Source organism: Numenius arquata, chromosome Z, assembly GCF_964106895.1.
Source record: "Numenius arquata chromosome Z, bNumArq3.hap1.1, whole genome shotgun sequence".
In the NCBI taxonomy this organism is placed as follows: Eukaryota; Metazoa; Chordata; class Aves; order Charadriiformes; family Scolopacidae; genus Numenius; species Numenius arquata.
The window spans coordinates 43,542,854-43,614,942 of NC_133616.1; the positions used below are offsets into that span (position 1 = coordinate 43,542,854).

The window sequence follows — 72,089 nt, forward strand, 5'->3', positions numbered from 1 at the left end:
AAGAATGTTTTATTAAATGGATCATGTAACAGATGACTAGGTGTGGTGGGTTGAACTCAGCCAATAGCCAAACACCCAGACAGCTGCTTGCTCACTCACCTGTCCCAGAGGATAGGGAGAAAAAGGAGAAAGGTCAGAAAACCATAAAAGTCCAATGAGTTTGTTCAGCCCACGGCTTGCACTCCATCTGTTACGGAGGTTGCTCAGAACAGAAGACATAGTTTCTTGTGTTGTCAAGAGACAAAACCAGCTTAGGCTGAGTCACCACCACACTTGCCCAGTTTCTTGTGATGTTCCTCCTCCACTGTTTCGGTCGTTCCTGCTATAGCACTTCCTAAAACATACAACTCAGTCCCTGGGTAACAACAGGTTGAATGTATATCCATTACAATCTCCAACGTTTGTCCCTTTGGATCAGGCTACAGAGTTACTACTGCAACAACATCCACCCATTGCACCTCTGTCAGCATGGATCCTCCGTGGTCTACAGTCCCTCTGAGGGTGTACCTGTTCCAATATGGGCTTATTCACAGGCCATGGTCCTTTTGGGGACCCATTCCTGCTCCAGTTCATATTTGACTTAGCACATGTCCAGTACAGCAGTATAGGCATGGCAGCAATGCCAGGGTCATATGCCAGCCCAAGCACATTGGCACATACTGTTATCAAAATGTTACCAGGCACAGCAAAGTAAGATGATAAGCAATATATCAAACAGCAAAGAACAAAAATAGCCACTAACAAGCCATAGGCTCTAATATACAACAAAGCAAATGAGCCCTGTGGCAAGCACAGGAGCCAACCAATTAAGAACTAAGCAGTTATAACAACTATAAATTCATTCTAGCACTCTACAATCAAATCTGACTTTATGTCGAACCACTTGAGCCCCATGTTGTGCAACAAAAAGGCCTGTGGTGGGCTGACCAAATAGTCAAATACCTACTCAGCTACTTGATCACTCTTCTGTCCCTTGGGAAGGGGAGAAAATAGAAGGAAGGCAAGAAGACTCATGGATCAAGACAGATAGTTTAATGGGTGAAGCAAAAGCTGCATGTGCAAGCAAAACAAAGGAAGAATTTATTCACTGTTTCCCATGGGTCAGCAGATATTTAGCCACTTCCTGCAAGCAGGGCTTTAGCATGCATAACAGTGACTTGGGAAGACACAAACCATGACCACAAACGTTCCTACTCCCTCCTCCTTTCCTTCAGTTTTTATTGCTGACCATGATGTTATATGGCATACAATATCCCCTTGGTCAGTTTGGGTCACTTGTCCTGTCTGTGTCCCTTCCGAGACACCTGCCGACCCCAGCTGAATTGCTGAGGAGTGCAGGGGAGGGGAGAGAGTGAGAAGAAGAGAAAGCCTCGATGCTGGCCAAGCACTACTCAGCAATAGCCAAAACATTAGTGTGTTGTCAACACTCTTTCTGTTACAAATTCAAAACAGAGCACCGTATAGCCTGCTATTAAAAAAAATTAACTCCATTGCAAATAAGAAGAGTACAGTGGGGAAGAAATGACTGATGAATTAAGGATAGTGATACTTTGCAGGTGAACTTTCTTAACTCTCTATAGTTTGCAGCTTAGGGACTTCCTGAGGTGGTGGCATTAAGCATTTGATTGGATAGCTTATTTTATTACTAGATTTTTAGCTAGATTTTTGGTGAATTGAGAAAATTCACCAAACGAAAACCTAGTGATCTCTTTTGAATATATGTAGAGTACTGGCATAAACATTCTGTATGACAGATAGTGTTACTGTAATTTCAGTTCACAAGTGAAAAATGTTTCACCTCTACTGGAATGGTTCTGCCCAGGAAATTACACATGGAAATAAGATTTTGTGCCACATAGTGCATGCCCAGAGGGAAAAATAAATAAATAAAATCTATTTGCGCTGCACAGGCAGTCTACCTGCATGCCACTAGGTCAGGTCATCGAAGTAGGTTATCACGCCCCAGGTTATCAGACCTTATCAGACCTTTGGAAATCTTGGAGAAGTGGTTGGAATCCTCATATTCCACACAAAAGAGTTTAAGGAGGACTCAAAAAAAAAAAAAAAAGGCCACGCATCCTGATTTTCCCAAATACATGGCAATCAGAACCACTGCTCTTAGGTCTTTTTTGGCCACATGCTTGCATCACCCAACTAAATACTTGCACGACTAGTTATTTCTTTTCCCTTTAATCTTTTATCATATTCTGGGAAGCTCATCTTTTCTGCATTGATTTCTTATTCTCGCTGTTTTATCTGTCCTCACACATCCTACCAGTTTAGCAAGCCTGTGTACTCTGTCTCTTGCACGCTCAGCATGAAAGCAACACACTCATATCATCAATGCCAACATGACTTTAGGTACCCCTCAAAAAAATCAATACACAGATCAATCCTCATCCACATTATAAGGTCTGTATTCACAGCAATTTGAATGGAAAAGTTCACAGAAAACTACCAAATAGTTCCATAAAATCCATTTTGTATATTCCATGTTGGATATGGATGCAGTAACAGATCACACAAGAGAACAATTTTATATATTTTTCACCATTTATAGAAGCAATGATTTGATATACATTCTTCTTCTCTCCCTCTACAACAACCTGCACTTCAATTCTACTGACATTTACTTTCATTTGTGTTGCAAGAAAAATAAAGGGTGCATTACACTTGTTATAGTTCTATCCCTCACTTATAACTTCAGCAAGTTTTACTAGTTAAGAGTGAAATTTTCATGCTTCTCTCTGCTTAAGGCTATATTAAATTTATTCAAATGTATCAGCAGAAGCAGCTCAAGCATTTCCCAGAAAGAGGTCAGTGGAAAAAAAAGAAAATTGGTGAAACTACCTATTTATGTCAGGTGGTTTGTTTGACTCAGCCACTTCATGACTTGCGTTCTGCAAAGGGCAAGCAAACAATCAAAAAGTTACATTTGCTATCTTGATACAAATACACAGATTTGAAAAAGCATTTGGCGAAGAGAGAAATCTTATTTTGTCCAAGCTTTAAGTGAGATCTGTATCTTAATTTTTTGAAAGGTCTGGCTTTCCTAGACATTCCTAAATCACCTCAACCACACACCTTGTCAATCTGTTAACTATTGGCATGGGACCCTTATGAAAAATACACTTTTATTTACCAGAGATAATACCATCCATTTGGCAATATCTTCTGGTACAACCAAGCAGAACTAAATCTTCTACCACACAGACCTATACCATCTAGGAGGAGCAGACCAAGTTTACGCTTGGTTGTTCTATCTTCCATAAGATTTCCCAGAAATATTATACTCTTATGCCAGAGTCAAGGGTCAGTCACAGGAAGTTCAGGTGTCAGCCTGGCCCTGGTTTCCAGATTACACACACTAGCGTTTCAATGAACACCATATCTCTAGTTACTTACGTTAAGAATACAAGCAATGAAATGTAAGAATATCTTTTTGCATAAGAAAAATCCAAGGCTGAGATGCAAGCAATGAGTATTACATGGGCTTTATCCCTTTTGGGTTCCCTTGATCCCCTGAAACAAATGATTAGCTAAATCACTGAAACTATAAAACTTGACCACTGCTCTGGTAGTCTAAATGGTTCACAACATACACTTGCACTCTGACAAGTCTAATTTTTTTTTTTCCCCAGGCAGATGGTATTCAACATTGAGGAGGGGTTACTATTCGGAATAATTTATTTTAGGTAATCTGTTTTAGATTACCTAAACGGAGTTCTCACTCCTCCATTTTACATCTCTCATATTTCCAGTAGATAGCAGAGACCAGCTCCACAACATAAACTCTCCCTCCTCACTGCTGGTGATTCAGCTGTCTCTCACTGAAGGTAATCATGCTGTAATTAAGAAACCCTTAGCTTGACCAGCTGTTTGACTAGCTTGATTGTTGCAGACTCAGCCTCACCAATACCTGACTTACGCAGACAACAGGAAAAACAGCTTGGACAATGCTTACTACAAGTGCACAGCCTAGGGTTTTCTCAGAATAAACTCAATTTTTACAATACAGATGGTGGTCATGCTCTACCCTGCACTCAGCAGTGTAGCTTTAGACTGAGGCTGCAAAGGACCGGATGAAAAAAATTGAAAAAATTAATAGAAATAAATTATACATGGCATTTAGACTTTCAACACTCCAGTTAAAGCTGTCTTGCAACAACTTTCAAAGGGCTAGAATAGCTTTACCTTAGTGCACACACTTAAAAAGAAAATCTGCAAGACCAAATGAGGAAAAATCATTTGTCTCCAAAGTTAAGTAAGTGACACAAGAGGAAGTTGGTTTTTTCAAGTGTTTAAAGTTCTTGCTCTGACGTCAGAGGTGGTTTCCCTCTCATGGTAAATAGGCAACAGATTCATATCTATAGCTCAAGTAATGTGCCCTTGTCGCCAAGAGGGCCAAACAGAATCCTGGGCTGCAAAGGGAAGAGTGTGGCCAGTAGGTCGAGAGAGGTCATTCTCCCCCTCTACTCTGCACTGGTGAGGCCACAACTGGAATACTGCATCCAGTTCTGGGCTCCCCCATTCAAGAGCGACAGGGAACTACTGGAGAGAGTCTAACATAGGGCAACAGAGATGATTAAGGGATTGGAGCATCTCCCTTATGAGGAAAGGCTGAGAGAGGTGGGACTCTTTAGCCTGGAGAAGAGAAGGCTGAGGGGAGATCTTATTAATGCTTATAAGTATCTAAAGGGTGGGTTGAAGGATGATGGAGCCAGACTCTTTTCAGTGGTTCCCAGTGATAGGACGAGGGGCAACGGGCACAAACTGGAACACAGGACGTTCCATTCAAATATGAGGAAAAACTTCTTGACAGTGAGGGTGACAGAGCACTGGAACAGGCTGCCCAGGGAAGTTGTGGTGTCACCTCCTCTGGAGATCTTCAAGAACCTGCCTGGATGCAGTCCTGAGTAATGTGTTCCAGGCAATCCTGCTTTAGCAGGGGAGTTGGACTAGATGATCTCTAGAGGTCCCTTCCAACTCTGACAATTCCGTGATTCTGTGATTCCGGGAAGTAGATGCTGCATGCACATCTTGTGGAGAAGTTCCTGAACCACAAAGAGAAGAGTACTTGAAACTGTGGTCCCAAGGTAACCACTAAAAAAGGAATAGCAAGCATCTGATGTCAACATTTCCTGCTACTTAAAACAGGATGAAGCAAATCTTCAATCTAGATTTCCAGTCATTTTTGGCAGACAGATAGATCATACAGGCTGGACTCTGGAGGGTACTCTGGAGACAGTATAATAACCTCAATTTGTCATGTTTCTCCTGACAGCATCTCTAACCAATAGTTATTTCCTTGCTAGAGACAAATCCTCCTAAGCACTAATAGGCTCTTATTTGCTAAATTTTGAAGGGATAAACTGAGTGAATATAACAAGCCTGTAGACATTATCTAATAGATCCTACTGACTACAGTAGTCAGAAATAGTCCCATGAGGTGTGAGTGGCCCAAATACCTGTCAGGTCCCTTCTTCCGTATGTGCAATCGGTTGCTTTCAAGCCTGGACTGAATTCCAGGTTTGGGGTTAAACTGTTAGGCTTCATATGTATGGTATTCATTTGAAAGGCAACCCTTTGCCATACTTCTCCTTTGCCATACTTGTAGAATTACTAATACCAGAGTCTGAGCTGAAACGTCAGTGACATATGAGAAGGCACGGCTGCTAAGACTTTTAGCTTAAGAATTCTACTTTCTTGCTTGTTCCAAAACAACCTTTATCTGTCTCTGGGGCGCATTGAAAGTAATTGTGGACTCAGAGCTGCAAGAAAGTGGCTGGAGATGCATATGACTGCTGAGTTAGTTAAAATGTGAAGACTAACCTTCTATATCTACCACTCCTGGATTAACTTTTAGCTGACTGTGTTTCATTCATCTGCTAGGACAGCCAGTTCAACTCAGTGAGATCAATTATTTTGGAGTACTGGTAATACAATGGTTAAGCCTGCTCTTGTAGGCTAATCTAGATCCGCATCATGCATGCCCTGCAATGATTGTTCATTCCATTGTCATCTTGTGAAGATTCTGTTAAGGTCACATAGATATTTGCCTACACAAAACAACTTTCATAATCAATCCCTAAAATACAATGCCAATTAGTTTTTTTTTTATTTGCACAAGGAATTAAGATCTCTTCACTTACAAAAACTATATTTGCCAATAATTCCCATTTCAGTTCTACCACAACACACAGCAACACTTACATCAATTATAAACAAGTTGTTCTAGTCATATATTTTAATATATATGTTGAAACCTAATTAGCCTCTAAAGTCAGCCTGATGATGTCTTTTTAAATGTCTGCTTTTCTTATTTGCTATAAGTAAGCTTTTAAACACAAAATATACTAAGCAGTATTTCATCTGAATCCTATCAAACAAAGTTATTGAAGCATGAGGTCTATATAACCAGTGATGCAGAAGACTATGCTATTACATGGATAAATGCTCCAGAGTTACTGAAGCAACACAAAAACAATCATAGAAACATGGCTTTTGAAACCTCATAAGCAACTCACTTTGGAAAAAAGTTTGTGTCTGTGTGCATATATATAAGTATATATTAATATACATACACACACATAAATATAAGCTATTTGATATCAAAACTCCAGAACAGATACTCATAGCTTTGATTAAAAAACAATTTATTATTTCCCACTACCCTCCTACCAAAAACAACAGAAAACAAGCCAGAAATCAAAGCTATCTGTGAGACTTATAAAAAATTAAAATAAAATCCTTATTTCCTCATGGTTTATTGTTCAGATAAAGAAATAAAGAAATAACAATTCCCAACCCATTTGGCTCTGTAAACACCATCATTTCACAGTAGCTTCAGCACACACCATCTTGCAAACTTCTCCGGGGCTCCAAGGGGCCTCTGCTCAGGCTCTAACACAACTCATACTCTGTTACCTTTTGGGATTAGGCCCTATCTCCTGGCCTACCATTTAGACAGCCAAATTTATGCCCATATATGTAGAGCATTGGGGCATCTGCCCCCCCCGCAGGTGACTGGAGAGTGCTATTGGGTATGTAGGCCTGGATGCCCTGGCTCCCAACCTCTCGGCAGCCGCAGCCACCAACATGTTTGTCAGGGTGGTGGGTCATGACAGGGCTGGGGCTTTTCCAGATAGTGGATGTGACTGACTGATCTTGACATTCTCTGTTTAAAAAAAAAAAAAAAAAAAGAAAAAAAAGAAAAAAAGCTTACGTAAAACAATGTGAGTTTATATATAGCCGTACAGCCGAGCCCCACAGAGGCCTGCGCCCCACTCCCTGCACGGCGCGTGGGAGCACAAGGTGGCACCAACACCCGGAGCGGGGCAAGGCTGAACACCGCAGAGCAGAGAGGGTGGCTGAGCACGAAATTTTACTCTTCTTGATGCAATTCACCCGGCGATGCGGAAGAGCATGCTTAGCAGCCTGCAGCCGTGACATCCTCTCAAAAATAGGTGCTGTTACAGGCTGCCCACATAAATAGCAGTCTCTCAAGGCTTCCATTTACCTGCTTCATGCTTTCTGTCCTCCTCACTCCGGAGCCCTCTGAGCCCATTTCCCTTCATAAACATTCATTTCCTCAACTACCCTCACCGCAGCCTTGCTAGCCTGCAGCGGGGCGATGTTTGCTTTCTCTCCTCCACACACAATATAGGAGGGGTTTGGCTCACAAAATCCACCCTGAGGCATACCCCCAACAGCAGACATCAGCACTCACCACCTTATCACACCACTCACCCCAGGGAACGCCATTTTACACCATGAACAACCTCTGAGGGAGGGGACAGCCCTGCGGCTCCAGCCTCACATCCTCCCACCCCCCTGCAGCGTGTCATGGGGGAAAACCTTAGGGTCAAGCTCCAGGGGCTGGGGTCCTGCTTCATCCTCACTGACCAGCTCCCAGGGTGTCCCAGCCTCCTTGGCCGTCCCCCAGCAGCACCGACCGGCACCATGCAGGGTTGGGACTTCTCAGAAGTCCAGCAGCAGCTGGTTGAGACAGATGCCTTTTATCCTTGTGTTTGCAGCACCTGGAAATTTTTAATTCCAGCCTCCCATGACCCAAGGGGCACCAAACTCTCCCCAGCCACAGGTAGCCAGCCCAAGCCTCAGTGAGAAGGGAGCAATGGCGGGCCAGCTCTCACCTCAGCCCACAGCCTCCACAGTGAAGGCAAAGGTGACCATAGCGCCAGCAGGCCTGCAACTTTGATTCAAGGCAGAGGCTCGCCACTTAATGAGTAGCTTTTTCCACATTTGCAAGCATTTTCCGTGGCACACAGTAAGGCTAGCATGAAGCTCATTTGTTTCCAACTGCAAACATTTGTTCATTACCCTAGGCTGATCAGCAGGGTAAAGAACAAACATTTGCTGCATTGATGAAATGGGGCAATGAATAAATACCTTGGGACTAGCCAGTCTTAACATTTACAGTTGTTTTAGTTAACTTGAGTTAATTGCCAATTAATGCATGCCACTACACAACCAAAAATTCTAATCACGATAGTCCCAAAGTGAATGCCTTCTATTTCTTATATTTTAATTATTTACTTACTCAAAATTAACAAATTCAGGCTATCAATATACATGTGTAAAGAGACTCTTAAAAGAAATAATCTCTTCAGCTGACGAGATACTCCAGGACACAAAACGTGGCATGCATTCCTCATTCTGTGCTATGTTGTCGGTCAGAGGAGGCAGAATGTGAGTTTCTTCTTCCATTCAAAGACCACAATGAAGTGCTTTTCATTAGAGAAAAATACCTTAAGCAATTTGTTTTCACAATAATAATAACAACCTAAAAGACAAATGAAAGCAATCAAAGAATGAAACTAATCCAAGTGTTTTTGCAAGATAGCAGCTGGCATCCATAGCCACAGATATAACTGCTGCTCCACAAACTGCTACATGAGAACAGCCAAACCAAGTTATGGCAAACAAAATGTACTACGGGACAGGGGGCAGTAAGATTTCTGAATGCGAAGCTCAGCCTTGGGGTGATTTTCACAAGCAAGTAATAAGCCATTCAGAAGGGTTGTTTTACTGAATATGGTACTGAATTTAACTAACATAGTATGAATGGTCTGCTATACTAACCTACTTTTTGACAGTATATATTTCTAATGTGGGGTGTTTGTGTGCGGGTTTGTTTTTGCAACAAGAGCCTAACCTGAGGGATGAAGTGTCAGAATAAAAAGTATTATATTGGACATTGCTGCCCTCTAGTGACTACACAGAACAAACAATTGGAAGAGAGTATTTGCAGCAAATGGTTTACTCTCAAGATAAAAGTGATCAGCTGGGTATCATTGAACTATGACAGAATTTTATGAGAGGGGAATCTTAGTTAATCTTAGCCTTAAAATATTATTTGAATAAACAAAGTACTTGAATGTAAATAAATAAATAAACAAACATTTCTGCAAATGGAATGTGTAGTGCAATAAATGATCACATATTACAATCAGCAATACTTTTGTGTTTCATTAAAATACTGCATGTAAGTAATTCAGAAAAGTTACAGCTGCAAACAAGAAGTCTGTATTATATGACAACCAGTTCAATGAATAAATTGGTCTAATTTATCTAGGAAACATTTTATACTTGTGACAGTGTTTACACTCCTGGGAATTTTCACAATAAACAGTGTCAGACATTTCAGCAAAAACCAGTATAAATCATAAATGTGAATCATTGCCTTCATTCCATACATTGCGCATGTGCAGAATTGCCCATCATTTCAGTAGAAGTAAAAGAATACTTTAAGGTTTGTTGAAGATTCAAAGTTATTTTATACAAAATCTGTATTTTATGGTAGACAAGTTTTTTGATAGTCCTTCATACTGTAGGTCCAAATTTGCAGTATTTTGTGACTGTGGTTTTTTGTTTAGTTTATACATGTTAACCCTAATGGGACCTTGCCCATATTACAAATATTACAAACAATGCTGAAAATCATACCCTTTGATGCAGTTTCTTAATGCAAAATCTTAAACCTGTTTGTTTCACTAGCATAAATACCAGTTAACTGGACTAAATTATAACAAACTGAAAGATTATAGCAAACCACTTCAGTGACAGCCCTGTTTTTCATCTTTATACGCAGCAAGCTGGTGGAGAATGTCTGAAGCCGACAGACAGAAACCTCCAGTTAGACTTCACAGTCTTTTGTAACAATATAGTCAAATGACTGGAGCTAGGCCTGTAGTCACAGAATCACACAGAATCACAGAATGCTATCGGGTTGGAAGGGACCTCTGGAAATCATCTAGTCCAACCCCACTGCCAAAGCAGGTCCTCCTAGATCAGGTTGCACAGGAACTTGTCCAGGTGGGTTTTGAACGTCTCCAGAGACAGAGACTCCACCACCTCTCTGGGCAGCCTGTTCCAGGGCTCTGCCATCCTCACAGGAAAGACGTTCCTGCTCATGTTTAGGTGGAACTTCTTATGTTCAAGTTTGTGCCCATTTCCTCTTGTCCTGTCACTGGGCACCACTGAAAAAAGACTGCTCCCCTCCTGTTTAACACCACAACAGTTTGTTACATCATCTCTATAGAAAGATGATGCATTTCTCTATCATCACAGAGAGGTTCACTTGCATTTTAGGCCATTAGAAGAAAGAAACTTACTTAGTCACATAACTAGTGTAAGTTTATTGGTAGGCAAGGGGTTTGGGAAGGATTAACGCACCCATAATGTTTCCTAGTGTAACCATTTTTGAGAAACTTAACCGTTGTTTTTCAAAAGTAATTTCTGGAGTATGAGATGGTTGCTTTATTAAATTATGGCTGATTTCTCAAATTTAACTTCCTTAAACTGGGATATCGTCCCGCTAAAGAAAGCTATTGCCACTTAAGTACCACTACAAACTAGGAAAAGGAATAGTCTGTTCAAAAATTCCTAGTTACGGTATCATTGTCCGTATTAAGGCATTACCTAGGCCTATGTTTGGCACTATCAGGACATTAAAAGTCAGTCTCTGGCCCAATGAGATTATAAACTATGTAGCTGGTGCATTTATGTAACCCAGACTACTTCTTTTTCCAAGTTGTCAGGCTATATCTAAAGAGCATGGACCACAGGTGCCCCTTGGAGGCTCCAGGGAAGCTTCTTCTGGACCTCACTCCCATTTCCTTTCTGCTAAAACCCAAGGTGAATGTGCACAGTAAGGAGGAAAGGAAACAAACATGTTGTGAGTGGGGAACATGATCAGAGCATGTACTCAGGCCTAACAGATCAAAGTCAGTCCTGAATTTCAGATTCAGACTCAGAAATCTTTCAGAATGCCAATGCCTTTTGGTTTCTTATGCATTTGTGCTCTAACTAGCAGAACACATTCCAGTTTTTGGTTAAGCTAGGACTACAGTGTTCCAGATGAGCATAGCAAACCTATTTCTTCTGTCATTAGCAACCTTTTATGTCTGTAATGAACCTGGCAGAATGGAGGGCGTTAAATACTGAACAGCTATCTAACTAATAATCAGCCTCTGGGACACACACGTGCTCTCTTCTAGATTCCTGCATTGCACTTTTCTACCCCACCCATAAGCTCTTATCTCAAAGGAATTAGTGATAAAAAGTTACCCACATTTTCCTATCTGAAATCAAACCAATGCCAAGCACTCTCAAAGAAAATGTCTACCACCTGGGCTCTGCTTTAGTAAGTTGGCAAAGAAACTATCACATGATTATCTGAGAAAGTTGGCCCTGAGGCAGAGCAGGGACAGGCCCAGGAGTGTCAGAAGACAGAGCCCTTGCACTGGGATCACAGTGAAGTAGAAGGGATGGAAGTTTGCAAAGGAATAGCTATGGGTGAAAGAAAAATAGAGAAGACATGAATAATTGGAAGTAGATGAATGAGAGGCACATGGAAAAGAATGGAAGGAGGATAGTGAGAGTATGGGATGAATAAACAGGTAGAGACACAGCACACAGTTAAAAATAAAAATACTAAAATAGGAACTAGTAAACTCTAGGCCTTGGGACCAGAACAGTAAGCCTTTCTGAGTGTGTTCTGCGTGTCAACTTTTGGCCTTCAAATATTTGGTTACCTTTCCTGGATATATGACTTTCCATCAGGAAGAAAATATTTTAAATATCTTGATATATAAAATACTCAGTTGCCTAAATCCCAAACCTCAAATTTAAAGTAAAAGTAAGAAAAAGATGGGATTTAATAAAATATTATGGCTTAACAATACGTTTACAGAAATTATTGGGAAAGAAAAAGAACAAGGTTAAACGTGCTTATACCTCTTTCATTCAGTTATATAGGCCCTGTGAGAGACTGGAATAATTGAATAATTGTCTAAAAGCTTGCTTGTGCCTATTTGCCTGATGAAATCTGGAGACTTTGCAGCTTACAAAAAAGAACATGTGCAAACCTCCTGCGGCGGGTGCAGACCCTCCACCTGCCTGGAGACAGTGCATAGGATATATCCGTATGCACCAGGTTTGCCTGGAGATAGCGCGTGGAATGTATGCACGTGTGCCAGGCTTACCTGAAGACAGCGTGTGTGCATGTGCTGGGACATGTATAAAGGGACCACAAAGGTGAGCTGTGGGGGCTTCCCCACCACTGAAGAGTCAAAGACTGAGGATCAACCAGACACTGCTGAATCGGACTGAGGACCAACAGGACGCCGTTGGATCCATGGTGGTGGCTATCTTGTGCTTCTCTTTCTGAATTCTTGCTTACTTTCCTCCTAACATTTCCTGCCTTTTTTATCAGTCCATTCCTCTACACTTATTAAATAAAAATGGCTTGAGTGGCAACATTTGACCTCGTTTGTGCCCGAATCTCACTCTTGGGATCGTTACGAACCTCCCCGAGCCCAAAATTTGACCAGGACTTATCAAGACCCTATGTGCTTCGCTGGTTGGGATTTTAAAGCTCCCCATCTACCTTCAAATGTATTCTTTGGAAGTATAATTTTACCGCTTTTATTCAGCAAAATCCTATCAGTGGCTAATCACCAAAGATATTTCACACTCCACATCACCTATTTGTTCCATTCACTTGAAGTGTCATATTCTATTTTGAACTCACTTAAAAGCTTGATTTGACATCACGCTCTCTGGGAAAGCCACTATACACAGGCTGAATGTCTCCTATCCTCCCTAGTACTTCATTACTTGTAAATACACTTAAAAAAAAAAAAAAAAAAAAAAAAGAAGACAAGTTTTTCTTTAACAGCCAGAAAAAGCTCTCTCTCTATTACACACATGAAATGATCCGTATATGTTCCCCATTTAAGAAGGACAGATTTTATGCCCATCACAGCACTTCACTGCTCCAATTATTCACGTTCCTCTTCAAAAAGCACAGCTATTCTGTGAGAATGGTACTGCTCAAATGGCCCATGAAGTCTTTAGGAAAGTCACTGTTTATTCCTTGGGACCACCTAGCAACCTAAATCATCCATGCAAATCTTGAAAGAGGACCACTCTGAGGCACCTCTATACTCAAATGTTGATGTGCATTCCCACATAATTACAGAATAGAATGCAAAAAACATCACAGTACCTTTGCCCAGGGAAGTGGTTGAGTCCCCATCCCTGGAGGTAGTTAAAAGACACGTAGATGTGGCACTTAGGCACATGGTTTAGTGGTGGACATGGCAGTGTTAGGTTTACGGTTGGACTTGGTAATCTTAAAGGTTTTCTCCAACCTAAATGGTTCTATGATTCTATGTACAAGGTAGCCCAAAGCACTTCGCAATAAAACATTAAAAATACTCTATGGGTTTCAAAAGTAAAAGTAGATGCCAGTATGTGCTTAGCAACCTTGGATTCAGAGCAGACTTACACTATGAGGAAAAGATGACAACAACACTGATGTCACTTACCTTTTATGAAAAGCACTATGGAAAAGCTCCTGTGACTTGCATTTTAATTTTTTAAGGGAAAGACAGTAGTCATTGCTTCACATATATATTTCACACACAGAATCACCCAGAATGGTAGGGGCTGGAAGAGAACTTCAGAGATCATCTACTCCAACCCCCCCTGCCAAAGTAGGGTCACCTAGAGCAGGTTGCACAGGAATGCATCCAAACGGGTTTTGAGTATCTCCAGAGGAGACTCCACAACCTCTCTGGGCAGCCTGTTCCAGTGCTCTGCCATCCCCAAAGTAACGAATTTTTTCCTCATGTTGAGATGGAACTTCCTTTGTTTCAGTTTGTGCCCATCACCCCTTGTCCTGTTGCTGGGCTCCACTGAAAAGGGTATGGCCCCATCCTCTTGACACCCGCCCTTTAGATATTTATAAACATTGATGAAGCCATATATATGCATGCATGATGCAGATGTATATATATATATACATGCATGTGTGTATATAAAAGAAAAAGAGTTATATACTCTTAATGTGCATGTGTAAGTATGTATAGGCATACTTATGTACATACCTCCATAAACTTGGTTTTCTAGAATTGGAATATTGCTGTGTTACTAGTCACTGCTTAGCCTTACACTATCACTCAAGTTTGGTCACTTCAGATGACTTGAAAATAAACGTGGAAAAAGTATTTTTGTGTATTTGCTGAAATCTCTTAGAGTAGAATTTATTTCATCTATACAGCTTTGTTCAGATTTGCACCAGTTTGACTGTCCTGGTTTGAGGTAAAACAGAACTAATTTTCTGTTCAGTAATTTTTCCTTTTTAGCTGGGCCTCTTCTAACTAACTAAACTCTGAAATTAACAGCATATTGTTCAGAAACTGCTCGCTCTCATGGTGATAAGACCTGATAATACCAAGGAATGGTATGCAGAGAGGCCCTTGCTTATACTTATTGCTATAACAACCAAGGTCAGGTAAATTTATTATTTGCCCCATTGGAGGGTCGGAAGCAGAAAAGCGTAGAGGGGTCACACCTGTAGGGAGGAGCGGACAGGACAGGTGACCCAAAACTGACCAACAAGGTATTCCATCCCATCTGCATCATGCTCAGTATAAAAGCTGAGGGATCAAAGGGTCAGTTCTCTTCCTTCAATGGCCGACATCTGAGGAGGACCCTATCTGTTCGTCTGCCTTTGATCCCAATCCGAGCAATCCTGACTCCAGATCCGGAATCCAGCTCCTGTCCATCACCGAGTCCAGCCTGGGACTTTCCCCTGTGCCTGCTGGTGACATGATCATCACCCTGGGAGCTTGATATGGTTTTGTATATACTGTATATTTTTTTTTCCTTTTTCCTTTTTTTTTAAATTATTTATTATTTCATTATTTATTAATATTTTCATTAAAGTAGTTTAGTTTTTTCTAAACTCATAAATCTCTTTTATCTCTTCCTCTCCTCTCCTTTCCTTAGAGGGGGGGAAGGGGCCATCTGTCGCTCTGATTGGTTAATCTGGTCAAAACCACAACATTGACCAAGGATAACGGTTGAGAATGGGAAGAGTTAGGGCTGGCAAGGATTGTGTATGGTTCAGTTAGGACACTGGTGGCCCACAACTCTGGTTACAGGAAAGTTTAATGTTACAACTCTTGAGAGTGCCAGAACAACGTCTTCAGTTTGGGGTAAAATAAAGACCAGCAGAAATATTTTAGAAAATACCAACTACTTCACAAACTGTTACTATAATTCACAGTTTGGTCTTTAGTTTAGATTTATCTAAAACATTTCACTGAATTGATAACGTCTATTTTTATTTGCATCACATATCACATAGTTTAAGTACAGCACCGTCTGCTCTCACAGGCCTGGTTTTAGTTTAACATCTTTCACACAGTTAATTTGTGCTATTACTTTATCTTAGAATGTGCATCTATATAGAAAGGGTAAGTGAGTTTGTTTAGTGGAATCACTCCAAATCTCAGACACTTTGACTTACTCAATTGGTAAAGGGAACTGTGCTCATGAATTTATTGCTAAATCCCTGAAGATTTTCTCTGATAACTCCAGTAACAATTACCTCTGTAAAGATAGGTTTGTGATACGAACAGAACAATCCCCCAAGAGCTATGAAAGGGAACACCCTACAGGAATGGATACAGACTGAAGTGGAAAGCTACTTTCACAAAAAAAAAAAAGCCATGAGGCAATCAGTATTCTGTTCTAAATATAGTAGCTTTGGCCTTTTTCCTGTTATCCCGTATCTTAAATGTTTCCATTGGTCTTTAATTCCAGTGCAAACACTTTTTTCTCTTACAGTTGGAGCTGGGAGCAGAAAGAACAAACTCAATAAAGAGGATTCTCCATAGTTTTAAGGATTCTATCCTTTCACTGCTGCACATCTCATTTTCCTTGGATTACACCACTAGCTTATGAACTGGAATTCCTCACTGACCATGGTATCAATAAGAAGATATGTCCCTTAACGTAGGATTATAAAAACTGTTTCTGATTATATGCCAGTAGTATCAGGTATTAAATATGGCTAAAGGTTTCAGTTTCAACAATAATTTTTAATTTGTGAAAATTATAAAGGAGGCAAAACTACATTTAAATTCTTACTACTTTTACGGTCACGGGAAGCATAGGTTACAGAAATAAGGGAGGAAAATACCTAAAGAGGAAAATTAATAGGAAAATAAAATTTGATGTCTTTCTTACTAGCTTTGTGTGCTAAAAGAAGGGAATTCAGGCTTTCAAAGGAGCATTTTGAGCTCCCTTTAGAGCACCCTACCCCATCCTTCCAGGGCTTATTGCTCTGTGGCAGAAAGGGGCACACATTCATGCTTTAGCTCCAGTTCAAATCACTAGTGAAGCTGCACGTGAGCTTAGAAGAATAGGGCTTGCTTCCACACTCTGCACGCTGTCCCAAGCCACACTTTTTGTATTGCTCTAACTCCAATTAAATTGGAGGTTGATATGCATGAGAACATAATGCCCTTATGGACTTCAGAGTAGCTAGAACAACCAGCTCAAGCAAATCTAAAATTCCTTGAGAAATGCCATGAAGATAAAACTTTTGCTACAAAACTAGAAACAAAAAAAAAATACACAGCATACTGCTAGCCAATGTCACTCTAAACTCATCTCATCAAGGAGCTCAAGATGTCAAAACTTTGCAAAGTCAGATGTCAGTAGCACTCAGGAAAGCAGCTGCTGTTGTGAAGCCTATAAACATCTGCCACAGATCTAAGATCTAACTTAAAAATCTATGATGTCTCTGTTAGGCTGTTGTCAACTACCTTACTTTTTATTAAAATGGAGTATATTTAGTATTTTGAGAATTGCACTTATTAAGAATATATGTGCAATAAGATACCAGACAACTACGTGCTTTATAGTTCCTATTGGATCTACATGGAGAGCAGGACTCAAAGAGTTTTTGTGAATGGAGCTAAATCCAGTTGGCAGCTGGTCACATGCGGTGTTCCCCAGGGCTCAGTATCAATGATCTGGACAAGGGGATCAAGTGCACCCTCATTAAGTTTGCAAAGGACACCAAGTTAGGCAGGACTGTGGATCTGCTTGAGGGTAGAAAAGCTCTACAGAAGGATCTGGACAGACTGGACTGGTGAGCCAAGGCCAATGGGATGAGGTTCAACAAGGCCAAGTGCCAGGTCCTGCACTTGGATCACAACAACCCCATGCAGCGCTACAGGTTTGGGGAAGAGTGGCTGGAAAGATACCTGGCGGAAAAGGACCTGAGGGTGTTGGTCAACCTATGCCTGAATATGAGCCAGCAGCGTGCCCAGGTGTATTCCTGTATCGGGAACAGTGTGGCCAGCAGGACTAGAGAAGTGATTGTCCCCCTGTACTCAGCACTGGTGAGGCCACACCTTGAATAGCGTGTTTAGTTTTGGGCCCCTCACTACAGGAGGGACATTGAGGTGCTGGAGCATGTCCAGAGAAGAGCAACAAAGCTGGTGGGTCTAGAGCACAAGTCTTATGAGGAGCAGCTGAGGGAAAAAAGGAGGCTGAGGGGAGACCTCATCGCTCTCTACAACCACCTGCAAGGAGGTTGTAGTGAGGTGGGGGTCGGTCTCTTCTCCCAAGTAACAAGCAATAGGACAAGATCAAATGGCCTCAAGTTGCACCAGGGGAGGTTTAGACCGGACATTAGGAAAAATGTCTTCACTGAAGACATTGGTTATCAAGCACTGGAACAGACTGCCCAGGGAAGTGGTGCTGAGGGACATGGTTCAGTGGTAGACTTGGCAGTGTTAGGTTAACAGTTGGACTGAATGATCTTAAGGGTCTTTTCCAACCTAAATGATTCTGTGATAACATTTTGAGTTGCCAATTTTAGCTTTTAATTTGGGGTTTGGGATAGTTTTTCCTTTGAAATATGGAGCCCTAACTATTTTCTATTTGAGATCTAGAACCATATATAGAGCATAGTTGCATTATTTTTGGCTATTTTTTTCTTTTCTTTACCTTAACAATATCACATATTAGTGGTTAAAGAGAGTGGCTAAAGCATCTCTGTATACAGCAGCATAACTTCAAGACTTACTCAGGACTCACAGTGAGGGACATCTCTAGTTCAGGTGTAAGTTGATGACTGTTCACTAAGGCTAAGAAGTTGGAGGCAGCCAATTCTGTTGGCCACAGAAACTGGTGAACCCTAACGACACTAAGCTGGCAGGTCACAGATGCTATGCTGGACTGCTGCTCATGAGCACTGACAAAAAGAAAATACACTGAAGAAAAATGGCTTTTGAAGCAGATTTTATTATACAGTGAATTGTAATAGAGAAAATGTACTTATTTTTAAACATATATATGTACAAAATTACAGTGAACGCAGTGATCTGTAGTTTTGAGGAGGAACAAGCTGCATGAACAGCACAGTTTTACTTGTAAACAGCATAAATTAAAGTTTAAAAAGTTTTCACAATTTAGAGCCTTATTTATATAATATACAGACTTCTGTTAAAAGTTGGCACATGCAATTGGCACTGAATTTCTTCCTCATACAAGTATGAAAATACACTTCTATTTTAAATATTTCACTGTATATTGATTGGGAAACCTTCACAGCTTAGGTTTATTTGTTACTCAGCCACCTAATGACTATTTTCCTATAAACCCAGGTTATCTATAGCCATAATTCAAAGAGCAGAAATTGTAGAAAAAGGACAAACTGAGTAACACATTTAAACCTACATTCCACATATCTGAGTCAAAGTTTATTGTACCATAAGAAGAGTTTTCTCATAAAACAAGATAGGTCAAAAAAAATGAATAATGATGAATATTGATGTTACCAGTCCTAAGGATACCAATAAGAAAGGATTATGACCAATAGTAATACAGTGGGAGAAAAATACTAAAATAATTGATGCTGTAAAAAGCTTCTCCAATCCATTAGTAGCCTAGACAGAGTCAGAGGGATAGCATTACATGCTATACCAAATCTGGAAAAGGTAGTGGCAAAGGGCATTTGAACTGCACATGAGATATTGGTCCATTTTTTAAATTACCTAATACAGTCAGAAATACCTTGGAAGTAGGTTTCTTTGTAATAAAAAGTGCCTTGACTATATGAATAAATATTTCCCTTGGTTTATGAATTATGGATCTTTCACTGAAATCTTTATCCCTAAAAAGTTACCTGGTATTATTGTACAGCAGTGGATTGTGGAAAAAAGAAAACCTCTGGAAAAGGATCTATATATGAACACACTGCCTGCACTAGCACAGAACCTATTAGCCTAACTGAGGATCTGCATGGGTGCACAGCTACATGATGCTCCTTGCAGGAGTGGCCCATAGATATTTCACTTGGAATACATTTTAAACAGGCTATACAGATTTAAAAATGTAATTTATTTTTCCTAAAATAATAGAGGATTTTACAGTCAATACAAAAATAGTTACACAGAACAATACTTAAACCATATTAGGCCATAACTGTACTTCTAAGAACAAGTAGAAGAAGCTGCAGATTGTCTTATTAAGCGACTAATGTACGCTAAATAGGCACAAAGTGATTACAAGAACTTATGTGATCAAAACATTTTCAGAGCATCTCACAGAAATTACTTCCTCAGAAATGTGTACTATGCCACAATTAAAAAGGGTCAAAACCAATACAGGATGAAATAATACTTCCATGTCAACTGAATAAAAATAATTTATATACAGATCGTGAGGAAAAACACGAAAGGCCTTTCCTTTTCAAATAAATACATGTATTAAGGCAACACATCCTCTACTAAAAAAATAATTTTGTATGATTAAATGAATAGTTCTCATGTACTAAACAAAACCATACAAACATTCTAAGTACAATAGTGCAACCATGTCAGAGCATAAAGCTGATGTTTGCCATTTTACATTATAGGTAGAAGGCAAGGCAACCATTCAAAGCAAAATAACAGAAAACTATATATCCATTATTTCCATGTATAAATACATGCTTTAATTTCTAAATTTAAATATTTTTTTCCAAGTTCTTTTGCTTTCACATGAATTCTACATGGTATTATGTGAACATTCACTTCATGGAACTGATCATCACAGGATTTCCAAAAACAGTTCCAACTGAGCTATAGCTATATCCCCATTTGGTTGTGCTTTTTCAGTAAGTTAAGACATTGACCATAAAACTAGTCCAAGGTAAAACTTTCTTAACAGTTTCCAACCCTGAATCTTATTTGAAAAACAACACTGTTTCAAACTAAAGTTGCTATATATGACACATAAAAAAATCACAGAGCTTAAAAAAAAGAATTCAGTTTATATAATTTGGCCAAATAACGTGAAAGATTTTGGTCACTAAAATAAATGGAAGAAAAGTACCCAAAATATCAATGGCCCAACCCTGCAGATAGGTAAAAATAGGTGTGAAGGCAGGTCCCTGGACTCACATCCTTCAACCAGGCTCTCTACAGGCATGGACATTCACATGGCATTCTCTGTATGACAACAATCTCAGATATGAAAGCAATTGCTGCACACGCACACACGCTGCTAACTCTGTGAGGTAGAACCCACATTATTGTTATTATACTAGTGAAGAGAAGGCTAAAGGGGATCTAACAGCCTACAGATACTGAAAGGGGAGTTACCATGAATGCAGCCAAATTATTCTTGGTAGCAGGTGATGATATAATGAGGGGAAACAACTACAGATTTGCAGCCACCAGGGAAACCGAGGTTGGACACGGAGAAAAATTTTTATAAAGAAGGGGAGTGCAAGGACAGGAACAGGTTGCCTAGAATGGTGGTGGCATCTCTGATCTTTGGGTCTTTCCACAGCCTGGCTAAAGCCACACCTAACCTGATCTAGGGCCGGAAAAAGTCCACCTCTGCTTGGGTGCTTGGGAGGTTGGACAAAACCACTTCTAGAAATCTTTCATGCAAACAACTTTATGTGATTCTCTGTATCCAATCAAAATGTCTTGCTTGTGCAGGTGTGTCAACAAGATTTAGGCAAACATATTTCACCCCATTTACTGCAGGCCAAGACCACAGAGCTGCTCAAACATGGTGGTTCAGGAGGCACACACAGAACACTGAGCCTCAGTCTAAGCCCTACAAGTTAACAGAAGTTGATAACACTGAAGGAAGAATATTTTGGAATGTAAGAATGTCAGTAACAGCTTACAATCAGACCTACTCATCCTGACAAAATGTAAATACGTACAATTTGTAAGCTTACACTTCAGAAACCAAGTGCTGGATCACCTCCAACTCTCCTCCCTACTGCTACAGGAAGAACTATCTGCAAGTACAACCCACATAAATTCTGCTTCCGTTTCACCCCTTAGGAGAGAGACAAAGAACACAGAAGCGGCCCTCATCAATGGGCTCAGTTAAGTGTGGTTTTCTCCTCAGAGAAGCTAATTACAGCTGTAATTTTCCCGTTTAAATAATACAGGATTAATAGTAAACAATACATATGTGACCAGGCATATTCCTGGTACACCTGCATCTCCTTCATTCTCTGCCACCTTCTCCAGATAAGTCTCAGGACTACAGTGAGGCTTCTTGTACTGCTGGGTGGGAAGATGCTACAAATGCTAAGGTCTCCTGCATGGAATAAGGTACTGTGTGAAGATTCCCTTAGTACTTCAAAAAGGACACCAAACATGTTTTCTCTTCTAGGGCTGAAGCACAATACAGTGAAATAAAATGTCTTATTCTTTCTGGCATTAGATTTCTCCGTCTTGTTAAGAACAAGCTTTCAGATGGTTACCTGAAGATTAGCTGCTCTGATCTGGAGGTGTGAAAGGATACCTAAAAACACTGCTCTTCCTACTTTAAAACTGAGGTTTTTTTTTTTTAAATGGTGAACTGTCCTGTTTCTGAGAACTCCACATTTTATAAAACCGATAACACGGCACAGGCTATACAGTGTTCAAATATAGTTCTGATAAAATGCAGTAACAGCTGCTAGTCATATGGGTTTCAGATCAGTCCATAAAACTTTATCCAAGGTTGATTTACTGAGCTAGGTTTCAGCCTGGAGATGTTTTATTAATATACACAGAAAACACTGAAATGGTTTTTCCTGGCTCTGAAGGAGCCCTATCCCATTTCCATCAAAATTAGTGAAATCTGAGAAGTGGAATATGATTGTTAGCTGTAGAAATACCTACAACTGTTACTACAGTATAGGACTGTTGGGAATTATTATTGTAAACAATAATAACTCAGTCTTTTAGAGATGCTGACACCTAATGCTACTGCCGGCTGGTGAGTTTCTCAGAATTTTCCTAAAATCAGGCAAAGGAATTCTCATTAAGGTTAAGTGGTTGCTGTTCATTTCAGGGGCTTCTTTTAATGACCAGTTTATACAGATGCTTGTGCATGTACAGCAATTCTTTCAACTGCAGGTTTAAAACTAAAAAAATGCATAAAGAGTATCTGTTAAAACAGACTCCTCTGTACTACTACAACCCCTCAATTAGTGTCTGAATGGAAGATGTTTGAAAAACAAGAGAAAAATTACAACTCGTATCTCTCTGTAATACTAATAATGATATAGTTAAAACAAACAGGAAGGCATTGGACCATTAACCCATCTCAGTACATATCACAGGTATTATTATACTCTCTCTAAAATTTTGAATGGTAATGGTCCATACAAGTGTTCATTTCTGAGCTGTGTAGGATCAGACGCAAAATCTACTTCTCAGTTCTGAATCAAACCCCAACTCCCAAAATTAAATGAATTCTAACTCACCAACTTTTGTAAAATTACACCAGAACCTCATGCACCTGCCACTGTGTTCTCCCAACAGAGACCACTCTCCTTCATACCCTGAACTTAAGGTTTACCTGGATCTAGGCAACCTTTTAATGGTTTGGTGTTTTCTTGGGAAATGTTTCATCAACATACAACTTAAGGCCTTCAAAAAACTAGATAAGCAGACATGAGCAAGAAGAGATTTCATTAATTGGAGCTGTAATTTTTTCTTTTCCTATGAGAGATGTACGACATTATCATGTTCTGTATGTAAGAAATATTGAGCCCATAAAGAAACAAGCAGGTAAAAAAAGATAAAATAATATTATAATATCGTATGCAGTGGTTACTGTAGCACTGATTCTAAGCTCACTTCATTGACTTGTATTATTTAAGAAAAGCGAAGCCTACCGGGTAAAGCAAGTACACAAATATGAAAGAGTAGCAAGTAGAGTGGATTTTTAACATGATGTTCAATTTCTAAATACAGAAATGTATAAATCCACAATAAAAAGAATACATTATTGAAATCCTTCATTTTTTTTTTTTAAATATACAAGGTATTTAGGTCAGGAAAAGTATCTGTCACTTAAACATTGCAACAGTTTTTCGTGAGTGCCGATTTTCTGACAGGTGTCCCAGCCAGGCTGGTTACTGACCTTGTATCATCTTGATTATCACTTCGTTTTCGCACTTCGCTGTAAAAACACCAAACAAACAAAGAAAAAAATGCACTGAATTAATATATTAATGTTCACTGTTCCACTTCTCCCAGTATATCTTACAGAGCTCACCATCATGTATTGTATGGTTAAAACTATGGTTTTTAGTGCACAGAATCAACATGTCTCCTAAATTTACAATTTGGGAATAATATCAGTATTTCTATACAAATCGTAGCTAGTGATAGAAATATAATAATTTCTGATATGTAATAACTCCACAATGTTCTGTTTTCCCTTTCCTTTTCTTTTGATCACTTTGTTTGCCTCAGTCTATTAATAGCCTATTTCTATTACACAGAAACAGAATACATTCATAGCTGGAAGTATAAAACTAAATAACTGCAATGTGAAGTATAAATTTACGCTCATTGGAAAATGCATCTTGTTGAATGTTTTATTATAAATGCAGACTTAAAAGTTGTGTATGTATGTGATCTGTATTCTTACTATGCCCCCCCTAGAATGTCAAAAGCCAGCTCTAAAATTTCTTGCTCATACATAAAGTAATTTAAGTCTTCCTCCTGTCGGTAGAATAAATTCATGAAGTTCCTCTCAGAACACTGTATTATTCAACATAATGGTAATGAAATGTTCATTTAGAAATTTTTATTTCAAAATGAAATGCTGCTTTCAAAGAATTACTAAGTCTTGAGTAAAGAAATTGCAGCCAACAGTTCCAGACCAAGGTTCTGGGTAGTATCTAGACCATTTGAGGATTAATGAACCCTGTGAAGAAAAATACCAATTTATTTATTTTATATTCTGAAAAGAGAGGCGCCAACTGCCAAAACATTTTTTTTATCCTTGAAAAAGTTAAACAAAGTTACCATGTTTAAACATTAGAGATAATTTTCCAACTGTGAATAATGTTATATAACTGTGCTATGTATGTTTTCCAGTTTCATAATCCACTGCTGCCTTCATGGCCAGGTTCTTGGAAATGAGTCATTTAACAAATCAGCAATTAACTTCACATTCACACTGCCATACAAACAAATGCCTACGTTCTTGTTGCACCTCTGATGGACGCACTTGCCTGGAAATATAGGTGCTCTTTAAAGTCCCACGTGAAGAAGCAATGATCCTCTCTAGAAAGCTAGTATTTTGTATTCAAGCCATGCTAATCACTAGTATTTTAACAATGAATAATCAAATACTGACCGAATATCAAAAAGTCTGATTATTGCATTAGGCTGCTGCAAAAATCACATGAATAGAGTTTGTAATTCTGGCCTTGAGCTCTATATATTAAACTGAAAAATCCAAGGCTGACAAGTCATTAAATACTGCGAGCCCTTCAAAATTATATTGTAACAAAGAATCGTTTGGAAAGGTAGTAGAAGTGTCATGTTTGGCTCACATATTATCATAGAAATACCAGGTTACCAAATGGATATAATCAGAATTTCTAGCTTTTAAATCATTTAGAGAAAGGGACATCAAAGAAAATACGTGGAATTAGAATGGTCAGTAATAAAACTGAATACGTATTAATATACGTGAAAAAATTAGGAACTGATTATACATAGAATTATATGCATTTGAAATTAATTTAAGAAAGAATTAAGAAAGTAAATCCATGTACCATTAAAAAATTTAATTCATTCACCAAAACAGGTTTTAAAATTTTGAGCTCCATAGCTGAGCTCTAATTTAAATATTAATTATTGAGACAGCTTTGTAACATTTGCAAGCAAAAATGTTAATTGATTAAGCTGAGAATAAATCCTGTCTTGTATTTATCTATAAAGATTTAACATGGTATTCTTTTATAAACTTTGTTGAACTTTATTTTGGTACAATGTTAAATGTACATGTGTGTCTTTGTATGTATGTTCACATATAATGTCCTTTTTATAAAATAGACTCAGATGTGTTTATTCAAAACTAGAAACATGGCTACTTACCGAGCAAGATGAAGAACTGCTTCTACAATATTAGATCCGTCTTTAGCACTTGTTTCACAGAATAGTGCATTATAAGTCTGTGAGTAAAAAAAAAAAAAAATGTTAATCCAACTAATCTGAAATGTTTCCCATGTGGATATGTATATTCCATTACAAGTGGTCTCCTCAATAACACAAAGATGACACACATTTCAATGAACAAGACTTCTTCTGGTACTCTTCATTCTCCAGTATATTCACTTTAGTACTGTGAAAAGAACAGCAATCGCTTTATAATTGGGTCTTTTTTATATTCAGTATATTCTGAATTAACAAACTGAATAAAAAACACATCATAGGCTTAATGTCCAATCTTCTTGTCCACAAGACTATAAAACAGGAAGAGAGTTGTTAGAACAGGTTACTGAATCCAGCTTTTTAGCTACGCATAAACTACAGCATCTGGTATTCTAGGTCAACCAGAAATATCATTCCATAAGTAACAGATATGATATCTGTCCCCATATAATCAATCAACTGGGCAATCATTCAGCAACTCAAGACTCTAAAGATTCTACATCTTCTTCTGCAAAATACGGGATATGTGCATCCTATATCCTTCATATAAATACATGCAAAGTCCACACTTCTATTTATATCTTTCTTTTCTTTGTGCAGACAGGGCAGAAATACAAGATAGTCTCTTGAAGATGAAAATATTCCACTCAAAAGCTGGACAGACCCAAGCCAGGCAAAAAGCCTCATACACTCACTAGCGTGCTTCCTATTTGCACTGACAATTCCTCTTTGGCAGCAGAAAAACTCAGTCTCCCAGCCCATCCACATTTTCACCATAAAGACTTAGAAGACTACCCCAGCCAATAATATACTTCAGCTCAGTGGGCACCGAGATGTGATTTAACCCAGCAAACATCATCAAAATAGGACAGTTTTCATGAAAAATATCCATGAATCCTAATTACTAGATTTGAACAAACGACCAGAAAATTACTTTTCTTTACTAGATTCTCATGTGGTTTTCAGATTGAAAGATTAAAGTTCTAAGACCGTATCATACTAAAGAGGTATACCAGGAGACCTTACCATAGCCAGCTTTTCTCCATAGTTTATAGGCACACATTTTTGCCCTTGTTCTGTAACAGCTTGACGGAGATCTGCTTTGTTTCCCACCATCATAATCGGAATATTCTCATGAGTTGCATCCTGTAAAGAGGATTTTATTCCCTTATTGCTATAACACTCAGAATACAAAAAAGTAACTAGCATCATCATGTCATACAAATTTCCTTCCCAGAAAAAAAGGCTTGCACTCTATCACAAAAAAAGACAAATTATGAAAGGAATTTCATGTGTTAAAATTAATCTGATGGAAACAGTTCCTGTGCCCAAGTGCTATGACAAAATTACTATGGGAAAAGTGACCAACCCCTGTACCATGATTAAAAGAAATGGCTTTCAGAAGATGAATTAAAGATTTTGCTTAGCACTTTCCCTCCTATTAAACACCTCTGGTACAAGAGAAAAACCCTCTTCATTAAATGCAAATATGTATTCAAATAAACAAACAAAAAGTAACAGTAAAGAGAAATACTGAAAATTTCACTTGAACTATAGCTAATTTACAGAATCTAGCATATTGGTTTAAAATGCAAAGACTCCAAGGAATACCCACTTCTGCATGGCTTGAGTATGTGAAATGGGCTCTCACGTTCATTTCAAAAGGAAGTACGTGGGAAGAGCATGATTACATGATACCCTTTTATACAAAAAGATGTAGCGGTTTTAACACTAACAGAATACGTCAGGTCACATTTAGGACTTCCATGTAGCTTTTACTTCTATGAGAGGCTGCAGTCTGGCTAATTCCAATATACAGATATCTAAATTTTATAAATAATAATGTTAACAATGCAGTGAAACATAGTTTCTAAGTTGTATACATTTAAGGGTCCTACCTCAATCATATCCACCCATTCTCGCACATTAAGAAAGCTTTTTTCACATGTTACGTCATACAGCAGTAAGACACCATCCGCTCTTCTGAAGTATGATTTAGCAATACTTCGGAATCTTTCAGAAAAAAAAAAAAAAAGGTTTGCATCAGGCCACATTATCAGAAAAGAATTCAATTTAACATCTTTAATAACACAGCACCACTTTATTGCACTATTGAGTAAGACTCTCTCCACATTACAAGATGAGTTTTCTCATAGCATCTTTCATAAGTAATTCTTCAAAACTGCTAATGCTGGTCTACAAATGCTCCATCAGGATCCATAGGATACTGTCCTAAACAGCAATCAACATTTTTGTATCAAAACAATCTACACTGTATCTATTCCAAATAACCTTCTTTGCACTGGACTTCTGATTAGTCAGCAAGGCTTTTTCACTTACATATAACTTCACAAATTGAGTGGGTTATTCTGCTACACTTGAAAAAATACGAAACCAATAAACTTATTCCAGGAATGAATTCATCAGTTACAGTCATCTTTACTGTTAGATAACACAATCAATTTGACAACCAAGTACAGCAACCAGGTATTTACATTATATGTTAAAACATTCTTCACAAATTTATTATACGGGAGGCAAATGATTTGGCCTATGACTACCTACTTCACATAATCATTCAGGTATAACTGAACTCACACAGCCCAATACAAACCTTGGTCAATGAACAGATTACACTGTCTTTCAAGGTGTTAGATTAACCTCTTAATAAGCCCCCAAAGCTGACAGTAAAGAAGTAATGGCTCTCAAGTAAGGATGTAATAGGATTTTGAGGAAACTCTACATAATAATTTGAACAACCTTGTCTATACGTTCAGCAATTTAAAGTCTTTGGGAAGAAGTGTTCATACACTAAATACAATGCAAATAAGGATCAGGACTTTCAAGGAAAGAAGAGGAAAGAACGGTGAAGGAAATGTCCAAGATAAAACAGTCTCAGAAATACAGGTCTGTGAGGAAAAAGAAAGCTAAAGACTAAAAATGGAAGAAACAATGTACTCCATCTTTTTGTATTGCAAGAGAGGGACATACAGATTTAATTCATTAATGCTGTGATGAAGCACAACTATTTCCCTCTGCAGAGAGAAGAGTACCTCAAGCATCACCAAAGCTCATAAATTCCACTTGGTTTTGGGTCTCAGCAGAGCAAAAGCACATCTATTTATAGACATTTACATATGGCCATACTGACTTACTACAGGACCATATAATATTTAATGGAATTTTTTTTTCACTTAGATGAAAAAAAGCAAACATCTTTTAGAAACAAAGCAATTGAAATTACATAAGTGCGGAGAATCACTAACCTCTCCTGCCCAGCTGTGTCCCACAGTTGTAGCACAGTAGGTTCTCCATCAACAATTAGTCTTTTCATTTGAAAATCCACACCTGGAAAGAACAATGCATACAGTCTAATAAAAAATATCAATAACCTTGAAAAAATCCACAGAAAATGAAAAGTTATGTGCCATATACAATAGTTATTTCAAAATTCATCTCTTTTATAGATTGAGATTTCAGTCATTTACATAGTCTTAAATGGCAATAATTCCCTGAACATATTTAATTTGTCTTTAGAAAAATATTTAAAGAAATATTTTACCCACACATTTTCCCAGAAGCATTAATACAAATTTGGCATTATGACCAGTAAACAAGACCTCTCTCTGCTTTATTTTGCTAAACATTTATAAACTATTACTTATAAACTATTTTGCTACAGTTTTATGGAAGAAGAGAAAAGTCTGTTTTATAAAACAGACTTTATTTCAAATGCCAAGGATGAAAAAGATAAATTAGAACAAAAATCCTGACTCAGAGGAAATAAAATAAATATATAACTATGATTTGATTAGAAGACAAAAATTCAGTCTTTGGAATCAGTAAGACAAGTTCATTAGCTGACAGCTATAATAATATATACAAGTCAGTCAGAAATACCTCCAGCTGCATTTAAACCAAAGCTTCAATAACACTTTGAAGAAACAGAGACAAAAAACAGTATGAAAGACATCAAAGGATAGTATGAAAAGCTAAAGAAAGACAAGAAAGCAATGAAAAATGCAAAAAGGATCATATGTACATTCTAAGTTCATTAAACTGAAACTCCCTTTTCTGGTGCTTTGTGCTGTTCAGGAACAGACTTTGTGCTTTGCACAGAGAAAGTAAATTGGAGCAGTATGCTATTATCCACTCCAAACAGCAGTTAGGCACTTCTAAGCTTTAGTACTCAATTAGATCTCACAGCCTAAGAAACTGCATGTGTATATTCAAGAAACCCTGGCAAGCAATCACAGAGGGTAATCTTTTCACCCACTTCTGCAGAACAGCAATGAAATTCACTTTAGTATTTTAAGAACAACAACTATACCCAGGGTTGCACTGGTGTTTCCTCGAAACTCATTCTTGCAAAGTCTCATGAGGAAACTGGATTTTCCCACTGCTGCGTCTCCGGCGAGAACAATCTTGTAAGCCTTCTCCGAACTGGGGTATTTCAGAGTACACTCACTTGCATCTGACTGAAAAGAAGAACCCCTCTGTTTCAACTCATACAAAGAATATTCCCTATATCAAACACTTTTTTTTTTTTTTCCTAAGGAACTGGTTACCTGAGGGGTGAGAGCAGATATGTATTTCCTTGTTGAAGCAACTGAGCTGCTTCGACTTACTGGTCGTGAGGGCTTCCAGTCTAATACTGTACTGCTGTTATCAGGACTGTATGCCTCTTCATCCCTGATCTCTGGAACCTGAAAGTACAAGCTAGTGTGTTAGCTCTGGTGAGAAAAGTATGCTTCTTTGGAAAGGCATAGCTAAGACTGATTAAAACATTTGTCTTAAGAGTTTGGATTAAACAGAGATAAATGACCAAATAGAGCTGTGCAATTCTAGTATGCTATATGCTATATATGCTATAACTAGTCAAGCTAAATTAAATACATCACAGCTGTAATCTGCATTATTCATAGCATTTTCAACTGCAAACAGAGACTAAATGTCTCTACTAAATGCACTGTAAAGGATCTGTGCTAAAAAACGCCCTGTGTTATGCTGTGCTTGCTACTAGTCTTGCTATGTAGTCATCAGTAAAACTCTCCATTTGACTAACAATAAAATGGACACTGTCACTAATCTTATTTAAATGCATATAACCCAAATACTTAGTTTTAACTGGCCTGTGGGCAAAGATCCATTTAATTTTAAGAACAGGAAACTAATTTTATCTCCAACCAAAGGTCTTTCTCAGAGAAGGACTAAGTCAGGCACTTACATCTGTATCAGAAGCATCACCACCAAAGCTTTCTTGCATACACTGTGACCTTTGAAAAGTCCTTTGATGCCTGTATTCCACTTCTGAATCATACTCATTTGAATCTCTCAGGGTAGACAAACCACTGTCAAAACAGCTCTCAGGTAAGCTGTCAACTTCACAGTTTATCCTTTGCATAGGATCACAAAGGGCTAAAGAATCATAGTCTTCATCCACACAAGAAGAATGAGATGATCTAATAAGAAAATATTGGAGGGGGAGAAAAAAATTAGTCCACCATTGTTTTTCTCAACAAAATCTGAGCTAATCTGGAAGTCAATGCTCAAAAATGCTAACTATACAGTTTAAGACTGTATACAACAATGTCTACTTCACCTTCACTTCTATTTATTCATACACAGAAAAAATAATTGTTTAAAAAAGATTCAGAAAAAGATGTATTATTAAGACACCAAAGGCAGAAAATGATAGTTCATGGTTTAGCTAATTTGGGCCTATTCTAAGACACAAAAAATAATCTTGAAATACTGTATCTAATTTCAATGAATGCATTTGCTCACAGAAGCGTGCAGGCCAATAACTAACAGCTATAAATATAGAAAAAAAAGGTAACCAAGTTCAGGAGATCAGCAATGGTGGAAAAAAGTCACTGAAATGTGTTTTCTTACAGTTTGACAGTTTGGTAGGCTACGCAAAACCTAAGGTTTTACAGAAAGTTTTTTTAAGGGTGAATCTCAAAAGAAACAAACTTTAAAAAAAATATACTACCATTACAATCATTATCCTGCTCCTGCAGCAAGACAGAGACAGGCACAAATTAAAGTGAGGGAGAAAAGGTCTCCAAGTCACAGCAGAGAAGAAAGAACCGGTTTGGCTCTGTCCTACTGGAAATGGATGTGAAGCACTAAACTGGTAGAGCAGACAAGATCAGCATCAGTTCTTGTAAAGATAGTTTGCTGCCAGAGAGGCTGGGAGCTCCTGGTGCAACGGCACACCACAGAAGAGTACACAGGGGAGAATCACCAAATTATGAAGCTGTTACTGCCTGCAAGCGGCCAAACAGGGGTGACAAAAGCATCACTGTCCCATGCAAAAACACCCAGAAACATCTATTTTACATTTTTTCAGGCTAATGAATAATCACGTGAATGAGCGTGATCTTTGCTGTGCAACATCACAGCATCCATGCTCTTTGTATTTACGCACCTACTAGCCTATACCAAACCACCAAAATACAGAGGAAGGGCGCATGCTGTCACGAAGTTAAGCTTGTCAGGCGTTTCCTGAAATAAAAGTCTTTAGTAGTTAATTTTCACCCTCACTGAAGCATGAATTCAATGCTGGGAATTTCATATGTGCTTAAAGCAAGTTAGGCCAAGATGTATGATACAGCTAAGAAACGGAAAAGTATACCTACTTATGTAAATTGCTTAAAACATGTTAGAATCAAAATCAGTATCTCTTAACACTGATCTGATGTCAGGAGACAGACCAAGTACTGAAAATGAACAGGTTTTGGGACATTCATATCTCTTTCTGTCTTCTGATACTACTAAGTCACACCTGATAAGAGCAAGTTTTATTCCTACCACATAAACTTTCTTCTAAAGTAGCTTGCATTTCTCACTTTTGTGGGAATGCAAGGATTGCATCATGTGGCAGGTACTAATAAATATTCACAGAGAAGGACATCACTAAGCCTCCAGAGAGGTTTCAGTTCTCTCTTCAGAAAATTACTCAATGTAATATGCAACTTAGTAGCGGATGCGACTCGAAATTTGCAGAGCAGAATTGGTTTACATGCATTCAGCAGAAGGTATCAGTTTGTGACAAGCAAAACTTTACAGCCAGCAAACACATCTCACATGGAGACAGCAGAGTAAGTATAACGCTACTGAATGAATGGGGATGTTAGTGTGAAGCAAAATACAACCTAATCCCTACCAAAAATATTAATCTCTCTGGCAAAATGTAAAACAGACTACTAAAAACTCTAACAGAGATCTCTCTCCAGTTTGAAGAACCATCGAAAGAAAAATGAGACAAAACAATCTAGCAATTGAGTAAGGACACACACTTATGCTGGCAGTTCCAGCTGTTTAAAAGAAAAAAAAAAAAAAGGGTGAAGACATAGCATGATCTAGATCACTTGAGCTTGGATCCAGTGCCCAGTGACTTCAGTGAGAGTCTCTGCAATGATGGAGCAGATCCTCCTCATGGAGCAGATGCTCCTGGAATCTCTGCTAAGGCACATGGAAAATAAAGAGGTGATTGGAGACAGCCAGCATGGCTTCACCAAGGGCAAATCGTGCCTGACAAATTTGGTGGCCTCTTACAATACTGCCACAGGCTTGGTGGACAAGGGCAGAGCAACATATGTCATCTACCTGGACTTATGCAAAGCGTTTGACACTGTCCCGCACGACATCCTGGTCTCAAAATTGGAAAGTCATGGGTTTGATGGATGGACCACTCCGTGGATAAGGAACTAGCTGAATGGCCGCACTCAAAGGGTTGTGGTCAATGGTTCAATGTCCAGCTGGCGGCCAGTGACGAGTGGAGTTCCTCAGGGGCCGGTACTGGGACCAGTGCTGTTCAACATCTTTGTTGGAGACATGGACAGTGGGATAGAGTGCACCCTCAGCAAGTTTGCCGACAACACCAAGCTCGGTGGCACGGTCGACACGTTGGAGGGAAGGGATGCCATCCAGAGGGACCTGGACAGGCTTGAGAGATGGGCTCATGCAAATCTCATGAAGTTCAACCAGGCCAAGTGCAGAGTCCTGCACCTGGGATGTGGCAATCCCAGGCACAAACACAGATTGGGTGGAGAATGGCTGGAGAGCAGCCCTGAGGAGAAGGACTTGGGGGTGTTGGTGGATGAGAAGCTCAACATGAGCTGGCAGCGCGCACTGGCAGCCCAGAAAGCCATCCGCATCCTGGGCTGTATCAAGAGAAGTCTGGCCAGCAGGTCGCAGGAGGTGATTCTGCCCCTCTACTCTGTGCTCGTGAGACCCCACCTGGAATACTGTGTCCAGCTTTGGAGTCCTTAACACAGGAAGGACATGGACCTGTTGGAGCAGGTCCAGCGGAGGGCCACGAAGATGATCAAAGGGATGGAGCACCTCCCCTATGAAGACAGGCTGAGAGAGCTGGGGTTGTTCAGCCTGGAGAAGAGAAGGCTCCGGGGAGACCTCATAGCAGCCTTCCAATATCTGAAGGGAGCCTACAGGAGAGCCGGAGAGGGACTCTTTGTCAGGAGATGTAGTGACAGGACAAGAGGTAATGGTTTTAAATTGGAAGGGGGGAGATTTAGATTGGATATTAGGAGGAAATTCTTTACTGTAAGGGTAGTGAAGCACTGGAACAGGTTGCCCAGGGAAGTTGTGGATGCCCCATCCCTGTAAGTGTTTAAGGCCAGGCTGGATGGGGCTTTGAGCAACCTGGTCTAGTGGAGGTGTCCCTGCCCATGGCAGGGGGCTTGGAACTCGATGATCTTTAAGGTCCCTTCCAACTCTAACCATTCTATGATTCTATGATTCTATTATTCTATGATCTGAGGAAGCTCTGATCAATGACCTGCATCCAGAAAGTAGAAAACCAAAGTAGCTCAATCAGTTGATATTAACATTCAGATAGGTTATTGTTCTCTGTGGCTCTTACCCCATTAATATCCAAGTGCATTCACTACTCTTGCATGTCAGTGTGAGATGAGGATGCTTATACTTCTGAATAGGCCCACATACCTTCATAATAATTATTACATGGGAAAACCTGACATATAGGCTGAAGATATGACCAAAAATATTTTATTTCCTAAGTACCAAGCAAGCTAGCTAACAGAGGTCCTTGGCAAATTCTTATAGTTTCTTGGAGACAAGGAGGGAAGAGTGAGAATCAAACTAGAATCAAAACAGTCCAAGAGCACACAAGATGCTATCTGAACTCTCCATAAGTTCACAATGGCACTTCAGGGCATGCTCTAGTGCCCGAGATTGTTGGTTTGTGTCTGTTTGATTGGTGTGGTTTTTTTGTTTGGTTGGTTTTTGGGTTTTTGGGTTTTTTTTTGGACTCAATGATCTCAAAGGTCCCTTCCAACCATGAATATTCTGTGATTCTGTGATTTCCACTGAGAAGAGTTTTCCTGAGCTTTCTGAAGTCATTGAAAAGATTTTTTTTTACTTTTGGATCATATGCTATGGTTACACATTCCTTCTGAATCAGACAGAACAATTCCCTCTGTTATTTGACAGTATTTGCTCTTCTAAGAGAAGTCTGATGCCCTTTTAAATTCTTTTTAAATTAAAAAAAAGCAAACCCAGCTTACCTATCATACCGTGGGTTTAGGGGAGACTGTCCACCATTAAATTTAGGACTGCTTCTAGAAATGGTACTTCCTGGTGAGGTGTTTGCTAACCTCTGTGACAGATACAAAACAAATGCATAATAAGTTTGATGAACACAGTGCAAGCATCTAGATTTGTCATGAAAAAAGTGTGCATCATCAAAATTACTACTGTGTATTTTCATATATAGGCAACTACTTATTTTTAATTAAACCTCATGCTTTATATAGGACTGGATGTCAGAAGGGCCATTACATATAGCATTTAGCTCCCACTGTTGCCTTAATACTGAACCTGCTAGCCACACTCAACCACAAAAGACAATGGAAATTCCAAGAGGATGATGTCATTGACTAGACTACACCTGAAGACTTTGAAATGCTAAACTTTTAAAAGTAATATTTAGAAAAACGGCATATTGACTACTAAAGTGAAAAGGGAAATGTCACTGGCTGAGCTCGTTTCGGTAGCGATACCTCCCAGTTCTTGAGTGAGATAGTGAAGGAGAGATCCCAATTGACAGGCTGTGACAGAGTATTTCATCTGTTCTGACGCCCCTCTACACGTTTATTCACTGGGAACAGTTTCCTCTGTTTTCTCTGTAATCTGCCTCCCTGATGTTTCAGGATTCAGCAAAGGAAATGGAATCTCTTGCTGCATCTGCAGTGAATCTCTGGTAGCCTGTATCAGCAAAAGGCACTCGTGTTCACTGCTGGACAACAGGCAATGACCCCTATTTTCCTCCTTCCTGACCAGTATTCTCTGTGGGACCATTATTCTGGCCCCATCCTTCTAAAACAGTTAATTCCTTTCCTGATGATGCAAGGGCTTGCCCAATCGTTAGTTTTGGAGTTTAACATGTTCCGCGATATTGCAAAATGCCAGTGCAGAGTAGATTTTTTGTAACTTTCAAGCCCTCCTTTCTCAGGTTTGGAGGCTGTCAGGTTACATCTGTTAGAACAGATCCTTCTACAGCTGTGATAGCCCAAAAGGGCCTCACTAAGGCCTTATTATCAACAGTCCCTGATATTCATTTTCCCAGGGATTTGCCTGGAGAATAGTTCAGATTAGGTTAAGACCTTGCTACTAAAAGAATGCAGTTTTCTGAAAAAGTGTGTTTTCAGGTCACTCCCATGTACACAATACAAACTTATTTCCTTTAGTGCAAGAGAAACTGCTGATTTATTCACCTCATCAGATACATTTGGCCATAGCATATTAAAAAAGTCACTACTTTCCAAAGCACCTCAGAAAGGAGTTGTGCTCTAATAAAATTCCATTATTTCACAAAACATAAGTAGTATCTAACAAAATTCAGCTACACAAGTGTAATCACAGGGTAAGTCCACTGAAAAAAACTCATTTTTCTGGAAGTACAAACAAACTTGCATTTGGTATGTTAATTCTTAAACCTCCTAATACAACATAACAAAATTATAAATACATACCAATGATCTGTTGTACTTGCTGAAACTGTTTTCAAGTGCGCTTCTTAAACCATCGTTGCTGTCATGTAGCTTCCTATTAGCTGACCTATCAAGGAAATACAGTTTAACTTGCAGGAGTAAAGAAAACAATAAAAATCATGTAACTTATTACAAATTAAAATTGAAAAAACATGTATCAAAAAACATTTTTGTTTTTCTTTAGATAAACACTAAAGAGTACTGTGGAACTAGAAATGTGTTGTCATATACTCGAACAAATGACCATACATGAAAAAAGCATTATAAGGTTTAGCCTCCAGTAGCAGTCTAGGTAAACCCTGTTTCACTTCTGTAGCATGGTCTGTGATCAGCTGAGGGGAAAAGAGACACTGTAGGAATGCCGCAAAAAAAACAGCTATGGGGTAGTTAACTGGTACAGCCATTTCTGAAATAGAAAGTGACTACCCTTTAAGTATTGCTGAGATGACTTTAAGGATAGACGTGGTTCAGCTGCTTGAAAGAAAGAATATGTTTAGGACAAGGCATTAACTAAAGATATAAAAAAAACCTATTCACTGTGACCCTCATTGAAAACAAATGTTTGTGCGCCCCTTGTATAAAACTGCACGCACTTAGCACTTTCCAGACAACAGTAAGACAGGAAGTTACTGGAGAAGCAAAGTCAATAAAAAAGGAACCAAGTAATAATTTTTGTAATAACAGTGACAGACTCAAATCTCATTCAGCTTATCATAAAGAAATAAAAGTCATTGAGGCTAAGAAAAAAAGAAAAATCAATGAAGAATTAGTATCTCAGTAACACAGCAGAGTTAGTAACACAGGACCTTCTGTAAGAATTGATGCCATTTTTACTTGGCATTTTTTCCCAAATCTCATCCCAGACTTTTGCATACAAAAACATTTACCCCCTAATATGTTGGCACAAAGTTTGTTAATAAAAACCTGAATTACTAAGAACATACTGAAGTATTTCAATTTGTCGTTCCAGATTATCTCTGTCTTCAGTATATTCTCGAATCATTTCTAGGTCTCTGAAAAAAAAAAAAACAAAACAAAAAAAACCAAACCCAAAGTTATGCTTTACAGGATATCCTTTTTTATTTTTATAATATTGCTTTGACAGAGGGCAAAAAGAGGTGAAAAGATATCATTTCAATATTTCGGAATACAGTTTTCCTATGTTTACATTTCTGCTGAAATATGTTAAAAACAGTTTTATGCAACGTAAAAATCACTTGATAACTTTGTTATCTCTGCCATTATATCTCAACAAAAACTGTGAATGAAAAATAAAAGACCTGCAAAATAACCATATGGGCCTGCTTCCCTTCCCCTTGAAATACCATTTGTGTTATCTGAATATAACCACATCACGAAACTATTGTTTACGCTCCTTTAAATGAGTATCTAGAAGCAGCTTTCATTCACTTTTAGAAAAAACTGGCCGAGACCAATGTGGTAGGCTTCCAAAACTATTCTCCCTAATATTCATACAGATACTCATCTGAGTGCAAGTCATGGAGTAAAAGACTGCCTGATTCTATAACTTTTACTCCTAACTGAAGTCCCAGTAATGGGCTTCTTTGCAAGATTATGAGAGTTCGCATCATATCCAGAACTTGCTCTTTTAGAAACCTGACAAGAAGTGAACAGTAGTCATGGCATACTTTGTGAGATGACAAATGCGTACCTGCCATTTACGGCAAATTTAGCAAGTAACAGTTACCAACTGCATACATAATAACTACATCAGACAACAGATTTTTTTTTTTCTGATGAAAATATTATTATGCAGAAGCACCTTACCTCTCAGTGTTCAAAGTCTGATCTGCATACTCGCTTTTCAAGCTATCTAATTCACTCTGTAGAAAAGCTATATTTGTTTGTGCTTCTAAAAGATCTTTCTTAAGTTTCTGATTTTCCTTAAAAAAAGGCAAATATTAGATGTTAGCTGTCATAGTCATGCGCATAAAACGTTGATATAACGGTAAGATAAAACCCATCAAAATTAAATAAAAATTAAGCACAAGAAAATCTCGGCATAAAGGGGGAAAGAAAATGAAAGAACTCTAAATCAACAGAGAAGTCAGTAAATTAGCATACAAAATCCACTGAATTTTTATTTTTCCATTTCAGTTACACAAAAAGGGGACTGTATTATCTCAAGCCACTTCTAAATATTATACGCAGAATGTGCATGCATTTACAAAGAATAGGGTTTTTTCCAAGTTAAATATCCTCATACACTTATCAACAACTTTTAAATATTTCTTAGCTTACCAGTACTAAACTTAAAAAAAAAAAATAAAAAATCCATACTGCAGAGGCTAAAACTGAGAGTAAATTGTCAATGATCATAATCTCTTACCAGCAACATATCATGCATTCTTTTTTTTAATTCAATCACATCTTCCCTGTGATTTACGTTTTTGGATTGCTCCTCCAACTAGAAGGATAAGAAAATGTGCGATTAATGTATGTTATTGATTGTTCTGAGTCAAAGTACAAAAAAGTAATGGAAATCATATTAAATATCCCCTAAAATGGTTTACAGTTATTAAAGTTTTTCACATCTAGATTTTTCCCAACTCTGTTAGTAGGCAGCATTACTCCAAAAATCACTGGCTTTCTATACAATTTTTTAAATCAATACTTTAAAAAATGTTTAATGAGCATTTTGCCCCCTGTACGTGTTGAATACGCATAACTAGTGACAAAGAAGCCAGATACGGAGAAGATATAAACGGGTGCAGCCCCACTAAAGTGAAAAAAAAAAAATTATTACTACCTCATGTGTGTAGTGTTTGTATTACAAGCTGTCATGTTTCTTGTGAGAAATTTCTATTTCTACCAATGCTCTTCTAAATTCAATTCAATACGAAGAAACAAAAATATATCCTCATTGGTTGCTATAATTCTGTTAAAACTTACAACAAAAACTAATGTCAAAATTAAACTAAATTAAAAAATAACCCAAACCTATAATCATTTGTGAAATTTCAGTTTACCTTATGCTTAGGTATCAAATGAAAAGATCGGGCCTGAGTTAGGTTCAGACTAGCAATAGCTAGTTCCACTAGTAATTTCAGTTTAAAATTACAGCTTAAACCCACCTCTACCATGAGAGAAATGCACTAACAGCTAAAAGGCACTATATTACTGTAAAATACTATATTTGGGTTGCCAATTTCATCTAAATCTATACATTACAAAAACTTAAACACAATATATTAGACTATTCCTAATGTATCAAATACAGGACTAGGTGATAGCAGTGTTAAGAACTTGAGGGATCTAGAAAATTATTCAGCAACAGAATTTGGCTAGTCATTGGTCCCTTTCCGAAGTATTTCCGTAAACTGCACAGAATGAATACAACAGCACAGAATGACAACATAACCTAAAAAAATTATCTGCAGTTGCCATTTACTAATACACATTAGATTAAAAAGCTACAATTATGATTATCTGTCTTGGGGAAAGCATTTCCTAAGGTCAGCATCTCTTAAAACACTTGAAAAACTCTTGCTATGACTTCAAATCACTTACCTTTTTAAGTTTTTTTATTGTCACTTGAAGATCCCCAACTTCAGTATCATACTGGCGCTTCAGCTCATTTAGTGCCTCTTCAGCTTTTTGCTTCTCCTGCAATATTTTTAATCTCATTAAAAGTTCAGAGAGGTTTCAAATATTTATTAAAAAATGCTTTCATCAATTTGGAAACTACATAGTTTCCCCTCAGATTAACATGTGTAATTTTGTCATTCCATTACATCAACATGCCCCTTCCTTAAGATCCACAGATTCTGATTCTGTAATTGCAGTACACTTATAAAACAGTCATAGGAATAAAATGGAAGTAAAGATATGTGTCAATTCATCATTTGTTTTTCACGTCATAGTCTCCTGTGCTAAACATTCTCAATGTCTTAAAAAAAACCTGAGAGAGAAGTGTTCAAATTTTATTTGTACATAAATTTAGGTGTGTGTTGCATATATAGATGCACAGACATTGCATATCACACCTGCACACAAATCAGGGCGTTACATCCTTTTTTTCCAATCAGTCTTCTTTGGTTTAGCCAACAATACACTAGTAATAGCATCACTGAGTCACCATCAGTTATTTATTTCTGGTTTGCTTTTAAATTTTTTTCGCTTGCGAGTGTTGGAATGCTACAGGCCCTTGTTCAATAAAAGGTATGCTGATGACAGCATCTTTATTTTCACATGGCACTTGGTCTGAATACCAAAACAAGTACGCTATTCTGAGTTTTGTTGTAATCAAAACAGATTTTGAAAGGAAGTTAGATCAAGTGCAATGAGAAGAATGATACGTTCTGCGTGCTGTAAATAAGTATGCATTTAACTCACTCCAGTCACCCGCAAGGGACTTCAGTGCACAGTTTCACACCACAAGAAACCAGAATACAGCAGTGATACGTGGTGCCAATGAGACAGTTTGAGTTTTCACACAGAAAAGACAGATACGGACTTTGCTCAGAATTCAGTACTTTCCTGTAGGTGATGCTGACATCTGTGTGTTAAATGATAACCCACGTGTAAAAACGATAACCAAAATAATCAGCTTAAGATGGATTCTCTTGCTGTTGGCACTTATATGGGACTCCTAAGTATTGTTTGGTAACTATTTGCTTCCTTTGAAGAAACAAAATATAGGATAGGCTCAACCTGCAGATACTATCATGCGAACGCAAGTGTCACGGTGGCATGAGTGAGATCATTCTGACAAACAATAGCCTTGAGTGCAGGCATTAAGATTAATGCCTAAGTACAATCCCACAAAGTAAATATCTTACATTTACTCTCAGGGCGTTTTAGTAGGTGGGGTATGTGGGGCCACAAGCTACAGGGAACATTTAGGACTGAAAATGAAAAGCACGCTGGGAGAAACAAGTTACAGCCCATCTACAGCATATCTATAAGCTAGGTGTGAACAGTGAAATCACAATCCATGCAACTTGGCGACAGTTTAAGGACTTTTTAGAATGAGAAACAAAGACTACATGTGGATAATACTTAGCAGATGTGTTTTTACATAATGCTAGTACATAACTGCGGAAGTTCTCAGAGTAAGCAAACACACATAACCCAGTCATCTTTTTACAGTAGTGAAAAAGAGTCTTCAGGGCTTTTTTCAGTGATCTACCACTTTTTGCAGAACAGAAATTCTCCAGAGCAAATCCATTTGTTTTCTAAACATCAACGCTTAGTGTCTCTGGAAATGGAAAGTTTATCTCTACTGAGAGTTGCATTACCACTAGTTAAACATGTTATGATACACTTTTTTTTGCTGAAGTGACATCTTTAACATTTTTTATGTTGTCTTATTTTGGTTCAAAGAAAACAACTGACTTTTATGGTTTGGTAGGAGTGTTTCCTCTTGTATCGAAAAAGATGCTGTTTGAAGCAGATCTATCAGAATATCGTTTACCTTCACAGATCAATTACTGTGACCTATTTAAAAGCAGCAAGTTGGCAGACTGTACTTTGTGTCTTCTGATTCTGCAAATACTTTGGTGAAAGAACCCATATCAAATATACAGATGTTCAATATATCGTGTGTCCTACAAAGCAATAATTATGCCTATGGTATATGTTTTAATTAATGCATTTCTTATGTCCACATTAGAACACTTTCACAAACTGTTAATCTTATGCACATTATAAAGTTAGGTTTATCTTATGTGAATTTAGTAACAGTTCAACATAAAGCAGACAACACAGGTAGGATGGGTTTTACTGTACTGCTTTCTGCTTAGAATTACACAGCCACACGTGGCTCTAATATATCTTTCAATGGGTAACAGGAAGAGGATTATTGTACTTTCCATCAAGACTACAAGCGCGTTGAAACAACGGCCAAAACTTAAGCACATTGAAACAGAACTTCCCATCAACTTTGGGAGGTCCAGGCACTCACACATTGTCATCACAATTACCCTCTCTTATGTCTGTAACTCTCTAATATAGCTGCAGGATGAGAATGGGGGAAAGATCGATCACCGCTCCAGGCAAATATACAAATTCGGAAAAAATGATCTAAGCATTAATTTTTACATAAATTCATCTACATCCATTCTTTTATGGTGAAAGGTCCTTTTCTCCAATCTGTTTCCAAAACTGGTCTCAAAAATAAATTCCTCTAGGCCAGCATGTTCTAACAAAAGAGAAAGATTTTTTATTCTTGATTCATCACATCTGAGCAGCCATTCCTCTGGAGGAAAGCATTAAGAGAATACATTTTTGATCTCATAGATAGCTTCTTTTCATCCAGGCCCTGCCTTTGGCTGCTTTGAGTCAGCCCATCAGAATCAAAACCACACCTGGCCATCACTCCTGCTTAAGACCACTGAGAGTTTGATAATTACGAAATTCTGTAAATATAAAATACTCACCTCTTTTTTAACTTTGTGCTCTGCAGCCTGTATCCGTTGTTCCATCTCTTCCTCCAGCTCACTGAGCTGAACTGCTGCTTTATCCTGAGCTCTAAAATTTAAAAGTAAATGCTATCTTAGGAATTGCCCTCTGGCTTGATAGAAATGTTGTGCAAAACACATCTGCCTACCTCAGCTGAAGCAAATTAGACAGGCAGACATGGAAACAGTTTAACATTGCCCAGACCTTGAAACTGGTATGGCTGGGAACCAAAATCATGAATTAATTTGAAGATACAGGCAAATCATATTTTAAATAACAACTGACAGCTGATGATTAGTACGAAACACATCACATCTGCATTTTGAAAATTAAGTTACAGAGATAAAAGGCCCTTCTGGTTATCCTACAAAGAGACTTCAAAAGGACAACTACAGCAACTTGCATCACCCACACACACAAGATCTCTGTCCTGAGCTAAACTATTTGATTTTGGCAGTAAAGATGCTAGATTGAAAATGGCGATGTATTGAAAATGTAATTACAATAGGTAAATACACCCCTTGAAGCTGAAGAAGCAAAAATATGGTTTCTAAAATGAAAGTAAATGGGTGTGTACGCTAAAACTCAAAGTTACAGCCAAGGAAAAGGAGTCAAAATGGTTTACGATATTAAAATAAGAATAGAACCCACAAAAATTTCATCCAGGACTCATTCAAAATATAAAGACAGAATCATATGCAAGCTGCTCAATGCGCTTATGCACATGTGTGTGCATATAAACTAACTTTTGAACCCAGTTTATGGAAATACTCACTATACCTTTTTACCGCGATGGCCAAAGTTTCCATCTCTGTGCTTTGAAGCTTGATCTCTCGGATGAAGTTCTTAATGACATGTTCGTACGGCTGGATTAATCTTGGTTCCGCTATGTGTATGTTCTGATACAGAACACTGACCTGTTCTTGTCTGAAAAAGAAAGATACCATTTTAATGCACTTATTTGGAACAATGTTCCATAACAATTTTGAGAAATGTATTATAAATGAAGATATTCCCCTTTTTACGTGTTTTTTAGAATTTTAGAAGTTAGATACAGACTTTGAACATTCAGCATAGTAGATCTGAATTATTCTAAATGATACTTACCCTGCCTGCTTCTCTACTTTAATATAGTTACTGTAGAAAAAACTTTTTATCTTAAATACTTTTTTTGTTCTTCTGCTCATGGTATATTGAAGAGCACGCCACTGGAGCAACCCATAACTTATGTCAAGGTTGCTGGTGGCTCTAACATTAATCGCAATCCATGAAGAAGTTTATGACTTTAGGAGTCTGATAAGAAATAAAATGGGTATGAATGCCAACCACCTAAATTAAAATGGATGTTTAAAGGGAGGAGAGGGAAGTGATCAAATCTCCTTCAAGAAAAAAAAAAATTATGTTCCCTCAGCTATTGGACTTCTACTATTTGCATCTCCTGTATCAATGCATAGCAGGGGGAGAGCTGTAGGGAAAATGAGAATACAGCTCTTTAGTTTAAGGCAAATTATTCTGGTCCAGACAACCGCACTCCTCATAATGCCAGCCCTGTTTTATAGCCCAAAAAATTCATTGTTATAAGAAATTAATTCTGTATATGATTCTCATGCAAAAGATAACAGATATATATTGTACAGAAGAAAGTTTCTGTAGATCCTTTAGTTATTAAAAACCCTCTTGAAATTTATACTGCTTCTTAAAAGCTTCCCCAATGCAGCAATAGTATATTCTGATTTCCATTTCATCTGGACTCATTTACATAGATTGTATACAGTTTTAATCATCAAAGCAAAGAATCTTGACAAGTTATAAAAACAAAGTGTGGCATAAGCAAAGCACCAAAACATTATTACAGAGGTTACTACATAAAAAGCACTGATTTCTGGTCATACCACTAGTATGTATCCCTTTGCGCTACATGCCAACTAGGTTCCAATATCTGGATTACCAGAAGGCAACATACCAGTCAAAATTCTATAACAGAATTTAGCAGTCACAAGAAAAATTGAAGCTGATTGCCGCATAGACAGAACATGAACAGGTATTCAAGAACTTAAAAGTTAAATAGAAAAAAAAAGGAAAGGGGAAGATCAAGTCTAGAAAGGCGGAGGAAGCAGGCCAGTAATGAGGAAATATAGCATATCAGTGGCAGAAATGCAAACAAAAATAACGTTTTGCAAGTTCTAGTCTAATACCATATCTAACTAATACATGCTCTCTTTTTGTTGTCAAAGGAAAGCTTAAACTCTGATTTAATGGTCCTCCTCACTAGACAGCCATTTTCCTACTACTGTGGAGGTAGTAGTATTTAATACCTTAATCATGTGCATGGTATCTACAATCCTCTGCATTTTTATCAACATTGCAGCACTGGGCTTCTTCTATATGATTTCTCCACTGAAGGTATAGCTTATTTTATTACGACAGTACCATAATTGTTACTGTAGCTCAGATTCCCATTTTAAACAACTGAAGTATTTCAGGACACCACAAAATCTGTTTCCATCTGAAATGCTGACACTCCTTTCAATATACAGAAACATAACAGCAGCACAAAGAAATATAGATTTACTAATGCCAGGGATACTTCTGTGTACATACATGTTTCTGTCTTGCAAAGGGTTTCCTTTACAAAGGCCAACACTTTAGCTGTATTCAGTATTTCCAGAAGTTAAACTTAATGTAGTGGTCTGAATATCTTCCAATGTATGCACAAAATTTCTTTGTCAAAATATATTTTAAACAGAGTAATGTCAAATTCAAAATGTCACAAATGCTCATAATAATGCACAGATTTATCTGACCATCGGATGCTACAAACTATGTATAAATAATATATCATTAAAGAACTGCGCAAATGTATGTTCACTCAATAAATAATTTGCATTTAAAAAACTGTTAAGGACATTTTTCTTAGCAACAGCTTTATGCTAAAACAACACTGACATTATCAGCACCATCAGAAATATTAAAGTAGGACACCCACACACACCCCCAAAAAAAAAATATTGTAGACTTAAAATCTACTCTCCTTTCATTCTGTACTATTACAACATACAGACAAATTAAGATTTCTGTGCTAAAGGGTTTACAGAGTTTTGGAACAGTTCTGATGACAGCACGTATCACAAAATAAGCCTGAGGTCCAGGTTCATCATATCTCAATTAAATTTCAAGCATACAGAAGAATTGTAGCATTTAGACACTGATTTCCAAGTACACGCAGCTGCAGAAACAGTAAATCCAGTATCTCAAGGTATTTGCATTTACTGAATTCCTAGTTGAATGCAATTCAACTTGCATTAATATTGGGTAGGGTTGAAGCTGGAGTCTGACTGGAGTCAAACATTACAAAATGTAGCTTCTCCGTCTCTCTGTTTGAAATTCAGTTTAGTTTTGATAGCTGGACTGAGAGCTGGTAAAGTATGCTCCATTTTATAAATTCCTAGCACTTCAGCAGTTGTCCTTCAGAGCTGCAAACTGTTCACCAAAACAGACAATAAACTATTCCAGAATAGTTTCAAATTTTAGATAGCAGACATTGTGCATATGCAGAATTAGCTGCTGAAGAATGTCACTTCTTCCAACAGTGGGAATATCCACACAGTCCTTTAAATGAGTCACGCGTTAAAATAGAAATGGCACTAGCCACAGCAAGATGGACAGAGTTTTTATCAATCTTCTAAGGTAGATAAATTCAGCACAATTTAGGTCAACTTATATGATTTTTTAGAAATACAAAATACAAACATGAAATCTGTGTTCTGAAATCTTCTTTTTTCCTTTAAATTTCCTTTAAATTTCACCAACAAGATCCTTACTAATAACCTTGTTTCCTAAAAACCAAGCAAACAGTAGGAATATTACTTGTTACTTGACGCTAACATAAAATATTCACTACTCAAGCAAACATTTTCCCAATCACAGGTCACTGAATTAGGGTTGGATCTTTAAGGATCTCCACAACTTTTTTCACAAGACTATAGGATTATGTTGGTACTTTATCCTTCTCACCCCACCTTGTCCAGGATTAATCAGCTGCTGCCTTTAAATCAAATGAAGCTACACCCATAAAACTACACTGTACCTCAAACTGTACTACAAATCCTGTGCTCAGAAATAGCACATGCATAATGTTAATACCAGAGGCCTCCTACCATACAGATTATTCATGGAGTACAAAATTGAAGTCATAGTGTCTTACACTGATGGGAGTAGAGAATCAATTAGTCTGGCCTTTGCTTACTGTATTTTGTGCCAGGAGCAGAAGACATTTGTAGTAGAAGACTGTAATGTATTTCTGCGACTTTTCTTCACTTTACAAGAATGCCACAGCCACTCATTCTTACAGCTTCTTTTCAAAGTGTATGCAAATACACATAACAGAACCAAAGACAGAAATCAGTATCTCTCTGCTGCTGAGCCTCTGCAATACAGCTAAGTCTGCTTTAAGATGCAGTAGTAGCCAGAAGCACAACGTAGTTACTGTGAGAGTTTATTCTCCCTCTGTGACACAAAAAAATCTTTATATTTATTAGTCCTCCTTAGCCCAGTGACCAGCTACCATCCAGCTGGATTCAAAATATCTCTGTGATCCCACTTCATGAAGCAGTACTTAGGCTTAAGAAAACACAAAACAATACAGTACAGTCACAACTGTGCAGGATCCTGGAAAGGGCCTGGAAGGCTATTTTAAAATTGGCCACCGAAATTCTCAGTGACACTTACCTGAGTGCTTCTGTGGCAACTTTACAGGAAGTCTTAATTAAAAATATGACTCAACAACTACTGCAGCAACAAAAGAACAGAGGAGAAATTGAAGTCATGCAAAAAAATTGATGGGACTCTGCTTAATCACTTATGCCTTCAGCAAGAAGTAATACACTTTCACGAATTGGGAAGATCGCTATTGATTTAAGCACCCCAAGTATCCTTGATGAATTAGCAGCAAGCATGCTTTGATAATATTTTATAGATACACAGGATTTTAGGAGGATGCAGCTATATACACTCTATATCAACATGCGGTTAAGTGTTTGACGGTTGAGAGGAATTGTTCTGAATTGCCTCCTTCTGTATTTTCAGTCACTTCTCTGGTTTCGCATGCTTTGGTAAATATCAGTAACACCGCTGCAGCAGGACAGATTAGTTGCAATAAATACTGCCCAGTTTGTTTGTCTGTCTCCAGTTCCTCTTGAATACGCTCTATTCCTTTCTGCAAATTCATTAGTTATTCAAAATTGTTTATTAAGGAAGATTTCACACATGGATTTTGCCAAGCTGACTCCTGAACTCCGAGCAGTCTATCCTTTTGCTGGACAAAAAGACAACCAGAATTTTGCTGAAACTGAAGTAAGAGCATTCATCAGAAATGCTCAGGTTTGCCCTTTAAAACTGGTCTTCCTTGAAATCATGAAATCTCTTTTATATGGATTTTGCCGCGCCCCTTTAAGTTCCACACTAACACAACTGTAGACCAAAAATACTAATGCACAGAAAGAGCATTTTTAGATATACAACATGAAAGAAGCTGTCCCTTTGGACTATCTGGCACCATGTTTACACCACCTACCATGCACACCTTCCTGTTGCTTCTGCAAAGTACAGGCACAAAACACTAGTACACAAAAAGTATAGCGTTCTGACCCAGTACTGCTCTGACCTTACCTTACCTCATCTCAAGGGTTTTATAACATAAGCTGTCTGTAAAATTAGTAAGTGTAATTAGTCAATATTTGCACTTCACATAAGACTTAAGCAAAGTTACTGCACTCATATGGTTTCAGAGAGTTCCTGAGAGAATTACAGAAAGAAAAGAAAACTGCCCTGATGATAATGCAATTTGTATTGTAATAGATTTAAAATACCATGGTAGAATACAAGTGGAGCAGAAGAGAGGAAAAAAATTTAAAAAAAAAAAAGAAATAAAAAACCCACTGGGATTAGAGATATCAGATATTTAGATTTTGTTAAGGTGCATAACTTCATTTAACCCACAAAGCTATGCTAATTCATATCAATTCATAGTATCGTTTTGTTTTGTTCTATGTACAGTGACTACATGCCCGATGATTGACACTATGAATGCAGCTCAGAGGGAGCTGATGGAATTCATCAAAGAAGAATAACTCTACAGTCGCTCAGTATCTTACATGTGTTCACTATGTAGTTACCAGACAGCGGATGCTATGTGACATGGGCCCCTTAGTCTGACCCCAAGGGTAGTATTTTCAGTACAGTTTTCCACTAAAGGTGTACCAAGTACAACAAGGTAGTGGAAAATGGGAGGAAGTCAAAGATGTGCCAGTGATGCTATAATACCACCTCATTCACATGGTAAAGACTCAAGTGTTTCCGCTGTTGCTATTTGGCATTATGTTTACCTGGGTCTGCTTCAGAAAGGTGAAGACTGACAAGGTGAGCAGCAGAATTTCAGGGCCCACCTGTGCAGAGCACTCTGAGGAGCACAAAGCAGCAAAGCAAGGCAAAAGCTCACTTAAGCAGGAGCAGCACATGGGCTGTGTCAGGCTTAGCTGCGTGAGGGTTGTGTTACGAGGTAGGAAAAGTAGACCATAGCGCTCCCCAGCAGGCCTGTTTCTGTAGGTCCTTCAGTGTATATCCATATCTTTCTCAACACTATACTTTGCCAATTACCAACCTCTGTCATCACTTCTATCTTCTTTCTTATCCATGTTCTTATCTGCAGACTTAAGGTCCCCAAGCACTTTATCTTTCTTTCCTTGACCCAGACACCTTTCAAGCACTGGAAAAATACAGCTTCTGTTTTTGTAGGTACAGGTAAAAGCAAAGATAATCACCACTACACTTAAACTTGTTTTCATGCTGATAATATGCTCCCGTTCTTAAGTTTTAGAACACTATTCTAATGGTCTCTTCTCAGCCTAGGTGAGCTTGTAGAACTACTCTCATCGCTTGTAGCAGCTCTGATCTGGTATGGGCATGAAGTGATGAAGTATAAGGTGGTCTGAGCCAGGAAGTTCTAAGCTGGGTGGTCAGAGCAAGAGAAAGATCAAGCACTATGCACCTGATGATTGTCCTTACAGTGGAGTCCAATAGCCTGTGTGTGCCACCAAGAGACAAATACCTTTTTCTGAACAGCAGACACATTCGATATGTGATATCAGCCACCAAAAAAGATCAACCAAATCCATTTCAAACTGGAAAGGATATACTTTTGTCACAGCTGAGTGCCTAACACTTTCTCCTAGATTAAGTATCTTAAGGAAAAACAGGCTACATGAAACATTAACACGGTGTAAAATTCCAGGTATTCCTCAACCTGAAGAACTCAACCTCAAACTATGGGTTTTTTTAATACCACCTCTTCTTTTTCCATATCCGTCCCTTCAGAAGCAGGCCACATCAAAAGAAGATGAACAAACCTGCAACCCCCCGATGAGAGAGTCTGGCCAATGACTGATTCCCAGAGAGGCATTTTCAATGTTTCCAAGGAATAAATACGGTTCCCTTCCTAAAGTCAGAGGTGTGACTTGTAGCCAGTAGAGCAGGATGGAAAAGAGTATGGGACAGCGAGGGAAAGATGAAGTCTGTGGAAAAGGAGAATGGTCTAAAGAATATAGTTATGACAAACGATGGTGTGACATGAAAATATCAGGAAAACGAATGCTACAGTGCTTAAGTAATTTGGCATAAATACTGTTTTGATTAAAGCAAAAAACAGGTCAGCAGTAAAACCTAAAGTAGCTCAGAAGGTCTTCTAGCTCACAGAAAGACATCCATCACACTTTCAGCAGAACACATTTGTCAAACCCCTGTTGTGAGACATTTTAAAAGATAAGACATCATTCTTACAGCAGAGATGCCCTCGCCAGCACTTTGACAAAGGGTGACCCAGCATTTGTTTTTCCTCAGGAACTGCCTTTATGCCCTCCCTGGGGAACATACTTTGACTACCAAGGAAATTTCTCTAGTGCTGCTATCATGGCTCATCGTCTCTTGGAAGGAAACACAAACTGCTGACAGGAGTTGATGCTGGCAAAAATCCATCCTGACTCATGATGGCAAGAGCACAACAGGTTTTGGACACTTTTTATGCAGCAGAGCCCCTCTCCTTTGCTGTAGCACAGCAGAGTATCCCATGAGCATGGCCTGTCTTCACAGTTTAAGTAGCTCATGTTAAAAACAGCACTCTCATTTTATCATGGCCCCCAGATACACATTTTCTATACAGCTCCAGATTACATGATTTGGGGCAAACTGTTACCATAATCACATCAGGAGACTTTGGAATTGCATGATGCATAAAATCTCACAGTTTGGCAGCACTGAAATCAGAGTCCAATGAACAGTCAGCTTGGCCCAAAGTACAAGGCACACAAGTAAAACGGATCCCAAGACTAAAAAGCAAAGCCATGAAGCAAGAGGATTCTCAGAAGCAGAAGAATTTAACTTGAAGCAGGGATACAAAGTCTCTTCTCCAAATTAATCCACCCATTCATGCTCAAATTAATTTAGTTCATTTTCCAATCAGACTACCCAATTTGCCAAATATCACATAAAAGTTGCCTGGTAGGGCTTAAAGAAATTCAGTCTATCCCACAGTGATCCCACAATCCACAAGAACGCACACAGCAGAGAGAGTCCCAATTCTTTGTCCTTTCTGATTGATATTAAAATTTCAAAATGTATTTTCTGTGAAGTTGTCTGCCTGTAATTTACAGGCACAAATAACTGTCAGAGCATTCGTAAGTATAGGTTTTCTCTTGAAGTGTCAGTGGACGTTGGATCATTCTTTGCTCAAGATGAGGAATGGAAAAGCATTACCATTAGGGGACTTTCCCACATGCTTAAAGGAGCACATGCCTATCAGGAGCGTGGAGGGAACCTTTCAACTTACCACTGAAATCCAAACAGATCTGTAGTTGGCCACATATTAAAAAAGACCACAACACCCAATAACATGGTCAAGAGCTAATCCCTTCCAGGGCAGGCAGTACACTGGAGCACCCATTGCTTACAGCATCAAATAAGTGAGTTTGTTAACTTTTTTGTCTACTCCTGTACCGTTGCAAATACTTCTTAAAGGAACAAACTAACGAACATGCCTAAGTTCTCAATAAAATAGATCTCCTGTGGCTCACATAGGTATACAGTTGGCAGTTCACTACACATAAGCCAAAGGCACTGCAATCTTTCATGTTTAATTACTCATTATACCTGATTGAATATAACACCACACAAGGGTAACTGCATTTTAAATGAAATGAACCCTCTACACAGTTCCACTAGAATCTGACCTCACACATTATATTAGGTCATCAGCCTGGAAAGACTTTCCACTTTTTTTGTGCTACAGTCACAATTGCCCACTGAGCATGTGTAAAGACTAAGGCAAACAATACTCTGACTCACAGTGACCACCCTACCAAGAAATCTAACTCAATTTAGTCCCAAAAATCTGCTCAGACGGGGAGAGAAGGAGCAAGGCTGAAAAGCAACTCTATGATGTTACTCTTGCTGTTTAACTGCAACCGATACAACCACAGCTCCAGCACGGACATGGATGTCTTAAAGCATAAGCTAACAGAACTGTGCAACCAATACACCAAAGTACAAAGAGGCAGGATCCATCCCACAGGAAAACTATCTTTTTAAAAATGAACTAAGTTCAACACACACTTATTCTAGTATATGCTTATTTTAGTACCTGGAACAAGGCAGTACCTGGAAGTAAACAATATTGCACCTAAAGTCTGCTACTACACTGAGGACTGGGTCAGGATATTGATCTGTTACTAGGTTTCACACCTCATGATTATGGAGGCTTATTTATGGTTTTTAAAAGCGCAGTCACAAAAACAGAGGCTGAACCATGTGTATTGATATCAGTAAAAAACTTTCCCTTGATTTCCACAGGCATTCAATCAAGCTCAGGAATGACAGAGACCACAGGTGTTACTGTGTAATTTTCTCCTGACTTCAGCCCTGGTTTTAGCTTCATACTTCCATCTGCTTTATCTCGTATCTTCCACCTCACTATTTCCTTGTTTCTCTCTATATAAACCACAATAGCATCAAAGCACATGTGCCAGTGTTTTGCTATACTGAGGCCAAAAGGCACAGCATTTTGAAGTACTGAAGCCCAAAATGATCAAGATAAAAACCACATGATCAAGATAAAACTATGGACAACTCCAGTCATCTGGATTTGAGGAGTTCCTTCTTTGTAATTGCTTTTCTCACCATTTTCAACACCAATGTTACAGCAAACACATGACGAGTAATGAACCACACTGTGAGGACACTAGCTGTTTTATAGTATTGAAGATGCAGATATGTTCCAAGCTAGGCTTGTTTTTCAAGGTACTGCCTTTCCCTAAAAAAAAAAAAAAAAACAAAAACTGATGCAACTAAAAAAATTTAAATAATTTAAATAAAAAGATAAATAACTTTTTTGAAGTACCAGCTTGTACTTTGCGTGTTTTTGTTATATTCTTTCGCTTAAAATCTCTCCCGTGCCCACACTCCTCAACAATTTCAACATATTCATTCAGTGGTCCTACTGATCTTAGTGGGACTACTCACATGAAAAAAAAACTTACACATATGTTTTAACCAAAAAAGACATGGGACACAAATGGAAAAACGTTCAGCTGTAGCACCAATCTGCTTCTGCGCTTCAGGATAGGACAGAGAAAGAACAAGGAAACAAAGGGCACACTGTTCTTAAGCTGACGTTGGTACACACCTAAGAAATACAGCCAACTACAAGGGATGTTCAAAGCTATTTATAAAGCTGAACATGAATAGGAAGCATTTACATCAAATTACTGCCCACCTGATACACATGTATTTAACTGTCAAAATTCAGGTCTGTTTGCAATTTTGATGTATAAGTTTCATAACACAAACGACATTGTGTCATGATGAATTTAACAAAACTAAAGGACGTGCCTGCGGAGTCAAGCCAACAAAAGCTGTTCCCTTTCCGTCCTACCATCCTCTTAGACAAACAACTGGACTATATTCAAACTGTGCTGCAAACATAGTAACCAAGATACTGAGATAGGCTTATTACCAAAAGGAGATAGACGCTTTCACAAGCCACCACTGTTCACGAGTCAGATTCCTTCAATCTCCTGTTGAGTTTCTGTCTGGCTTTAGGTTAAGTTATGAGTTGCTTCTGCAAATTTTCAAACAGCCAGTTTTTTTCATTATTCTCTCTCCATAGAAAGCAAGTATGTAGCAAGGAAGGCATCGTGAACCAGGCAACAAAGACCTATATAAAGTTACCAATCTGTCTGAAATGGAGCACTCCAGTAAGATTAATCCATGTCATTTACCCTTCCAGTCTAAAAAGAAAAAAACAATCGACTCCAGTTGTGCACTGCAAGTAGCAGATTAAGTAACTGAAAACTCCTCTGAAGAAACTTTTCACCTCACAATCCAAACACATGCTTAAAAGTGGCTAGAACCAAATTATTGGGGCAGATAAGAATTTATGGTGCACTATAGAGTGACCAGGAGACTGGTACAGTAAGAATTTGCCAATGATTTGATACATGCTCCTGTAAAACAACAAACTGCACGTTCAACTTGATTGCTACAAAAGTTACACAGAAACTAACATGCTTTTATTAGCACCTGTGTACCTCACAGCCAAGACCGGATGCAACTTGACAGCCTCTCTGGATATATTCATGCCCATATGTTTTTGTAACTGCCTCCTAACTAGCTGCCAGGCCCTTAAACTCAGATTGCTCGTTTTCCATCTTAAATTACAATTTTTAAATGAAGCAGAACAGCTCTGTACTTTTCACGGCCAACATTTTCATACTAATTTTGAGCACCTGAGGATTCAGGCAGATTACTGCAAATCACCAAGATGCGTCTTTGTAACATGGAAGCAGCTCGGTAGTGACGGACCCGTGGACATCAGGCGTAAGCCCAAACCAAGCCACCATCAGCTGTCTTCATCTCACTGACACAGAGGGCAAAAGCTCTCAGGGACTTAGTTCAGGGAGCTCCTCGGCCCCAAAGCCGAACCTAGGAACATCGTTAACCTGGAGGCAGAGGTGATGCTGGTCTGCCTTCACCGGGGAAGGGAAGACGGGGGTGGGAAGACGGGGGTGGAAGAAAGATGCTGGGGGCTGGTCGGGGGATAGCGGGGGGAAGAAAAGTTTCATTCGCGGAGCCGGCTGCGCTCGGCATTGCCTGCGTTTCACCCTCCCGATTTTCCCACGTGGGTCGCTGGCAGAGCAGCCGAGAGGATGTCAAGCAAGCGGCTGGAAAAAATAAGAGCTGGGAACCCTCAATATCGGGAAGCAGACGCGGGGAGGGCTCTACACACCTGCCGGGAGAGGGGTCAGGCCGAACGCCGCCGGCGTAGCCGTTCCCCAGCAAGGTATTGCATCAGCGCCGGCGGCTGCCAGGAGGGCCGCTCCCCCTCCGGCGGGCGGCGGGGACAGATTGCCGCCGCAGGGCTCCCGGCGGGCAGGCCCCAGACCCCGCACTCCCGCGGCCGCAGCCCCGCTCCCACCGGGGCGGCCGCCCCTCCCGCTTCCCGCGGGGGACGGTGCGGGCGGCGTCGGGCCCGGGCCTTACCTGGGGATGTACCTCGCCTCGTCCCCAAGCCGCACCTCGAAGTCCCGCCAGGGCTGCTCTATCCCCGCGGCGGTCCACGCCGCCGCCGCCTCCTCCTCCTCTTCCCCCTCCGTCTCGCCGCCGCCGGGCCGCCGCCGGGTGGCGCCGCGGAAGCCGCGGGCAAACTCCGGGAAGGTGATGGCCCCGTCGCGGTCGCTGTCGAGGCGCTGGAAGATGTCCTCGGCCTCGGCCGGCCGCACCCGCAGCTCGGCGCAGAGCGCCGCGAAGTCCTCCCGCTCGATGCGGCCCGAGCCGCTGGCGTCGCAGGCCACGAAGAGGGCGCGCAGGCGGGACAGCTCGTCCCCCGCCGCCTCGGGATCCATCCGGGGACGGGACGCGACGCGACGGGACGGGACGCGACGGGGCGAGCGGCGGCGGCCCGACCTGCCGGCACAAAGTTGGCCGCGGTCTGGGCGGGGCGGGCCGGGCCCCGCTCCGCCCCGGCGCCCAGCGGGGCCGGGCGAGGCCGGGAGCCGGGACGGGGGGGGCCGGGCCGCAGGTGGCGGCTCTGGGCCGCGGCGGGCGGCCGGCAGTGCCGAGGCGGCCCCGGGAGAAAGCGGGCGGGTCCCGAGGCGGCGGGTGCCGGCCCCCGCTTCCCGCTGGAGGTGCGAGGGCAGAGCGCTCCCGAGGCGCGCAGGTGGCTGCGTACGAACACTACTACACCTTAAGAACACCTCCCACCCCTCCGCAGTAGTCAGATGTGAGTCCCAATAGCGTGCGGTCACCCATCGCGTTTCTGTTTTGCAGCCGAATAAACAGACCCCTCACGTTGACGGAGGACACGGAGCCTGGGTCGACGCAAAGTTTCACTGGATAAATTCCTGCTGACCATGAATAGTCTTGGAGTTACACATTGCCACGTACGCGCTCACTGCTATCCCTTCGCCGCTAATTTAGAAACTTACATTGTTAAAATACCAACTTAAAATGAAAACGCAAAATCTAGATTCGAATCAATACACCAAAAGAGCCAGATTTTCAGTGCTCTGTATAGAAGAACCAGCACCTGTCTTTCTTGACAGACGTCAAGACTTCTCACTTTCTTGAAGTCAGACTCAAAACTCGGATTTCATTGGAAGCAACTAAACTTTCACTGAGGAGTTTTTTTATTTCCCTGCACTTAAGTCTTGTTTATGGCTACCTGCAAACGTAAATTGAGTTGTGAGGGAGCCAAACAGAATACAAATCCAACTATCGAAACAGTGTTTCCTTGCTGACTGAAGCACAGCCCGAGGCTAAATACGTGATCCAGCAAAACAGAAATAGCCCAGCTGACCTCTCATTACAAGAAATCATGTACTGTAAATGGGAACTATAAAGTGCTCCTCTGCCTAAGAGTGGAATGCCCTCAAAGGAAATTATTATTAGTATTACTGTACAGTTTTTGATCACTATTTTGTCAGGCTTAGATGGACTGAATCTATGATCGTGTCAGCAATTTATATCTAGTCAATAAAACATTTTGTGGAATGTTCCCTGCACTCTAGAGAAATACAGCTGTTAAATAAGCTGGAATATAAATTTTAGTTAAAAAATATCAGATAAACGAGGGACTTCAATTTATGATTCTGTACATTTTTGCCACATTTCCGTTGCACAACCGTAAAATTACTAAGAGTAGCAAAGCAGTATCCCTTCGGACTCTGAGTCTAGCAGAATCTAGTGTTTTAGTAATACAGAGTTAATTTAACAAGTGTTCTTTCTGTTGCATAGTTTCTCATCTGCCCATAAATTTTTTGTGCCCAAAGAGTATCAGGAAGCCCTCATGAGGCTGAGGAAGGGTTGTTCAACCATCAAGAGAGACAAATTTATCTTGCTTACACACATCAGCTCTCTGCTCATAGGAGTCAGGACATTTGGCTTTCAGTGTCAACAAGCTCCTGAGGTGAATGGGAACGTCCTCATGTGGGGCTGAGTGTGTCTCACTAGACAGGGAGTTCCTACTCAGATCGATGTGCTCACTTTCTTGTTTGCTTTTGTGGCTGCAGGTTTATGGGTTGACATTTGTCACTAATCCTTACCCTGCCTGCTCTCTTACCCACTCTGTTCTCTGTATCTCTTGTGGTAGTGACTGCCTTGGACTGCTAAGTAGAGGGCATAGGCTTTCGATATATAGCTACCCATCTTTTTTCTTTTTTTTTTCTCTGAGATTTAACATCATCTTTTTCCAAACTTTTCTGCGTAAACCTGTTTTTATATGACTTGAGATTTGACCCTCTTGCAAAGATCTGCATCTTTGTTTTCTTTGAAATCTTAATGTTTCTACTTATGTGATACAAGTAAATAATAAACAACCTTGAAAACAAATGGAAATCTTCACATTAACATTCAAGTTAGAATCAAGCCATACAAAAGTCTTGTAGTATTTGCCAATACAAAGCCTACATGGGCCAGATTTCTGCCTTCATGTGCAGGTAATCCCGTGTGCATTCAGTGGATGTTATAAAAGGGAATTTGGTCTTTGGCATCTTCCTTTTTTCCACCGTCACAGAAGTTTTGTCACACAAATCTCAGCCGCTGACATGAAGTTCAGTGTGTCATTTAGCACTGCCATGGCATAGGTATATCCTGCAAAACAGATAGTGTCTGTGGTGTTACACAATGCCACACAACTAGTACTCGCTTGGCAGGCCATCATTTAGTCAAATGGTCCTAACTCAACAGCACAGAGATAACAAATAGAATATTATTTATTTGATGAGACCTAAGAGTGAGTGGTGAGGGCAGGATTCCCAGCAGGCAATGGCAAAATGGTGCTTTGTCCTGAAATTTTGTGCCTTTTCTTAGAAGGACCTCTCCCTTCAAATCCAGCTCTGAATTAAATAAATATGCAAAAGCAAAGCACTGTTTCTGTGGTCTGGCAATGTGGATATAGTACAGGAAGAGTTTTAAATTTATAAATAAGATGTTGAAGCTACAGATAGAGAAATATCCCATGTGCAATTTTCAGTCTATATGTTTTACTCCACTGTGCCATAAAACACACAAGTTAGCGAGAGCCTCTGTTTGGCTGAATAAGCAGAACAGGACATGAAATCACGCTCAGGAACTTCAGAGTTCTAAGATAACACATGAACAAGAAGAGATTCATAGTATTACTACTAAAGTGCATTGTTGTACTGAGTGGGAAAAGGTGGGTTTTTACACTGTTATAGACACAGAGATTAAATGGAGCAGGTTAGAAAAGGCAGGGAAACCAGAAGTGGGAGGTGTGGCACCACATGACATCAAAACCTAGTATTGCCTCAGGAAGCAAAACAGCAGAGGAGCTGAGCTGGCCAGTGGGATAAGCTACAGAACTCTTAAATGCTATTTGAATACCTGTGGTCCCTGAAAGTAAATTTACAGAACTCTGCAGAAGCCCAGAAAAGCTGGAGTGCTGTGTTCTAGACAGATCCCATACCCGAAATAGCAGACCTCTTCCCATCCCTCTCTATATATTGTTTTAGGAATCCTACATACATACTAAAGAAAGGCTATTGCTTGGAATATCAAGCATTTAAAAGTTAGGAAATAGAACATAATTATTCAGTAATTTTTTTCTCCTCATTATTTTATGTAGCTTGGGCAATATTTACAATTTAATGCACGCTATTAGGTCCTTACTCTGAAGACAGAGTATTTCTTTTCTATAGTTCTTACACATATTAACTAATCTTCCCAGTATTATGCATGGTTAAGGGAGTGAATGGATCCTTCTATGTTGTCTCTTTTACATGTGGACAGTTTAAGCAATGTAGAACAAACTGTACAGTTTACTTGGAAAGTGGAGCATAAGTAAAGTAGAATCAACCAATAATACAGAAACAACTCATTGAAAATGGGTGGTATTGCACACAGGTATCATGCCAGCCACAGCACCATGAGAAGTAATTAATTAAACCTACTCCAATTCCTCCATCCGCTGATACAAACCTTACCACCTCTGCAAACCACCATATGCCTCAAAGCATCACAATCCCAATTTGGCACTCCATCGCTTCCTTTTGTACCTGTACTTCTTCATGAACCTCGCCCTCTCCCTGCCACCAGGAAGGGAAGCACAGTGGGTCCAGGCAGGTGAAAGGCATGGTGAGAGGGTGGCGTGCAGACAGGAGTGTCTCTGGGAGGTGTTCAACAGATGGTTTGTGGCAATGGTTCTTCCCCCCAACACTGTTTCCCTTCTCTGCCTTTCTCCTACTGTGCCTTCGTTGGCACTTTTTATGACTTCGATGGCATTTTCAGCTGTTTGCCCAGTTATATCCAGTCATGCATCTCAGGTGAAGCATATAGGATAGGTGCACAAGGATAGGTGCACATACTTAAATGCTAAGTCTGGGCAGATGAGAGACCATTGCCACGTACTCTCATTCCTTGCTCCATACTTTTTAGTACAGTAGTACTAAAGAGTACTAAAGAGAATGCACTCTTATTCTCTTCAGTTAAAAACTATGGGTAAAGTATTTAGTAACAGCCACCAAGTAGGCTATACTTCTCAGATATATTGCATCATTATAAACTCGAATGGGAAAAGGCATAATCTATATCTTTAAAAACTTAGTCCAGGGCAAAATCTAATTTGAATAATAGCGCAAAAACCCACAATTGCATGCTTCGACTTTATCAAAAAATGAGACACAAAGTGGTAATAAAAGTCCTTCATCAAAGCAAATGTACATTTAAAAGCCAGAAATGTCTCTCAGGATACACAGGATTTTTCATTCAACTGAAATGTTAAAAGTTGGGACAGTAAGGTTATGAAAGACTTTCATGGTTTTATTGATTTCTTAATGGACTCCAGACCATGACTGAAGCAGAAACCATACAGATGAAGCACGTTCAGCCTGCAAGAGTAAAAATAGACCATTAATAAAAGAATTGTGGAGTACCCAAGATGCTTTTGCAGAAATTATTAAGTATTGGCAGCAGAGGAGGTATGAACATCTGACAGCCTTTTTAAAAGCTTGCTGTATGATTTAACTGAGTAGCCAGGGAGATGCTGAAATGACCAGTAATGACTGCTGGAGGTGTTAGCAGTCATCCTCATGCTGCTCAAACAAGACTACTCCAAGCCCAGAAATAACAGAAAAAGACTCTGCTAAAGACATGCTGTCATGTTGCCAGCGCTCAAAATCTGTAATGGTTTTGGATAACATAAGCAGCTAGCAATAAATGCTTATGAATTTCAACTTTTACAAAAAGGCTGTCATGATAATTTCTATGGTATCTTGGGTTGATTTTTTTAATTCTATCCTGTTTTTAAGGTGTAAGGAATCCTGAAAAGTACCTTGCATTTTACTGAAAAAGAATAGAAATGAAAAATTGTCTTAGTGAAATGCAAAAGAAGTCACTGAATCTTAAATTCCACCTTCAGGTGTGGAAGTAACACTTCCTCAGAAACAAAGGGGCAAATGAGACTGTTTGACATGGAAAGACCCACAAGAATCCTCCGAAAAATAGAGGTTTTTCTTCCTTTATCTTTTCAGTCCCACTAGGCTCAAAGAAATTAAAGCTGCTTGATCCATTCTGTCACTATTTTCTGTAGTAAGGCTGGATTGCTACAACAATTGCTACAGCAATTACACTGGTTTATGGAGAGAAAACCTGACTGCTGCCTATTTTCTTAGTATTTCTTTCTCCATAGCTGTAAAATAAATTAATCTAAAGCAAAATTCTCTGAGTCCATTCATGAAAAGAACTGGAAAGAAAACCAGTTATTCTTTGCACAAAGAAATAACATCAATGGAAAAGTAATTTATTACATTAGATTATTACATGGCTTATTATCAAGAGTTCAAATTTCACCATGGACTAAATATTCATTGTATTGCATGATCACAGATGGTGAAATCCTTCTTCATCAGTCTCATAAGTTTCATACAGAAGCCATGAAGAGAGTCGATACTAGTGCTCTAATGGACAGAAGAGTCTAACGAGATAAGCAAAATAAGATTTCTATGTTAAGAAAGTATCTTTTTCTAACTGAAAAATATACAATCTGTCAGGTACATAAACCTTCCCAGTGTTTGAAAGTCTGCATACTTTTCCAAGTCCTAATAGTCAAAAACCAAATTACATCTACTGATGAACCTTTTCTGTTCTTGAAGAAATGGGCGCCTCAAAATGCAATTTCCCATGCGCAAATTTAGTTAACGATGAGCAATGCTGAAGACAGAGGATAGATGTGTCCTTTTCAGGACAGAGATGAACAATGTTAGGTCTTCCTTCCACTTAGGATTAGCTTTGACCTTTTTATGCAGAATGGTGCCAAAGCTCTTTCAAAAACACAGCAAGGTCCAGGTTTTCCTTGCAAACAGTAAGGTCACTGTTTCACCCTCTTCCTATCTCCCTTTCTTACTCAATGTGTTGAAACACTTCCCCAGAAGCAGGAGAACCAGGTTTAATTTGCTGCCCTGCCTGAAGCAAATCAAAGTTACCTTTCTTTTTCCTCAGTCAAGTGTCCTAACCACAAAGCTCCTGGAGGCAGTGATGGAATTGAGAAGCATCCAGCTGCTCAGAGCCACTGCTCCAAGTGTCTGTGTTTTAAAGTGTATTATAACTAGATAAAAAGGTCTTTGGAGCAGATGCTGGATGCCAGTTTCACCTTTGTCAGCGGATCACTCATATCCATCCTCCATTTCTCTCTATCATGCCCAAAAACTTTTACATTATTTTCACAGATTCTGGATAAATGATATACATTCAATCTCTTGAGCAACTAGAGGACAGCCTAAAGGACGGATTTCTTACATGGAGCAAGAAATACATTAATCTGTTCAGAGAAAAAGACTGAATCCACCTCCCAAGTGTGTGTGTAATGCTCTTACCCTTAGGCTGCTCTGTAAAGAAGACACACACAATCAGTACTTTTTTCTACCTTATCTTGTTAAGAGTAGCTGCCACTGTTTCATTGTGCGAAACCTTCTCTTATTCCTATTAGGCAAACTCTGTGTATGGATATCAGAGCAGACCCTTAAAGAATGAGGGAATAGTGTCCCATTTATGGATCTCAAGAAGATTTTGGTTGTTGGTCTGTTCAGTGCCCACAGGGCTATTGGTCATGCCCAGTTCAGGCTTCTGGGCAATTTTCCTGAGGAAAACAGAACTAGTCAATGCCCTATTGAAAGCAGTTTTGAACGGTGTTGCTCAGTCCTGGACTGCAACTAGTAGTTCCAAAAGTGCCAGATCTCATGCAAAGGCAATGAAACTCAACCTTTAGAACAATCCCCCAGTATTTGAAACAGGACAGCTAGCATGTCCCAAATTATTTCTCTACCCTAATGAAAATTGTTCAGGGAGATAGGGTAAGACAACGTGGCCAACCTGTTTTGGGAGGTAAGTCCAGTTTGATGATAATGAAGTGGACAATGACATGCCCACTGGGCATTTCAGCGCCAGAAAACAGTTCTGATGTTTTAAATTTACTAGGGTAGAAAAATAGCTTGTGTGGGCCTTTTTATTACTAAAAGGTCAGAATAACATTTGAGATTATAATCTTATTAGAATTTACTTCCTGAATGCGTAGTACTTTTAAAATAGTTCAAATTTAAGTGCTGAATGTGGACACAACTAATTTGACTTTTCTCCACCTAAGCAAGGTTAAGTCTGTATCATGTGAGAAATAAAATAAGTGCATTCAAAACCATGAAATAATTGATTGTTACAATGTACAACCAAACAATATTGCAATGAAAGAATGGAGAGCTGGACAAGAAGAAAGGTGTAGTAAAGCATCCCTCAAGGATCTTCTAAATAGGAAAGTGTTAAAGGATATTCATGGGGGTTTTACACCAAAGGAGATAAAGGTTAGGTGACTTAGAGCTGAAAAGTAAAACAAACAATAAAACAACCACAAAGTTTTAAAACCACACTAATTCTTCTGGAATGTAAAAGAAAATACTGTGTTTGTTGGTCTTGAAGAGGAGTGAAATTTTGTCATAGCCTTAGACAAAAGACTTGAAGAAACATCTGCCATAGTTTCTAACAATTTAAGAAATCCTCTTTTCTCATCATATAAATTACAGAAAAGACAATGCACCTCAGCAACGTAGTATAAAAACAGAAAGGAAAAAAAAATAATTCTATTGGATGTTTTCACCTCTAAAAGATCACTAAAACTATTCCTTCCCATCTGCCTCCAAAGCATAAAGAAAAAAATTACATTCTTTTGAGCCCAAATCCATTAGCAGACTTAATGTACCCTTTAGATATGTGTATTATCTTGCAGATCTTCAAGATTTACACAACTGGAGACTAAAAAAAATCACTATTTCCAATGTGTTATTTTTCTGCAAGTGAAACTTCTTCCAGAAATTGCAGTGTATCAACCTTTGCTCACAAATCTTTTACAAAGTGAGTATACTGTTGTTCATGTATTAGTAAACTTCAAGTAAATATTCAACAACATCTATGTGTATCTAAAATAAGTGCTTTTTTTAACAGGCCGATCATCTTTCAAAAGCATGGAAGACTGATTTCTGACTTCTGAAGCCCAAATATAACAACTGCCACTCACTTGGCTGCATTGTTAGGCTTTAGCTGCGATAACGTTTAAGTGCTTTAGTTGGCTACACTACAGCGTTAAAAGCTGTTGGGCATATTCATATCATATTTCATACCACTTTATAGCTACGTGACAGCTAATATAATGTGGTCTCCTGACTGCTGGGACGTTTTTTTAGAACAAATGGGCCATCACATTCACCCATCTGATCAGGGAGGAAAAGCATAACACGTGGCTTTGTCTTCAGCAGAAATGAGGACAGCTCTAGTTTCAAATAGTCATCATGAACTGATAATTTTCAAGCATAAATTAAGGATGAGCCAGGGGATAGTTTTGAATAAATGGATCTGAGAAAAAAAGAACGAAGAAAAGAGAAACTGTTCACAGGCAATCCAGAGCAACAGAAAAAGTTTTGCTCTCATTAACAAACAACTTGTTAAATTATTCATTGCAACAGTGTCAAAGATGCATATAATCATTGTTACTTTCATGATAAACTTTTTAAAAAACATGGCGTTCAAATAAAACACACTCTTTTGTAAACAAATTTACTCTTCATTAATTTCTTTATTATATAATATTGCAGATACGCTAAAGAGAGCTACATCATAATGCTATAAAATATACTGTCCTTGAGAGCTCTAATTTTAAAAAGGTGATGCACAAACTATAAAAGTAAATACTTTAACAACATTTTAAATTACTATCACATGATTGTAACACACTGTAGTGCAGAAAAATTTCTGAAAGGGTAGCGCAAACTGGTTCCATTTTAACTTAGCTGTTAATGGATTTAAAAATATATTTTTCATTTAATGAGAATAGTAATGTTTTCATATTTGCATTAAATTATCGGGATCTGATAGGAAATCCTGCAGCTGTATCCAAAGACTTAGCGGTACATTTTCTGGAAAGCCAGACACTTTCCTTTTGCAAATACTACAGAGGTTTTCAATTGCATCCAAAGCAAGACCTCTGCAGAAACTGAGTTTCATGCATTCCAGACTGACCTAGCAAAAGCTGGCCAACAGGTGCACTCTGAGACCTCCAAACAAAAGCCAAGTTAACCCTGCAATTCTTCCAGATATCTTTAAGAGTACCTTCACAGGTTCTATAGGCACAGAGACCTACACATCACATCATTGTAAGGGCTGAGTCAGCTTTACTTTTGGAAAACTATAAACAAATATTAAATACAGAATCCTAGTAACATTGATGAAGTTTGAATTTCATTTTCCATGCTTTAGAAAAATCAAAGGAAAGAAAGGAAAATCGTGTATAAGCCTGGAAAGGAAAAATGTCTGATAATAATGGCAACATTTGTAAAAAATTTTAACTAAAGATGAATTTTAATGCAAAGCTTTCAAGGTTAGGAAAAGGCACTTTGTCCACATGTCAGACTTAAATAGCTAGTTCTCGTCTTCTTCAGTGTGTCACTGCTACTTCCTAGACACTATAATTCAGCTGCCTCTACTAGTAAGTTATTAGACCATTTCTTGGCACAAATTTGGCCTAACTATCGGTCTCTGAACAACTCCCAGTCATCTAGAATGGTTCAGAGACTGTTCCCAAAATGGGATGTGCATGCAGTCAGGCTGCACTGACACATGCCATGCCATGTGGATTAGTTTCATACCCAGGAATACCGCCAGGCACAATCATTGATTTACTAGTACAGATGTAAGAGCTACTGCTTTTCTTACAGGACGCTGGGGTGCCAATTGATTCTGAAGAAGAATTGTCAAGTGGCACATTTCTGGAAAGGGATCTAACAATATATAAATATATTGATGACTAGGATAAAGAAAAGGAAGTCCCTCTTTATTTATAGTTCCCATTTCCTATAACGGCAAGAAGTGGTAAGTATTTCTAACAACAATTGCATGGGGTCAGTAACTGAACTTGAACCAGTCCATATAAATGCAAGATGATTCACAGGTCCATCAAGAATCTTGCCACTGATTCTGCAGGGACAGGTTTCTGTCCAGGTAGCTTAATCAGCAAGAAAATAAAAATAAAAAAATAAAAATAAAAATAAAGCACAGACTAAAATTAGTTGATAGAAAAAGGCATATGTGACAGTTCACTGGACCATCTATTCTTCCGGATCTTATTTCAACCTAATTAAACACAAATTGAACCAGTTGCATCTGGTAAATTTTAAAATTAAATTCATTCCATTATATTTAAATGTAGACAGAAACAGAACTGTAACATGATTTGTATTTTTAAAAAAAAAATGTTTTTTATATAATAATTTAAAAAGTAAGAGCAATTACTGTAACTCTGTAAACACAGTATCTAAGAACTCAGGAAACATAACTGGCAATGAGGAATTTACTTGTCTGTCTCAGGCATAACCTGCAGCTGGGAATACAGTTATCATTCTCATATACGCGAGAGGGTGGTGGTGGTGTCATTTTAATTGCTATTTTGACATAAATACATGCTATACTACAAAGCCTATGCATCATGCAGTAAGCTGTAAGAGCTTGTTTTCAATGAAGATTTTTTTAATTAGTGCTCACTTTCAAAACAGATAATTAGGTCTAAGTACTCTATTTCGTTCACTTATGCCAACTCAAGGAATAAGATGTAAAAGTGACAACACAGTTAATAACACAATTAAAAGAAAACTTGCCTGTTTTTCAATAAAAAACAGGGCTGGAAAGTAATATTGCAAAGAATTCCATAAATGTAAACTTGTAACTAATAAAAACTGGGAAATCAAAATCAATTCTGGCGACTACATTCATCTGAATTCCTTCAATTGACACAACGTGACTATTGATTGGGTGAACTCTGATGTAAATATTCTTGTGATTAAATTATCTCTGAAAGATGCTTCCTAACAGCAGCAGCATTTGACAAAGAAAAAGTAAATTGTGGTTTTCCAGATCAATAAGGACACCTATATGTTAAATTTTTAAAATCCACAGGTCTTGCTCAGCTGACAAAATCCAAACAAGATGGTTTGATAGGAAACTTTGCTACTTTTTGCTACTTTGAAGGAAGGAGCGGTGATAACATTTGGTGCTGGCTACATGTTAGTTGCTGATATCTGGCTCCAAGCTACATGTTCTTACTGTCTCTTTCATTTGAGGAAAATAGGAAGATTTAAAAGTATACATTTTTGAAAAAGACCCTGTGTGTTATTGTCTTGAGGGACGTAAACCTTTGAGTGTACTGGTTAGGCTGCAGAGAAATGGGACACTTCTTATGTCCTGCTATTTAATAAAAAAAAGGGCAGAAAATATGTTCGTTCTTTATGCCTATAAATCTAAAATTAAAGAAGAAGCATGCAAAAGAATAAGGCAGTCCTTTACAGTCAGAAAGCTACACATTTTCAAGTCTGCGGGGCTACCACTTCTAGGATAACACCACAGTCGTTCAAGAGAATCATCCATAAGAAGTAAAAGTAACAGGGAAAATTACAGGTCTTTGCTTTGTGGTTCCACTGTAGCTTTAAACAAAAATAATAAAAAATGCATGTATTCCATGGAGTTCACTATTATAAATACTAACTTCGGAACAAGCTGTAGACATACAACTGGCAACATGTGGCACTTAGTATTCCTCAGTAATTTGTTCTTTACATTCAGAGGGAATAAATAATTTCCTAAATACTGACAGAAATCTTACCAAAAAGTGCAATGTATCTAAGAATCTGATTTACAGAGACAAATTCCAGCTACATCTTTGCAGCAATACTGAATGTACAACTGAGAACAAGAACAAATGACAGCAGATTATGAGGTACAGGTAAAATCTACAAACCCAGAAACTAAGGTGAGGCCATGAAAAAAACCTTGTAGTGTATGTGCTCAATAATCAGGGCAACATAAAGCAATTATAAAAAATAAAATTGAAATATATTAAGGATAGTCCCCAGAAGACACTTATATTGAGCTCCATATGGCCAAATATGAACAACCCTAGGCCCAGCTGCAATAAAAACATTTTTAAATGCCGTAGTACTTGTCTAAGCAGTTTAAAGCTGAGAACTTCCGCCTTAGTGACTTCTACAGGAGAGTAAGAGGGCTGTGGGGAAGGAGAAGGTGGACAGGACCGCCCACACCTCCACATGGGTAAGGAAAGAAGGGTGTCGACTTTCTCCAGTACCTGACGAAGTGATGGCACAGAAAGATGGAACAGAGAGAAAAGCAAGGAAGAAGCTACAGCTTTCCAGCATTTGAGCCCTTGTCAAATGCAATGCAGGTAGATTCCACCTTCCACTGTAGATATGTGGTCATGTCAAAATGCAGCTCCCAAAACTATACGCTATCTGGATGAAAAGATCACAGCTAAGCATCTCTGTTTTTCTTTTTTTTTTAATCTCTTGAATGGTTAGATTATTTCTTGATAAAATATAGGGAAATATAAATAATTAAATTTTCTTTCCTTCTCTTTAAATGTCAAACTAGAGCAGTCTGTTCTTGCAGAACAAATTGATGTAATTGTTTTAGAGCTAGAGCATTCATGCAATCTAATTAATAAGTGATACGGCCTAAGTGGAAACTTTAGTCTGATTCTTTCAAATACAGACAGCCTTCCTTGGAGTCAGCAAAGTAGAAGGCACTCACAGGTATGAAAGTCCTTTAACATGATCCTGATAATTTATTAAGCACAGCAAACTAAGTATCATTTGGAAAAAAAAAAAAAAAAAAGCCACCAAAAAAAACCCTCCAACACAAATGCACTTTATTTCATTTTCATCACAGAAAAAAAAATCCTGAGGTCAAGACCAACTGAAAAATTCACATTAAGTGATATATACCTGGACAACAAAAAACAGAAATAAAATAGTTATAGCACTGAACCCTATTAAAAAAACATAAAGGGTAACAAAAACATGTTACTATAGCTGCCTATGAAACACCATCTGGAATCTTAATACAATGTAATTCAGGATAGGAAATTCAAAATCTACTGAAAATCCCTTTTGTTCTTTTACTTATTTTGTGCTCTTTATTTTAATTAGCAGGCACTTAACCTCTTAAAAGATGGAATCATGATGAAAAGAGAGTATATTCATTATACCTGCTAGTAACTATGGTCTCAACATGAAGCTCTGAAACCTGTGACGCACATCAACTCCATCAGAGAGGATGATCTTTTAAAATGTAAATAATTGTCTCACCAAAAATAGATTTGATTTATTATAATCAGAATACAAAGATCCACAACTGTAAACAAGTGGATCGATAATAAGTGTATGGCACTCACTTTTTCTCTTCAAATCTATAAACAGATCAAGAACTGTCACAGGTACATAACTATTAAGATTTTGATTGATAACCCTGCTGGAGTTAGGAATATTCTTATTAAACTTGTAGCTGAAACCTAGCTGAAAAGAGATACAAGCTAGTGAAATAGCAGGCTTAGAGTTAAGAAATACTTGGGCAAATAGCAGAAAAACACAGCATACAAATTACAGAGGGCAAACTCTTCATTAGTTAGATACCATGCTTGGGCAGATATGATTAACAGCATCAACTGGTTGAGAAATAACTGGGTAGATAGTAATTTTTGAGGAAAGGATCTGGAGGTGTGTGAATCATCATTTGGACATCAATCAGCAAAAAAACAGACATCATACTGGTATCTATGCAGAGTGCAGAGCCTCAGAGACACCTGACAAACTTCCACCGTGTTCAGCACTAATAAGGTCTCAATGGAAGAACGATGCCCAATTTTTGCTACATGGTTTAGTTTGAGAAATTCTAAGGAGAATAACAAGGATCATAGCCTAGGAAACATGACCGCATTCCAAAGGTCTGAAAAAACTAAGGTTACTGAGGAGCATGAACACTGAGCAAAGGTATAACAACATTCCATATAAGAGGCTATTGTAAGGAAGTAGGGAATAACACGCTGATCACAAGGAAAATCTTTCTAGCAGTAAGGAATATGTTGCTGCTTGACATTAGGACATAAGACAAGTAAGTTGGAAGGGCTACGTCAGAATGATCTATGCCTGTAACCTACCTCTGACTGGCCAACGGCAGATGAGCAGGAAAGATACAGAGCACAGATGATGTTTCCCCCTTAGTGTTCTCGCAAGTCTGCAAGCGTTTCAAGACGTAAGCATGCTTACACTCCACCACTGAGGAGTTCTAAGAAGGGATTAAAAGGCACATCCCTAAAAATAATCTAAAATCACATCTAATAAGATGTGATATTTTGTCTGGGGCAGAGACCCCCTCAATACTTATTTTCTGTGATTCTACAAAAGGGAAAAAGCACCAGCACCATGACAAGGAAATCACAGAGAGTGGGGAATAAGTGGCTAAAGAATACCTGAAGTGGAAGAACATTACACTTGGCATTTCAGGATAGAGCCCTCTCTATAAGTGCCTCAGGGAAAAAAGAGGGAAATACCAACCATGCTTACAGGTTCCTCCAGCATTGTGAGACCAAACCAAAGCATTCCTGTTAGACCCCAGCTCTCAGAACCAGCAATTATAATCAGGCTTTAAATTATGCTTAAACAGAGCTGTGTTGCAACTCCAATATCTGTTCTGGAGCATGTTACAGAATTTTGCTTTTCTGCCTTATCAGCACAGGCAGAGCTAAAAATTAAACAGGGCTGATAATCTGAAGGGATTCCATGAACAAACCCTTGTGAATGCTAGCATGTTACAGATACACATGCTAGTCATCTAGACAATGTGCATCTCCCTGGTTCAGTCAACTGAATCTTCATATGTATACACAGACACAGACACAAACACATGCTGAAGATGGTATTTGTCCTAACTACAAATGCATCTGGTCAAACATCAAGTAGACCAACAGCAACTAACATTTTTTCTGACAGATCTTTAAAATAACTATCTAGGGATGGTTGGATTTGTTTTGGTGTTGTTTTCTGGTGTTTTTTTTTTTTAACATAAAATCTGAAAAATTCTCACGTTAGTTGTAAGATTCAAACCCAACTCTAACAAAAAACTCCAAAAAAAAATTCTGGTCTAGAATGGATCCAATAAAATGTACCTCTTTCAACCAGAATTCTCACTGAGTTTTGCAGCAGCCATCATCAAAAAGAGAAACTGAAGCAGCTAATCATGAAATAGCCTATTTCAAACACACTACAAAAATTCCCTGAAGCTCATCTATATTGGAACCACTTATTTTCACTCATGCATGTACAGAGTTTTGCTACGCCGATGGTTTGTTAGAAATAAATGTAATGAGGAGAATGAACCATTCAAGTATCTGCAGATCTCTGCACAGCAAGCACCATTTCAACCGTCATATTTCCTCCACTGTGATATATTATTTGCCTTAACCAAGGATTTCTGGCATAACTTTTACTTGGAGATGGGGGCCAATCACAGTGTGTGATTAGCATATATCTATTCTTTAGTGAAGTCCATCATAGATTCTTTGCACCGAAGATTTTGCCACATATGTGATGTTTGCGTGCCCATAATTAGCAAGGAAAAATTTCTGAAGGAAATAAAATTGTAAAATATTTCTTACAGTCAAAAAGATAGAAAGTGAAACAGAATACTTTCAGCATATTAAACCTCAGACAAGTGCCTTACCCCCTTTTGCTTGTTGCTGTAGAGCTCAGAGCAAGATAATGAAGCTGGCAACAGCTGCCTGCCAAAGCCTGAATTCCTGTATCAGTCACCTTTTACAACCACAAATATCAAGATACCTGTAGATATCAAACAAACTGATTACTTCCAAACTATGTCTATTCTGAGCACAATATCATGAAATTGA

At 38.8% G+C, this 72,089-nt stretch overlaps 1 protein-coding gene across 1 annotated transcript; it reads right to left on the minus strand.

Moving 5' to 3' along the window:
* Nucleotides 1-23,687: 23,687 nt before the first annotated feature.
* Nucleotides 23,688-56,196, minus strand: RASEF (RAS and EF-hand domain containing). Its single transcript, XM_074166428.1, has 17 exons — nt 55,835-56,196; nt 44,030-44,176; nt 43,228-43,318; nt 40,358-40,453; nt 39,177-39,254; nt 38,615-38,730; nt 37,771-37,839; nt 36,809-36,893; nt 35,342-35,433; nt 31,015-31,249; nt 30,356-30,493; nt 30,118-30,265; nt 29,054-29,135; nt 27,686-27,800; nt 26,814-26,933; nt 25,731-25,807; nt 23,688-23,796 (listed from the first exon to the last, which is right to left on the minus strand). The coding sequence occupies exons 1-17, from the start codon at nt 56,194-56,196 to the stop codon at nt 23,688-23,690; spliced, it is 2,160 nt and encodes a 719-aa protein (XP_074022529.1).
* Between the last annotated feature and the right edge of the window lie 15,893 nt (nt 56,197-72,089).

Excerpts from the sequence above, each read along its gene's own strand:
- RASEF (XM_074166428.1), bottom strand. The coding sequence starts at position 56,196 with ATGGATCCCGAGGCGGCGGGGGACGAGCTGTCCCGCCTGCGCGCCCTC. Across the intron at positions 40,454-43,227 it reads AGCACAAAGTTAAAAAAGAG|GAGAAGCAAAAAGCTGAAGA; the intron begins GTGAGTATTTTA and ends AAAATATTGCAG. Across the intron at positions 30,494-31,014 it reads GTGATGCTTCTGATACAGAT|GTTCCAGAGATCAGGGATGA; the intron begins GTAAGTGCCTGA and ends TTGTACTTTCAG.